General features: G+C 49.7%; 3 protein-coding genes across 6 annotated transcripts; 2 read left to right on the top strand and 1 right to left on the bottom strand.

Annotated features, from left to right (window-relative positions):
- The first annotated feature begins 63 nt into the window (after positions 1-63).
- Positions 64-12,764, top strand: LOC133628725 (protein Wnt-9b-like). The gene is made up of 4 exons (XM_062017474.1): positions 64-134; positions 6,067-6,323; positions 11,163-11,428; positions 12,288-12,764. Exons 1-4 carry the CDS (start codon positions 64-66, stop codon positions 12,762-12,764), a joined length of 1,071 nt encoding a protein of 356 aa, XP_061873458.1.
- Positions 12,765-39,350: 26,586 nt separating this feature from the next.
- Positions 39,351-53,486, top strand: LOC133628778 (Golgi SNAP receptor complex member 2-like). Of its 2 annotated transcripts, XM_062017944.1 has the most exons (6): positions 39,351-39,432; positions 41,171-41,235; positions 44,470-44,578; positions 45,650-45,782; positions 48,313-48,453; positions 50,555-53,486. In XM_062017944.1, the coding sequence occupies exons 1-6, from the start codon at positions 39,404-39,406 to the stop codon at positions 50,714-50,716; spliced, it is 639 nt and encodes a 212-aa protein (XP_061873928.1). In that variant the 5' UTR covers positions 39,351-39,403; the 3' UTR covers positions 50,717-53,486. The 2 variants fall into 2 exon arrangements, with proteins under 2 accessions (XP_061873928.1, XP_061873929.1); XM_062017945.1 differs by lacking the exon at positions 48,313-48,453.
- A 1,226-nt stretch (positions 53,487-54,712) lies between these two features.
- Positions 54,713-60,661, bottom strand: LOC133628956 (gametocyte-specific factor 1-like). 3 transcript variants are annotated; one of them, XM_062019407.1, is made up of 7 exons: positions 60,566-60,661; positions 59,167-59,267; positions 57,218-57,344; positions 56,145-56,231; positions 55,943-55,984; positions 55,650-55,710; positions 54,713-55,194 (listed from the first exon to the last, which is right to left on the bottom strand). In XM_062019407.1, the coding sequence occupies exons 1-7, from the start codon at positions 60,585-60,587 to the stop codon at positions 54,999-55,001; spliced, it is 636 nt and encodes a 211-aa protein (XP_061875391.1). In that variant the 5' UTR covers positions 60,588-60,661; the 3' UTR covers positions 54,713-54,998. The 3 variants fall into 3 exon arrangements, with proteins under 3 accessions (XP_061875391.1, XP_061875392.1, XP_061875393.1); XM_062019408.1 differs by having other exon boundaries at positions 59,167-59,264; XM_062019409.1 differs by lacking the exon at positions 55,943-55,984.
- Between the last annotated feature and the right edge of the window lie 8,704 nt (positions 60,662-69,365).

Raw genomic sequence — 69,365 nt, 5'->3', positions numbered from 1 at the left:
GTTTAAAGAGCCGTGGCGCCGGGCGCTAGCGCAGCGAGCAGGGGAGCGGCATTGCCCAGCATCATGCGCTTCGCCGTCGTCTGCAGCATCCTCCTCCTTCTCCCGCCGCCACCGCCCGCCGCCGCCTACTTTGGGTCAGCACCGCCCGCGGGGTTCGTCCCCTGGTGCCACCTCCGCGCCGGGCAGCCCGGGAGGGAGCGCGGAGGGTCCGCGGGGCAGCGCCGGGCAGCCCGGGAGGGAGCGCGCAGGGTTCCCCGCCGATGTTCTACTGAGAGGGGACGCGGAGGCTCCGCGGGGTGGCGCGGCCGTCGGGCGGGTCCTGGCAGAGGGATCCCGCACCTGCAGCGCCCGGCGCATCCCGCAGCAGATCCCGCATCCCGGAGCGCTGCGGCCGGCGGGCAGTTGTGGGGGAGACGGGTGGGAGAAAGGGGCGAGGGTACTGTGCGTCGGCGGGAGGCTCCGCTGTGCTCCTGGGCACGGCGGAGAAAGGGGACGAGGTACAGATCAACGTGTGTAAGAGAGGGATGGAGAAAGGGGGTGGGGGATAGTATTAGCTGGGAGCAGTAGACAGAAAAATTGTCTTATACTCCTCAAACTATGCTCTGCCGTGGGTAGTTGCTGGCTTCGATGCCTCTCTCAAGGCTGCTTCCCCGGAGGGAAGGAGGTGGGAAGGGGAGGCTGGCAGAGGGAGCCGGGGCTCAGCAGAGGTGTAGGTGACATGTGGGTGCTGTGTGGAGACTCTGAGCCAACCCAGGGACAGAGACATGGTGTACTTGGGTACAGAGAGCAGATATGATACTTCAGCCTGGGATACCTGTGTGTGTGTCTACCCCTCACATTTTGGTTTGCTTAGGTTAAAGGCAAAGATGAGTTTTTAACAGGTGGGGTCAATGCAGAATCTCCTGTGAAGTGGTTTGGTTTGTTTCCTGAGTTTGCTGCTCGGGCAGGCTCTTCAGACTCTCCAGACTCTCCTAGGGTAACCAGGACTGTCAGTGGATGTATCCCAGTGAGTGTAGAAACATTCAGCACTGCTGTGAGTGGTTCTAACAGGACAGATCTGTACTGACTTACACTCTTGGAGGGTCTCAGTCCCACTCTACCTTTGCTTACAAATGTCTCTGGCTTGGCACTGCTTATCTAGGACAATGATTAATAATTTCTGCTGCTAAGCTTCCTTAAAACTGCTAGATTTTACATTTATTAATTGTATCATTTAGCCTAACTCAAAGCACCTGCTGACAGGGGAGGACTCTGCTTTCCCTGGTCGTTCACAGAGTGTACATACACATGCTCGCTGAAGGAGCTGGGCTGCAGGGAGTGTTTGGCTTTCCAGTTACAGCTGCATGTGGCTGTACTCAGTGGGAGTGAGTGTGTTGGTGTTCCCCTCTCAGATAACTAACACGAAGCAGTGGTTGAGGATTGCTCAAGCTGGACTCAGGATTTGAGGCTGCAGATTCACTTTCCAATGCTGTTTCTGGAGGAAACAGGTGTGTTGTGTAGTCTCCTCTCTCTGTTTAAAAGTCACAAGGAGGAATAGAAGAAGGAAACTACAAGCCTAAGTACTCAGTGTTTGGTGGTGATTGATCATGTGATATGTGGGTGCTTTCAGATACAGTCTGGAGTTGATAGAGAGGAACTTGAATATTTTGTAAGTCCTGACATGAATGCCTGATACGGCTCAGTTTGGGAGGAAAGCAATCTCACCTCCAAACTACTGCTGAACTGGAGGAGAACTTAGACCCTGGTTCAGCAGTCTGCCTCTAAGTTTTGATAAATAGGAGAGACATAGGCACAAGAGCCAGATCTTTGCTTTCCACAAACCTAAAACCTGCAAAGATGTGACAAATGTGAAGGTTTTTGTGCGGCTGTCTGCAGAGAGGACCTGAGCCCTTTCTGTTGTGGGCAGTGGATTTGGCAAAGGTGAGGAATTGCTGGTTGACAGCAGTGAAGAAAATGCCAAATGGGAATCCATCAGGACAAACCTAAGGCAAAAAGCGTAGAGGGCAGTCCAGTGAAAATGATTCAAGGGACTGAGAAAGCTGGTCACCTATAAATACATTAAATGAAGTCTTGCCAAAGTGAACACAGTAGGGAAATTATGGAGAAACAGAGTAGGGAAATAATGGCTCATTAGCTGCAGGAATCCAGGACTGGCCCGTTGCCCTTGTATACAGATAGTGCACACCTCTTAACTGCCTTTGTGCTTTCTTTGTTTTCACCTTTGCTTCAATCCTCCCCCATGCTGCAGCCTCCTCCTCTCATGCTTTTTCTTGCAGAATGTCAGCTCCTTGGGTGAGTGGGAGTTTTTCTAGACCTCATTAAAAGCTCTCAGCCTCCCATTGCCTTCTTAGTGGCTGCATTTCAAGTGAAAAGCAGTTTAGGACGTGCTGGAAGGCAGAGAGATCCTCACAGAGTCTAAGAGGATCTCTTCCTAGAATTAGGTCAGGGAGGAATTCAGAAGAGATCCACCTCATGTAGGATGTTGTTGGACAGGCAGAAGCAACAAACTTGATAAAAGGCCTCCTGGGAGACCTCCACAGAGCAGGCTGTGACATGTCTCCAGAGCTGCTGGGGCATTTCTGTTTCAGCTCACCCTGAAACACCTGTGGTGGGTGCAGAGGCACCAGGCTTCCTGGGACTTGCATGGTGTGCTGTCTTGATTCACAGCTTCTCTTAATTCAGCCTCTGTCCTCTACATTTGCTGCTAATTCTTCTCCCAACAAAGTCAGTGCCACAGCTGCTGTGTGCTTGGTGATGGAAGAGTGTTTCTGGGCCCTTAGAGAGTAGAAACAACATGTGACTTGCAGGTCTGTGGAAGCTTGGGCTTGCATAGTTTTGGGAACAGCATAATACTTCAGATAAAATTTCAGTATAAATACAGATATCTCCAAAACTCTGTTCTTGCCTCTCCTGTATCCTTCTAGAGTTGTGGAGTGAGGTTTGGTTTTGTTCAGTTATCGCAGTTACCAACATTCTCACCTTCTCTTTGGTAACTGTTATTGCAGCATTGCCCTGATAAATCTAAGGGACCAAATCTACTAGAAACAGGGACCCTGCTGTCCAGTTCTGAGTGCTCCTGGAAAGGTTTCTGAAGGTGTTTCTCTTCCTGTTGAGCTGGTAAATTAAATGCTCACATTTCTTACAGGCTCCATGATCACCCCTCAAAGTACAGTTTATCAGGGGATTTGTTGCATCACCTTTTAAGTCAGTCACACAGAACACTGGGACATTTTAAAAGGGTAAACTAGCAGAAACAAAGACTGAGGGCAATCTTCAGCTGAGATTTGGAAAGATGGAGCCTGTTGGGATTGCCACAGCAGAGATGAATTGGGATAAGTAAGGACTTTTCACTATGCTTTTTGATTATCTCCAGTTCCCAGATTCTCTTCAGTCACTGTCTCAGGGTATCATATGTACTAAGAAATCATCTCACTGGCTGTTGAGCATGTCATATAGGCAATGTTCCAGGGAATGTGGCCAGTCCAGGGGTAGATTGAAAATCTGATCTCCCCTGTAATGATTGACTGGAGCGTTGGGTGGTCAGCAGCAGGGAGTGCCCCTGAAACCAGGAGCGACAGGGAGATAGTTCATGTGACTGAGTTGAGAGGTGGAAGGGTTTAGAGCAGATTGTGGGAGCCTAGAGCAGGTAAGGATGAAAAACACAGTGCAGTTAGAGTGACTCAAGACTGGTGCACAGGCACCAATTGCAATGGTTCCCAGCTAAATCCTAATTGTTTGTCAGAAAGGGGTGTGTATCTGGACACACCGTGGGCTCCTGTTCCTGAAAAGGGGTTGCAGCAAGCAGAAAAGCCCATTTCAGAGGATTCCAGTTTGGTCTCATGTAAACCTCACCTGAATTTTGAATTCCAGCTCTTTGTGAGGAGCAGAAAGCTTGACAGGCATAAAGACACCTGCCAGAGGGTCTGAAGCAACATCTGTGAGGAAGAAAAGTAAAAACCCTGTGGGTTTATCCTGAGATGCTGCTTTGGAGCTTTCTGTCACCTTCTCTGTAGGCAAACAGATGCTCAGAGCATCGGAGACCATCCCATTGAGCCCAGACAGAGCAACTGCTGCTGACTGCCCCTTTGTCCAGGGACAAATATTGGGGATTAATTAATGTAGCTTCTGAAAGGATTAAAACTCTATTCCACTGAGCTGCCAGGGAGAGGCTTCCCGAGGACCTGTGGTGTACCGTAGTGGCCTTGATTTGATCCATCATTGTCCCATATTCTCTTGGCCTTTCCTGAGTGCTTGTTGCAGCTATCTGTGGGGTGTAGATATTTCTGTGGAACATGAAAGGCCTGTGAAATCAGATATGGAGTACTGTTGTGGCTCCCTTTGATTTTTCCCTTTACTTGGGAGAGGTAGAAAAGGCATATTTTTAGGGGTTTTAAAGACCTTTCAGATCCAGAGGATGTTGGGCATTGCACAGGAACAGGCTCTCATTAAAAGTCTCTTAAGCAGCTGGAATGTGGCTGGAAGGAGATTAAAGGAAATAGATGAATTTAGCAAAGTGCTTAAACAGAAAAGCAGAGAGAAATAAAAGTTTGAGATCCTCATTGTTCTTTCAGATTGCTAGCAGGTGTGCATTAATTCAAAGAGTTTACATTTTTTGCCCTATGATCTGTAGATAATAAGCTCTAAATCATCTGAAAGTGATGTGCAGTTTGCCTAACTGCAAATATCTGCATATTTTATACTGAAGCTTGTAAGACTGTTCTCGTGCTGTGATCTTGATCTGATCCTGTGGTAGTTTTACCCTCATAAAACGTGGTTATAGTCAAAGCCTCTGCTCATACGGGCGATCTGAGCTGTGTCTGTTATGACTCTGAGTGGCTTCTGCTCCCAGCTGTGCCACTGCTCCCCTGCCTGACCTTGGGCAACTTCTTTAGTTCCCCTGCCTGTTCACCCAAGCTCCCAGTTACACGAGACACTGGCTTTGGGAGCCGCGTCTGTGCACCCCTCTTTTGCAATGAGTCCCCATCTCTGGGGGAGCCTCCAAGCACAGCGGTGTCGCTTTTTCCTGCTGACAGGCACCCATCCCAGGTAGTTAGTGTGAGAATTCACGAGGGAGACTTTCACAGAGAGGTATGTTCCAGGCAGCTGTAGTTACACGATTATCAAATTTACTCCTTATTTTGTTTACTTCTCAATGCATCCTTTTCCAATGCATCTCATTTCCAGAGGAAAAGTGAGCTACTTGGTGTGTTACAAGCTTAGAAACTCACAGATAATAACAAGACATTATTAAGTTTGCCTGTGCAACCAACTATTTATGTAAGAACAAGCTGTTTGTGTATTACCTCTGTCAGAATTTAAAGTATTGCCTGATCCAATCTTAGAAAGTGTTTTTCCCACGACACTGTTGCTTTGCATGGTGTAAAGGATGAATTAGGCTTGGTATCTTTGCTCTGTGTGTGGTCTCAGGCTGTATTTTCTGTGCACTACTGAGATTGCTCTGGAAATGGAATAAAATCCTTTAAAGGCCATTTTTATGGTGCCTGTCATTATCCTATTTCAGTTTTCCACAAATATTAACATCCAGCATCCTTCAGGGTCTGGAGAACAGCAATACCACCTTCTAGCAAACCTCACTGGCCACTGGTGGGTCACAGGACATCCTTGAGATAACCCCCGTCCCAGACTGCAGGAATAGCTGTCCTGGGTCAGACCAGAGGTTCATGTGGCTTCACAACCCAGTTTCAACACTGAGTAATATGAAGACAAAAGCATAAAGAGAAATGGGACAGCAGATAGAGTGTCCTGAAAGAGCATCACTCCAGCTTCTGGCAGTCTGCAACTCCAGAACTTCCTGTGCCAAAGTATCATTGTGTTCAATGGTCCCTCATGAAGTCTTCTCCCACGCTTTTGCAGGAGTGCATGTGTAGTTTAGCATCCCTACTCTGCTGCTTGGGGTGGGGTGGAGGTGGGATGCTAGATCTCATCAATCTGTGCTGGTTCATCTTCTGAGCTGGTGAAACACCCTGAGCAGCAGCTTTCTGAATATCCCTCCTACTGATCACCTTTCCCCTTCTGTAACTCCCTGCTGCTTCTGCTTCCTTTCAGACTGACTGGGAAAGAAGCTCTGACGCACTTCCCATCGCTGGGACCCTCCACGAACCCAGCGCAGGGCAAAGTGCACGTGAAGCAGTGCGACCTGCTGAAGCTGTCCCGCAAGCAGAAGCGCCTGTGCCGGCGCGAGCCCGGGCTGGCCGAGACGCTGCGCGACGCCGTGCGCCTGGGCATCCTGGAGTGCCAGTTCCAGTTCCGCAGCGAGCGCTGGAACTGCAGCCTGGAGGGTCGCACCAGCCTGCTGAAGCGAGGTACAAGGTAGTCTTGTGTGTGCCTGCAGTACAAAGTCTCCCTTGGTGCTGTAGCCCTTGGGATGTGCATCTTGAAGGAAACGAGTTGGGCAGTAATCAGAGAGTGCAGAGATTGTGTTGCCTGAGAGTGGCAGCTGGGCAGTTTGGGCCCTCTTGCCACAAAATAGGCTTTTATCCACATCTTTCCTGTGCATCTTTTTTACTGTGAGGGTGAGGGAGCCCTGGCCCAGGCTGCCCAGGGAGAGTGTGGAGGCTCCTTCCTTGGAGGTCTTCAAAACCCATCTGGACACTGTCCTGTGTGACCTGATCTAGGTGGGACATGCTTCTGCAGGGGGGTTGGACTGGATGATCTCTAAAGATCCCTTCCAACCCCTGCCATTCTGTGAGTCTATGATCTTGTCATGGGTTGAAATGTAGAAGGAAGTTCATGCCCTTGGCTGATGGATTTTTGTCCAGAGTTCCCCAGATTGACCATCTTCCTTGGCTGGCAGTGGGGGGTGATGCTGTGAAAAATGAGGGTTAGTGCTTCATGTCAAGGGGCATTTTAAGGAAAGACTCACTTTAGTTCTTTGGATGCTTTCACATGTAAATTTCTGCTGTTCTCAGATACAGCATTTGTTCCTAATTTCCTGTTTGAAGAAGCTGTTTATCAGCATTAAAGCATTTCAGTGCACGTTGGCAAATACGTCCTAAGAGTCTTTCACGTCCATTGGGAGATTCTGCAGAAGTTCAGACAGAGTGGACAGAAAAGCCACCAGATTCTGTTTCACAAACTGTGTTAGAGGAAGAAAATGCTGTGTGAACTCTGTGTTGAGGGTAGGAGAGAGCATAACAAACCTCTCAAATGATAAGAACTTAATGAAATGAAGATAGACCCAGAAACTGTTTTGTAATGAAAGTTCCCAGAGCAGGCACATAGACTTTGCTAAGTGCATCTACACTGCTTCCATCCAAACAATGCCTGCTACTGAGTTCCAAACCTTCAGCAAAGTTTAGCAGCATTCACTAAGTTTCAGCCTGAGTATTATTGAGTTTCAGTCCTTTGATAAGTTTTAGTGACTTAATGTCTTTTTAAAAGAGGCCTGAATAAGCCAATACGAAATCTGATGAAATTAAAATGTGGGTTTTAATTAGCATTGGGATTGAAACTTTTAAATGTTCTTATGTAAAATCACCAAATGATGTGAAAATGAATATTGAGTTAATAGTAAACCAGCAGATGCAAGATCAGATTTACTGCACTGCAAGGAAGAAGCTGTTTGTGATCGTTTTGAGTGACTTTGACATCTTTACCCTTCATCACCCTCAAAGAACTTGAAAATGACAATTGAATAATCCTCATCTTCACATAGCTGGAAAACATTTCATTGCCTCTTGGTGGCATGCCTGAACATTTCCATGGGCTCCTGACTGACAAAATAAAATACCACCTGTAATTTAAAACCTGTTTTGGCAGATGAGGATAAGTGTTTGAAAACTTTTATTACACAATCTTAAGGATCAAATGATGATTTAATACAGAAAAGTATGCTCTGTGCATCTCCCCTGTGAAGGGACAGTTGGCTGGGAGCAATTGCCAGTTCTCTCTCCTTTAGGTTGTAGACTAGTTTCTTTCACAAGGAACACGAACACTTTCAGCTGCTACTTTTGATATGTTTCTCACATATTCCTACTGCTGTGTTGTTGCTGCCTTGGAAATTGTTGGTCAGACAATGGACTATTCTCCTTTCACCCAAGTACTGATGGAGAGGTCTAGAAATTATTAAATCACTTGTTATCACCATGGTCCTAGGGAAACCAGAACACATTTGCACTCACACCTGAAAAGCTGCCTACGCTCATTTGGATCACTGGTGCTTTTCTTGCTTCTAGAGATACCACCATCTTTTTTCCTCTATTTGCATACTTTTAGTAAGAAGGGAAAAAAACTTAATTACTGCTGAGGTCAAGTAAGCAATAGTTCATCTTGAGCAACACGGTGGTTTGGAGTAAATAAATACCTGATCTGAGCAAAGACAGCTCAGATCCAGCCACTCAGAAAAATGCTTCTGGAGGAATGGGCACTCCCCAGTCTTTCCCTGTCTATTAATCCATTTCTTTGCTTCATGTTGGTTGGATTTCTTGACCTTCAAGCAGTGGTTTTGTTGATGTCACAAGGAATTTGGGACAGGTACAGCACAGGAGCAGTGGCTCAGAGACACAAAGCTTCCACCCCTGGAGATTCTGAACACTCAGCTGGACAAAGCCCTGAGCATTGCAGTTAGCCCTGCTTGGAGCAGGAGGTTGTACTGAAGACCTTAGAAAGCCCTCCCATCTTAATCTTTCTACAGTTCTGTATCTTTCTGGTCTGCTTTGTTTGTTTGCTTGCTTGCTTTTTGTTTGGTTGAGCTGTGTTTTGCTTAATGTTTGTAGGTTTTTTCCTCCTGAGGAAGATGTCTCTTCCCCTTGCTCTGAAAGGCTCACACAGTCTTCATTGTAGCATTGAAAAGTCTTTGACCTAGAGCATCTTTCCTTTGCCAGAATCACCACACTGCTAAACTCCTCCTATTATAGTTTTCCTTGTGGTCTAGAGCACGCCACAGCACAGAACAGTGTCTTGCCATTGCAGCAAATGTCTTTCTGTATTTATAGGCTGCTGAGCTAAGAAATTCATCCAGGGAGCTCAGGGGAAGACTTGGGCATGTGCAGGATCCTACCAGGGGGAGCTGGCTTGCTTCAGCATCTTGGAATTCAACTCTGAGTGGGATGTTTGTGACCAAACTGCCTAGCAAAGATATTTGCCTTTAGATGTTTCCCCTTGCACCATGTGCTGAAGATTTCATTTAGTCACTATCAACACAGTGAATGGGGTCAGGAGAGTGACTCATCCCTAAACCAGACCCTGGCAGCTGGGGCATGGGCTCCAAGCTCTGCTGGCTGTGGTGACAAGAGCTCCATCGATATGTCGGGAGGATGGATACTCAGGACACATGGAAACCCCTCTGTTTAGATTTTCTCAAATCATGCTTGTTGGAGCCAGTTGCTGCTCATTTGTGCCACGTCCTACTGTCCTCCTTCAACAGCTGCTCTGCTGCTCATTGTTATTCCACGAGGGCTTAATGACCATCCAGTTTTTCCTCTACTTACGCGATTTGTGAATTAAACAATTATCAGTCCCTTAGGACAAAGAAGCAGGAACCATCTCAGACTTGCCAGACAAGCGTGTGGCAGGCAGCCTGGTGACACTGAACCTTTGCTGTAAAAGGAGGTGGTAGGCAGGGAGAAGAGGAACATTTGCAAGTATGCTCGTTGCAAGTAGGCTGTCTGCAGTGGCCTGACCACAAGCAATGGTCTCTGATTTCAAGTGGGATGAAATCTGGCCAGCAGTTACGTGGAGTGCCACAGGAGAAACCAAACCATCACTGCTCAGAAATAGCAGAAGCAGTGTGGTATTCCACAAAGTCAGATTTAGCAGGGTATGTGGAGCTGACGAGTACTGCTAGCTTTATATGGTATGGGAAAGTGTTTCTGAAACGCTCTCCTCTCTTCTGGTATGAGGATGTCAGAGGGGCTATTGGGAATCTGGTCAACATCTGCAGTTTCTTGATTTTGGAGATTGGAGTTTCTGGAATTGTTTTTCAGATTTAGGATCTCAAATCTCTTTTATCCTCTCTTAACTCCTTCTTTTGGCTCAGCCACTGTTAAAAGATGTGTGACCATCATTGCTACCCACAGTCTGGGTCCCATTTCAGCTTTTTCCAAGACTTTTGGTGGATTTGGTGACATTTTTTTCATTATTCTTCCAGTACCCTGTGAGAATTTGTTGAGAACCTTCAACCACAGAGCTTAGCTGCAATTTACTTGTCCCAGTGATACAGCAGCTGAAGGTGAGGTAGGAAGCAGTTTGTTGATGGGTCTCCTTGGCCTCATCCCCATGTTCTCGACTCTCTCATCCCTGTCCATGCTGTTGCTAGATCTTTCACTTCAAATTCTGGAATTCCAGAGAGCTCATCTGATGCCTGCATTGAATTTGCTGATGCACCCTCTCCATTATGCTCATCATTAGTCAAGTTTTCATTCCTTTTACTGAATTTCTATTCAGGCACTGTACTTTCTTTCCTGGTTGAAATGTGATGGCGTGTCACAGTCACGGGGCTCAAGGCACATGTAGCTGAGCTGGGAAGCCAGTTTTAAGAAGAAGAATAGCTTCAGAAAGAATCATCACAGTCACTGGGAGAAGAGAATCTACAGGGAAGCTGGAAAACCCACTCACATATAGAACTGTCCCTTTTGCCCAAGATGTCCTCCAACATGGAACCTTCCCCAGCCAAACTACGTGCACTCTCTCCACATGAAATATTACTGTGCCAACACAATCCAAACAAAAAACGCCAGCTTTAAATAACAGGTCAGACTCTAAACACACGTTCTCAGTCTCCACTAGGTATTTCCTCCCTTTCAGCCACAACACCATTCCAATGGCAGCCTCTACCAGCTCTGTGGTCAGGATGAGGACAAGCGGAGTTTCAGGACGGTTGCTTTTTGCAGTTGAACATTTTCCCAGGACTGTCTGGCTGTTGCCACCCATCCCTTGATTCATGAGTGGTCTCCTGTATCCATATCGATTCAGCCACAGCCACTAGGTGAGACTGGGCTGTTGCTACACCAGGAGCTCCAAACATGACAGTGAGTTTCTCTGCTGGGAACAGTGTGCAGGTGCTGGAAGAGTTTTGACTCTTTGTATTTCTAAGCTTTGTGCTTGGGTTTAGCTCATGGACAGTCAGGAGAGCCTATGAGGTGGATAAATACCTTATCTTGCCTTTCCTGCTCCTACCCTCTCATAATGCTTCCCGTGTGTAGGTTTTAAGGAGACAGCCTTCCTGTACGCCGTGTCCTCCGCAGCCCTCACGCACTCCCTGGCCAGGGCATGCAGCGCCGGGCGCATGGAGCGCTGCACCTGCGACGACTCCCCGGGGCTGGAGAACCGCAAGGCCTGGCAGTGGGGCGTCTGTGGCGACAACCTCAAATACAGCACCAAGTTCCTGAAGAAGTTCTTGGGTCAGAAGAGGATCGGCAAAGACCTGCGGGCCAAGGTGGACATCCACAACACCAACGTCGGCATCAAGGTGAGGAGCCGCACTGGCAGGCCTAGAACGGAGCTAGGACTCCTGCAAGTCTTCTAACCCACCCTCAACCGAGTCTGTGAGAGGGGTATTCACTGCCCCTACTCACAAACCACATCTATCTACCTGTATGTTGTGGGTCTCACAGTATTGAGAGCTCCCTGGAGAGTCTCCTGAGCTCTGGTGCGAGGAGTTGCATGTGGAGTGGCAGAATAGCATCCCATGTGCTCTCGTGGTATCAGGGGTTGAGTGACAACAATATGCAGCACAGTAATGGCCATAAAACTCAATGGCTGAATTACTCCATGGATTATGCTACAGCTACAGGGAGTTTTGAGAACAGCTCCGGAGCTGGTGGGACGTGTGAAGGGTTTTGAGACTCTTGAGATCCGTTATGAGTCTGCTGGTAACCTGCAATGGAACTAGCCCCATCAGAAGCTTGAGTGAGGGAGAAAGTTAGATCAAGGACTTTGACCTGTATGTTACAGGGTACTGACATCATTGTTTTGCACTTACTGAGTCCAATTACTCGCTCAATTACAGCACTACCTTCATTTGAAGGGAATCCACCGTGCTGGAGATACTCACTTTCATGGCTGTCTACTCTTGCTGCTCCAAAGAGGCTTAGGAAGAATTTATTCAGCATGCAGCCATTTGTCCTCGTTCATGCTTTCTGCAGCCTGGCTTACCAGCCAACTCTGCAGCCATTCCTCTGTCTTCTTATCTTCTCCTCCATAGAATAGGAATAATACCAATAAAATGGAAGCACTTCCAGGCTGTCTGCAATCTGAGGCGTTGCCTCTACCCAGAAATAGGCTCATAGTCCTGGCAGATAATGACTACCACTTCTCTTCCTCATCAGGCTGTGAAAAACGGGCTCAAAACCACCTGCAAGTGCCACGGTGTCTCTGGCTCCTGCGCGGTCCGGACGTGCTGGAAGCAGCTCTCGCCGTTCCATGAGGTGGGACGGCTGCTGAAGCAGCGCTACGACGATGCTGTCAAGGTCTTCAGCACCACCAACGATGCTGTGGGACACTCGGAGCTGGCTGGCCAACAGAGGCACAGCCATTCCCCCAAGCACCCCGCCTCTCCCCGCTCTACTGACCTGGTGTATGTGGAAGACTCCCCCAGTTTCTGCCGCCCCAGCAAATACTCGCTGGGCACTGCTGGGAGGACCTGCTCTCGGGAAGGCAACTGTGACAGCATGTGCTGTGGACGAGGCTATAACACCCAGAGCCGGCTGGTGACCTTCGCTTGCCACTGCCAGGTGCAGTGGTGTTGCTATGTCGAGTGCCAGCAGTGCATGCAGGAAGAGGTGGTCTACAGCTGCAAGCAGTGACCGTGCCAGAGCGTCACGTCCTAGAGTACAAGGCAGCAGTAGGGAGGGAGAGGGGCATGATTCTCTGTTGGTGGGGGGAGGGCAATGGCAAGCACCAAAAATATCCAGTGCTCCTATTATCTCAATGCTGAGATTCCCCAGTCTGGGGAGAGCCCCCATCTGAGGGCTGAAAACCAGAGGTTTTGTCAGGTAGCAGATCAGGAGGAGGGGGACAGAGAGTAGGGGGTAACGTGGAGATGGCAGAAACACTGAAGCAGTCAAAAATACCTCTCAAGCTGAAGCTTCTCCTCTCATCTGCAGGGACGTCCCTCTCCTCCATCCCTCACTTGCACTCCTGTAAATGCACTGGGTGGTGACACTGAAATACTGAGGGCTTGTGTCCTGGAGAGAAGCAAATTAAGGGACCAGAGGGAAAACTAACCACAGACTGGACCCTGATGTAGCAGGGACAGTTGTGTTCCTGTGCCAAGGCAAATGACTCTGGCAGCGGGAGATTTCAGTGCTGCTCTCTGGGAGCTGGCTGAATCCTTCCTGTTCTGAACTGTGGACTAATCTCACCCTGATGCAAGAATTGTGCCTCAGAAACACCAGTTTACAAACAGATGGAGCTCATGTCTGTCATCTCCCAGGTCTTCAGACTCTCAGTGCCTTTTGACTGTGTTTCAGCCTTGCTGCACCCGGGAGATGTGGAATTGCCTGCTACGGTGTATGCAACAGGAACTGGGCTCTGTGGAGTTACCCCTCTGCAGCACACGACTTCACGGGGGCTTCAGGTGGATCCAGGGTGATGGTGCCAGTTATGCAACTCTTTTTTTGTTCTCTTTTGCCCCCAATCAAGCTATCAAAAACCTTTTTGTCTTGTGTGTACCGTTCTCTGCCCGAGTTGCATCACACCCCACAGTTCTGCCCTGTGCTGGTGGCAGGGAACATTTCTGACAGGCAATTAGGAACCACAGGAACTGGGGCATCTTAAACATTTGCAAGTCATGAGTGACAGTCTCTGCACTGAGATGATGGACATACCTAGGGAGTGCAGGCATCTGGCAGGAGAGAGGGCAGCCGGGGGGAAAGGGCACAGTCTGTCACAGAGCTCTGAGCCCCTGACTTGCAGGTGTGTTTTTTTACTTCACTATAGGTGGAACATAACAGGAACAGTCTGTTTTGTTTCTCTGGCTGTGTTTAGAGGGTAGTTTTGGGAATGTCAGTGAGGTATTCTCTGACCTGGCAGCCAGGTCCAGGGAGATGTGTGTGGCACAGCCTGTCTGGCCACTGGGCTGTGTGACAGGGCTTGCCAACCTGTTTGTCCACTCCAGGGCTTTCCCTGGTTAATCCCACAGCAGCCCCTGGAGCATTGGTGCTGCAATCAGCTCTGGAGGGGTCCTGAGATAACAAAGCTGCTGTATTTACTCAGTCTTGGTGATGCTATAAACCAGTAAGCAGGATGTACCTGGCAGTGTAATGGATGAAGCTGCTGTTTTGGGGTGTCCGTGGACTGATCCATAGGCTGAATTTGGGCAAGCTTGCAATGGGATCGAGTTCTCCTACCACCCGTGTGCTCCAGCTCTGGAGTGTGGATCTGCTCAAGTCAGGCATTCATCTACGTGTGGTTTGAGCTATTACAGTTATATGTACTCACACTCTTGACCTTGTTGTCCTTCTGTTTTTTACAACTCTTTTCAATTTCTGCTTCATGAAACAACCGAAGAGAACTGTCTCAGAGCAGATCTAGCCCTTGACTGTCGCTTTAGAGGCCACTGAGGCCTCTTTGGCTAGCTACAGGCTTTCACTGGCTTATTCTTTTTTATCCTTTTGCTGGCTCAAGTTGACTTGAACTGAATGGAAGTGCTTATGACAGACATAATACTGCAAACAGAGTTAATTGGCCAGTTTGGGGTTTTTTATGCCTCCTAAATACCCAAGAACCCATTTAGCAGCCCATTATTTACATTTTGGTTTTAATCTTTTGGGAATTGAAATATTCCCACGAGCTTCAGTGTTGAGCACTCACCAGAACAACATCCCCGTAAGTTAAATTTGGCATCTTGGTTGAAGTTCCGAAGGATCTAGCTCTGCTCTACGCTGCTGATCCCAAGCCTTCTGCCTCACTGACCTCCTGGCTTGCCCAGCGTCAGAGAGGAAGGGAACACCACACCACAAGAGGGTTATTTAGGTTCTTGATTTATTTCCTGCAGAGAGCATTTCAAATCTGTGGGCTATTTCTCCCATGCAAAAGGCAAGCCTGACTCCCACAGAGCAAAAAGTGCCCTTTTAAGAATATCCTTTACCTGGCTCCCAGTGTTGCAATGCTGGGGGAACCTGCTGTGGCAGGATGGGGGGGGGGGACTGGATGGTCTGTAGAGGTCCCTTCCAACCCTTCCCATTCTGTGATTCTGTGATTCGAGCAGTAGGTGAATGCATTTCAGAGGCATGTTAGGTCTTTTGCACAACAGACTCAAAAGCAGACCAGAAGGATGGTTAAGATGATGATTTAGGCAGAGGAATACGTGCAGATCAGTAGAACTTGCAGCTTTGGGATTTTTGTGTCCTTTGCAGCTGAAACATTGATGTCAGTGGCAACTGGAGGACGGGTTTGCAGCAAGAGGATCTGACATCTTTATTTAGGCAACTCAATCAAGCTCTTTCAGTGTGGCTGTTTTGGACTGGATTGGTCCTTTGGCATGCTTTCAGGTGAAGAAGGATTTAAGGCAGGATCCGAAACTGCTTTGCAGTACTTGAAAAAGATGTTGGGGTTTGTGTGTCGTATGGGCACCATGATTCTGAGGTGGTGTCACCGAGCCCCTGGAAGCACTGATGTCTGTGAAAGGTGCAGGGATTACCTGCACAATGCTGGTGTTTAGCAGTGATCTGTGCTACTGTTTGAGCTGTGATCTGTTGAAACTGTCAGTGTCTATGCTATGCTTTTGTCTAGTCCTGCTGCCAGCAACTATGAGGTGGATGTACCTTTTGTCTTGAGTGTTGGATTAGCACAGGCCAATGGAGATCTCACAGGAACTTTACTGGTCAAAGCACTGGATGTAAGCAAAGCAAACTGAGAGGTGAGATTGTGCCTGAGGCCCTGCCACCACACAGGAACCGTTGAATAAGACCTTGACAAAAGATATTTCAGGGGAAAATGAAACACTGGTTTTTCACATACCGAAGGGGACTTTTGCACCTGAGGATCCTTGTCCTGCGTGGCTCAGAGCTGCTTGAGAAATGGAGGGTTTGGAGAAGACGTGAGGAAGAGATGGTTCATTCTGTGGTATCCTTGGGGTGAGTTTGGGCTCAGTGGAATATGGAGGTTTGGCATTCTGGTAGCCTTCAATACAAAGTCTTTCAGAGCAGTAAAGAAGTTTCCTGAGGCAGGGAGCTTGTTTTGTCCCCATACTCCTTTTTTTTCTCCTCCAGTTGTCCAGGGCTGTTTTAAAAGCTGAGATACGTTGGCTTGATATTCATAAATGTGATTTACTTCAACTAACAGTAATGGGAGGGTTTGTGTAAGCAGGAAGCAAAACTTGGGTGTGTTTGGTATTCTTAGGCTTGAATTGTATTCTCAAGAATTAAGACTAAGCATCATCTTGAGCAAAGCTCTTCTGCCACCTCCTGGAGATACGGGATGTGAAGACCTGGGCTTTCATTTGGTCTGTCTGGGAGCTTTTTCATTATGCTGCACACTATGATGTGCTAAAAAACCCGTGGATGTGCCACCTCCTTGGTTCTATGGACAAAGAAATTACTGGAATGACATGCTGGAGGTAGAAAGAGTCTGCACTTCAGTCTTTACATGGAAATCTTTCCAGCAGCAGAGGTGAAAGCTTATGCCCTGGTTATAAAGAAATTCTTTCCAAAGTGCAAATGAACCTCAATGTGACGATCAATGGTAAAAGCCTGAGCTGCACATGCTTTCCTGTATAGTTTGGGATTCATCCTGTATGGGATGAAGCCTTTGGTCTGTACCTAAGATCCAAGTAATCTGAGAACAATGATTGCCCTCGTACTGTGAGCTGCCTGGGATCCTCACTACCCACACACGAGCTTCTCTGCAGACACAGCTTCGTCCCTGTCCCCGTGTGCTTCCTACTCCAGTTTTTCTTGACTCCCCTGGTGTACTGTGGTGCTGGGCTTGGTAGCAGTGGGTCCAGCACGCTTATTGCAGGTGGGAAATAGGAATCCCTCAGAGAAGTTTTACTGGAGTGTATAAAGTTCTGGTGTGAGTGGACCCCACCATTCCCAAGCAAAGAGCTGAACACACTTGGGAAGCAAGCCCATGTCTGGAGGCTGCCCCATAAAATGAACAGACACCAATGACTCCTCAGGCTTCATAAGGGATCCGTGCAGCACTGTTGCTGTGATGGAAGGGCAGTGCAATGCTGGGGTCAGGGATGCTTTATCAGATCCACAAACAGGGCCATGTAAGCCAAGAAACACTACTGAGCAGAGGAACAAACCTCACCCGTGCAACAGCCACTTCTGCACCCCTAAAACCCTGTGTAAGACTGGAGGGCAAATTGGTGACAATGTAAGATGTCATTTGAAAAAACCAAAAGGCTGAGCTTTAAGGGAAACAGAACATTTGTCTACCTCAAGATGTACAACTTTTGTGACAAGAAGTGTGGATGTTATTTATATTTCTTATGTATCCTCTGGAAAGAAGATGGTGCTGTGGGTTTTAGGCTGTGTTACAGTCCTGCTTGTACCTTGTCCTGGTTTTATCTAATCCCTTTGATTACAACAAGCATATTTGTGTACCTGGCTGTTGTCCAGTGTCGCACTAGTGTCTGCACTGCTGGTGTTCTTGTCAGTCAATAAATACCAGTTGTCTTCTAAGAATGTATGTTTCTGCCTTTAAAGGAGCATCCCTGGGGAGTAGTTTTGAAGAGTTCCATTCCTCCATTGGCACACTGATGATACTCCTTTAATTCTACTTTACCTGCCTCCTCTCCAGAAGAAGACTGGCAGTCTGCCCCATTTCTGCCCACCCAACAGTGAGGGCTGCCCAGGTGGGCTGAGCTCAGGTGTGTTTGTATTAAGGAGATGTGACAATAGTGAGCCAAGTCTCGTCAAAAGCATGTCAGCAGTGTATTTCCTATAGCAACACAACAGACTGGATGCTCCTGTACCTGGCTGCTTTGTGTGCAGTTTCATGTCATTTGCAGGTGGAATCTGCCACAATATGTTGCCCTTAAGCATATCCTTGCAGCCTGCTTTTGCTTGTCAGCTGTTTCATGGCACCAGAGTAGAGCTGTTAGGTCCAGGGCCTAAATGGAAACCTCAACTGGTACTGTGAGGGGGAAAAGCCCTAGAAGAAAGGGAGCATTGTTGGAGAACTGGGTGAGATGTGCCATCCTCCCTCAGTAGGGTCAGGCAGCACAGAGCCTGGGCACACAAGGGGCCAACCAAGCTCTTAGCAGGCAGGTGGTTTTCCTGAGATCATCTGTTCCTGGGCTAATTGTAAGGTGAGGGGTTTTGCTTTCTCAGTCCTGCTGAGCACACACAGAGTGGAGGGGTTGTGCATGTGCTGGGTGAGTGCAATGAAGCCTTCTTGTGCTGCCTGTTACTGTGGCAGTGGGATTAAAATGTCATGGGAAAGAGCTTCTGAGCAAATGAGGCACGTAGGATGCTTGCTCTTTTGTGCAGCCCCACTGAAAATCCCCTGCCTTGCTGGATGGAGGAAAGCTGGACCACTGGGGCTGGGCAGGCCTCCTCTTTGGTTTTTGGAGATGTGCTGGGTTTGGGGCAGACACTCTGGCAGCTCCCAGCCAGCCCTGCCATCGCTCTGCCAGGCAGCATGAGGAGAGAGCCGTGGAAGCCCCAGACATAAAAAGCAGAGGGTAGTTTGCAAGTCAGATATAGGAAATGCTGGAAATACCCTTTTTTGACAGATTGTTGTCAATATCTTTTGTGAAAACATTTTGGATGCAGAAATGAGTCCCAGGACTACATGGGAAAGGTCCCTTCTGGACAGTATGTTAAAACTGCTCAGCTGCTGGCCTTGATTCAGAGACCTTGCAGAACCGAGATACACTACCCACAGGGATGCTTTTAACTGAATGTACAGCAGGGCACTTGAATTTTCTCACCTTTGCTCTTTCTGCTGCCAGCTGCTTTCCTATATCACTACAGGCAGCTGGGAATTGATATTAGATGCTAGATCCCAGGCCCAGCATGTGTTGAACCACAGGACACTGGCTTTAGTGTCAAGTGCAGTATCATTTGTAGAGGCATCTGTGTTCTCACATTTCAGCTGCTTTGCACCTCAACAGACCCCTGCTTATATGGAGAAATCTCAGATGTCTGTGCAAAACTCTGCTTAACAGCTTTGTTGTTTCCCCTCACCCCCCATCCCAAATCACCCCCCACGCCCCAGCTGCGCACACACAGCTCCAGGTGCCTGTTCATGGGTCTTTCCCAGGTTTCCTGTGAAGGACTGTGTATGGACAGGATGCAGGTGACCAAGACAACATCATGTGCTGCTGAAACACCCCTAGAAGGAGGTCTTCTTGGACTCACCTCCTACCTACTAAATCGGTTATTGTCCTGAGTCACCTGATGGCCCTTGGAAGGGCTCTGCTGTGAACCTCGGGTCCCTCCTTCCTGCTGTAGAGATACAAACCCCTGCCCTGTAGTTACCTCCATACCAGCTTCTTCTTGACCGCTGCCTGACCCCATTTGCTGGCTTTCCTCCAGTGTCCCTTGCCACACTTTTTATTCAGTTTCTGTTCCCTCCTCCATCCCTGATCCAGCTCAGATTCTTTATCCTTCTCTCTGTGCTGCTCTTGCCAAAACTCACCTGCCTTGTCCCTTTCTCCATCCCCTCTTGCTTTTAGTAAGAAAGTTATTCATGGCATTGCACTGCCCCAGGCAAGATCCAGTGCAGAAATACCTTGGGAGCATGGGGGCATGGCTGGGGTTAGCAGGCTAAGCAAGGCCAAACCCAGCCATGCCCTGTAAACAAGCTGCTCAACCATGCTGGTACAAGACAGTGGATGCAGAAAGGAAGAACAGTTGCTGGTCTCCCAGCTTCCTATGTGGCTACAGCTGTGGTTTATGCTCATCTGCAGGGCACTTCTCTGCAGGTTTTGGACTTGTGCTTGTCCTGAGAAGAGCTGTGAACAGCATGTAAGTTGAAGGACACATACAGTGACTCCGATTCCCATCACAAAACCACCTGGTCTTGGGACATGCACATAGGTACTTATCCCTCTTCATGTATCTCAGTTACAGTACAGAATCAGGGCTTGTTTTGATTTTCCTCTCTCTCAGTTTTGAGGCAAGTTCTTCTGGCATTTAATCCTTTCACCTCTCTCTGACTTCTGCAGGTCTAGCAATGGAAAGAAGGAAAGGGAGGAAAGGAAAAAGAGCTGCAAAAAACAGTAGCATCACCCAGCTATGGGCACAAGTGACCCACAGGGAGAGCAGAAGCCAGGAGACAAGTGTAAATGAGGTGGAAAACCCTTTCCCAACCACATTTGCCAGCAGATGCCTGCTTTCCAGGACAAGCCCAGCAGCATGGAAGGCAGAGAAGTAAAGATCAGCAGCGTGTGCTGATCCAGGTTGTGACTGTTGTGTGAGTGATTTGGGAGAGGGAGAGACTGATCCCCTCCCTGCTGTCCAAAAACACCCCGAGGTCACCTGAAACCAGCACACTTTTATTTAGAAAAAACACAAAAAAAATCCCCTGGAACATGTTTCCCCTCTGTGCTGAGCTGCTCTCCAGCTCACCCCTCTGTCAGAGCTGCTCTCCAGCTCAGCCGGTGTGCCCAGAGGCTCTGGGAGCCGCAGCCCATGCAGGTGTTGCAGAGGACCGAGGGCTCCTCATCTCTCCCACCCCTGCTCTGGAAAGGATGGGGTAATTGCTGAAGGGGGAGGGTGACACACGTCAGGAACCAGAGCTGCCAGCATCACGTCTCACGTTTCTTCCCGCTCGGGCTGTGGGAGAAGCTGGGTCAGGTTTGAACAGGAGTTTTAGTCTGTGGCTCATAGCCCAAGGTCAAATGAGATTTCTGCAAGACAGACAGCAGCATGTCATAGTAGGTTGTTTTTACAGTGATAACCCAAGGCTAACACCCCACCCTCAGCTCCCAGCATCCAAGCAAAGGTTTCTGCATTAGGAGAGCAGTGTAGTCATCCTCTCCTCTCGTGCACCACTCCAACATCACCTCCCCAGCTCTTCTGTTGATGTGTCTGTGATCGGGGGCAGCTCCTCAGTGTTGTCAACTACTTTTTAGGCAGCACAGTACAAAGATGGCCAGGCTGATACTAGGCCTCCAGATGTTAACATGAATATTAATTGCCATTAGCATTGGCAAGTCAGGACATGCACCTTCCTGGGGAAGTTTGGGAGTACGAGTCTGAATTCCAGAGGAAGGAGTGATGTCATCCCAGTCTGCCTCTGTGTCGAGGTAGAATTTAGCTTGATCTAAGAACATCTGGGGCTTAGCAAGAGGGAAAGAGAAGAAGGAAGAGGGAATCCGCCTTTCTGTGAACTGCAACAATTACCTCCTTCCTATCCCTTTAGTTTCCACACAAGATGTCATGTCCTTCTGTAGTGACTGAGACAAATAAATTGCAGCTTTGAAGCTGAAAGGAACTGGTTCGGAAGCTTGGAGACATTAGCAATGATGTTTGACAAACCCTGGGCTACTGGAGGAGTTATGGGGAGGAGGGGAAAAGTTCCTGTTGAATTGTGGACTGGTTTCATTGATACCCAGAAAATGATGGAAAAGCTGACATGAGGTGTAACACAAATCTGTGCAGCTTCAGCTGCAAACTGCTCACTCACACTGCCCATTGCCATTAGAATAAACAGATATCTCTTCTTGGGAGCACCTCCCTTCCCCATCTGCCATTTATCTCCCTCTTTGATGAATTAAGTAGGAAATGCTTCTCTTTTTTAGGTATGAAGGATATATTCATATCTAGAGTCATTAATTTCATGTAGTGACAGAAGGGGTTCTGTTTTTTAAATCCCATTCTGAATCAATATGAATGAGGCTGATAAAGCAAGGGACTTATTCTGTAATAGGGATGTTCATAGAGGGGCTTGCTCCTGGCACAGCCACATTCAGAACAGGATGAGGACAGGACTAGTGTAATCTGTTACCAGCAAAACCTGCAGAAGACCTAAATAATCTTGCGGAATTAAAACCAGAAGCCAGGTTTAAAGAATACTCAGGATTATAGTGTGACAAAGCTTGTTCAAATAGCATGGTTAGAACTCATCCATGTCATGCAAACACTGTGCAGATCCTTGCACACGAGCTCCTTGTCTGGGAACTCAGCAGAGAGGAAGGCACTTTTTGAGCTCACCTCCCTTATTTCTACACCAACTGCAAAAAGTATTTAGGAGTGGGTTTTATCAAAGTGCATGGGTGTGTAGAGAGGGACTCCCCCTCCAGCTGCAGTGTTTATTCCCTCTCACTGTGGTGTGCACCAGGCAGGTATCTAGCTCAGCATACCTCCTCTCCCTTTCTAGCTGAACCAGGGCCTAGTCAATACAGTGATGGCACAACCTGCTACTGAAACCAGCAAGACTCACAGATCTATAACTAGACCCAGGAGAAGGGTGTTAGGAGCAGGGCCCTGTGCTGGTAAAAACCTTGCGCTTTGAAAAAGACAAACCCCCTGCCCAGCTTTTCCCCCGCACCAGGGATCTGATCAAAGCAACTGCGCTCAGCCCAGGCTCTGAAGAAAAGCAGATGCTGGGAATGGGTGTGCTTCAACACCGGGTGGTCTTCTATCTCTGTTCCTACTCTTGCCTTTGAGGACTGATGTGCTGTCCTCCAGGCGAGAGGCTCTGCAGCCCATCCACAGTGCCCAGAACTACCTGGGAGCCTCCTCCCAACACGATGCCATTTCTTAGATCTCTGAGCAATCTGCTCTGCTCAGCCTCTTCTTCCCTGATCAATAATGTTGCTGTCAGTTCGGATTACAGCTCTCTACTTTCTTCATCTCAGCTTAAAATACTTGTGGTTTCATGTTCTGTCAGAAGAGATATATAAGAGAAGAGTTTTGCTCAAAGTGCAGATGATGATGGAAAAGGAATGTGTTGCTTCAAATTCCTGCAGGAGTCTTTATTGGATTCCTTGGGACTTACTGAAAGGCAAAAATATAGGGAGGGAGTCTAGGGGGAACAGAGAGCTTGGAGGAGCTGCACATTGTGGCATTGTGGGAAAGATAAGAGAAGCCTCTGGCTTGAACTGAGATAACAAGGAAAGAGTTTCTACAGTTATCTAGGCAATTTCTTTCATTCTTCTATTTGTCCTGCTAGGGAAAAAAACCCCTCAACGCCACACATCACCAAAGCCAAAACTGAATGCCCAGCTGAAGCTGCTTTAAGCAATTCAAGACCTTGGCTTCTCACTGCATTTGTGATGGGAAGAAATGCACGTGACTGGCTGACTGGACAAGATCCTTCCCACTCACAGACGTCCTGGTTAACTTCTACTGGAGGAATGCCTTTTCTTCTGTCCTGACTTCACAATATCAGCTGCAACTCCTGCATCTCAGCAAACTTATCTATAAAACACACGTGTCTCAACTTGGAGGCAGAGCCAGTCCTTTGTAAATCACACATCATAAGAAGCACCCACACCGAAGATATCTCATGGGATTTATGACTTAACAGCTTTCTTGAAGCTGGCAACATGGATTTACTGGCATTTACTTTCATTTCCCTCCTCCTTATTCTATTAGATTTCTTTCTTTGGTACCGCAGTCATCTTTTTACATCGTGCCGTCTTTCCTTGTCTCTGCTACTCCTCTAGATCTCTGTTCACTCTAAAAGACGGATGTTGATCTTAACTCCATTTCAGTTTGCCTTGCTATCTCAAACAATGAGTGCTCCACTTATCAGTTCAAGGTTTTGATATTGGCTTAGGCTGAACACCCATGTCTTACCCAGCAAACCTGTCTCTGATTTAAACTAATATCTCTGTATTCATGCTCTTGTCTCCTCTGTGCAATGGAGGCTCATTTCTAACTGGTAAATATTTGATGAGTTGGTAATTCTTCAAAGGAGATTAAAAAACCAGAAAAGTGTTACGTCTTCTAGGAACAAAATGTGAAATGTGGATTTGAAAAAGACTGTGGTGGGGCATAGAAGTATCCTTTGCAGTGCTGGGATCGACTGAAGATGCTCCTACCAAAGTAGGGCATACACAAAGAGAAATGGAGGTGCCCATAAACAGAATTCTTCCCAGTTCTGGGAAGAAGAGAAAGCCACGAGGTGAAAATCAAGGTCAACGGGTGATTTCAGAGGTGATGATGTGAGAATGGTTTCTGATGTCCCACTCTCAGGATGGATTTATTAGAACTGACTTCTTCCTAGCAGATAACTCTAACTGTAGGGAATCCTTTTGAGCTAAACACTACTGTGACTTTGACAGATGTGCAGCAACCCTGTCCTTGGTCATATATGAGGATGTTTGACCTGAGATCTTAAGATTGCTCCAGCTTTGGAGAAGTTGCTGTTTGGTGGGGACCAGTGCCTCTCCCGATCCTATTTCCTCCCTGTTTGTATTTCCATTCTAGCAGTCTTTCAGCAAAATTGAGCACAGATGCTACAGGTTGGGTAAGGAGTGAAGTGCCATTGTCTCCAGACTTAGAGCTGGTATTTCTAGGGGTAGTGCCTGGGCAGAGTCAGGGTACTTGCAGACAGGTCGGAGATAGGATATTTGCCTCGTTAATGGAAGAGCTGGTTCTTTCTGGCACAGGACGGGTACCACAGGAAGAAAAGGATCGCAGCAAGTATTGAAGGGGCTATGTCCAGGGCACCCTTGGTCATCCCTCCCCCATTCTATCTTACACTAGATACCAGAGAATAGCCCAACTGAGAGTCAGGGGAGCAAGAACAGGTAGGACAGGTCTGCTCTGCCTGTGGCTTTTTCCTGTACCTACACCCAGCAGAATGAGAGGCATTGCATGCCCCTCCATCACAAGCTGCTGCTAATGATTCCTCCTGCCCGGGGGACACGGCGGGATCGGCGGAGGGTCAGCCCTTAGACACACGTTTCCCAATGCCCAGCATAGCACACGGGGTCAGGCAGCTAATCATCACTCCTATCTTGCCTGCCCTGCTGCAGTGTCCAGCCCACGGCAATTGGAGCTGCATTAAAGATTAAACAAGAGGTGGGAGGTCTAGTGAGTGTGTTGGAGTGATTCCAGGGTGGGTGGGCAGTGGTTGGCCCAAGCAAGTGGGTTTCTGCTGCAGCGGCCCCCACTTTAGATCTTTCAGCCGAACAAACTGGCGGCATCTCTGTTGAGACAAAAAAATGCCTCCAGCTAAAATTCCACTATCTGACCTCAGAAGGGCTCCAGCTGCTTCTGCCACCAGCAGAGCAGATAGAGGAAGAGTTTTAGAGAGGTTGGCTATATGGAAAGAGAAACCCACTTCTTCAGAGGGTCTGGAAGGACAGAGCTTCCCTCCTCCTTGCTCAGCCCTTTCAGCCTGAGTGCAAGCAGTGCAGCCTGAGCGGTAGCTGTTCTCAGGTGAGTGCCTCTCACTTGCCAGCACCGTGCCATGTAGGTTCACTGCAGGACCTTGGCTTGAGCATCTGTGAGTTGTGACTGGTAGCTGTGTTTTAGAGGCTGACTGGAAGGCTTGGCACTTGAAGGAGGTGGGAAGATAGTATGCCTGGCACTTGGTGATGCTGTCTGGAGCCTCGTGGGCTCAGGAAGTGGTACAGGTTGATTGCCATCCTGCAGACCCTGGCCTTTGCTTCTCTGGGGTCCACAGCTCTTCTTTGAGCCTCAAATTCACAGCCATCATTGTGCAATGATGTGATTGTGTAATTAGCTAGAGAAGAGCAGAGGAGGAGGTTCATCTAGAGTAATGTACTAAGTCAGAGTCACAGCCATGAGGGAAAGATGGAACTCCCCATTCCTTCTGGTAAGCATGAAAACCTGTCCACTTCCAGGATAATCAGCTTCAAGACTTGCCATTTAGTCAACAATATTTCCTTAGAAGTCCTGACATGATGAGGGCTCTTTGACAGAGCTTCCTACACTAAAAATTCAGTGTCTCCACCCAAGCTAATAACTGTGTGTGCGTTTGTGGTGAGTGGAAGAATCAGGCCCTCAAAGGATGAATGCTCTCCAAGAAGCACTAAATGAATTGCCCTGAGCCCCTTTTTCTTCACTGAGTATAAGCAGAGCCTATGGTGACTCACTCACACTTGACACCTCACTTTCCAGCTCCAGAACAGAGGTGAATCCCACCTGTGCAGTCTCTGCTTTTGCTGATTAGGGGCAATGTTTCCAATGGCATTAATGACATTAATCACAGCAATTTTCAGTTGTGCTGATCACCTAGGATTGCTTTTGTCATGGGGCCTCATGCTCTTCAGCTAGAATGACTACAAAGCATCCTCTCAACAGGCTCCCATCCAGGTTTGCCATTGCCAGAAAAGCATTTTGGAACATGGGCTGCAGCTGCATCTTATAAACTGAGCATTATATATTTCATGTGATACAAGTCAAGTGTTATTCATTTACTGGAATTATCCTTTTATCAAGTCAGTTTCCTATTGCATTTCACCCTTCATTGCCCTGGCAGTTCATTCTTTCAACAAGGCTGCTTCTATTCCTGTAAGTGTGTTTAAGAGATTTTGTAATTTCACTGTGAAATACAGAATGTTTCCTTTTCTTTTGAAGCACGTGTTCCAAGCATCCTTAAATTCTAGAGAGCTGGGAGCAACAATGAACAAAGGTATCATGAAATTAGAAGATAAGGATCACAGCCTGATGGGAACTTTCCCTGCACTGTCTCTGGGAAGAATCTAGGGCTATATTTTAACAACTTTTTGGGGGTTTTTCTGTTTCCTGTTGCAGTTTTTGTTTCCCCAGCCCTGACTTGTGCTGGAAATCTGCTCCTGTGACCTTTGCTAGCCTCTGGTCAGGCTCACGAGAGGGACTCAAGCAGCGATGACCAATATGCACTGTGTGATTCGAGGTACTCGGCTGTGTACATCCCCACACACAGCTCTTGTGAGGAGGAGCTGCCTACAGAGCAGGATGATGTGGGGTAACTAACCAGGCAACACTAGAGCAAAGAACTGAGGCTTGGGTCTGTCTCTCAGGGGGCCACAGGCAGACCATGGGGGCAACACTGAGGCCGTGAGCCAAGTCAGGACAGGAACAGGGGAGCGGGGTTAAAAGCCAAGAGTCCAAACACAAATTACCTAGGCAACTTCCAGAAGCTCATTGTGAAATGCCCCTGGTGTGGGTGTTTGTTAATTAAGCACAGAGATTAAACTGCAGGAAGGGCAAATCTGTGCCTGGAATGAGGGAACTCTCAGTAGCTCTGCTGGGTTTTCTGAGTCTCCTTTGAGTGAACAGATGAAAGGGTTATACACAACTGCACCCTGGCTATTTCATAGTCATGGGCAGATGGGGTGAAATCACCTGGGAAAGGTGATGTTAGGAACTAAACGAGATATTTGCAGTGGTTAGGGTAGCTGTGGAGAAGGGCAAGGTGTAGCCAGTTGAGCACCCACTATGCTGCACCTGCAGAAGCAGAGAAAGCAGTTTGGCAGCCCCAGGTCACTGGAGGTTGTGAGTCACCCACCAGCTTTTGATGAGACTGAATTGTTCCATCAGGGGGAAGTCACAGGATGGGCTGTGTGCTTGATTCTTCAGATGGTGGCTGAGAGAGGAGCTTCTCATCATTAACTTCCACCCTGCTGAGGTACCTGACCAAGGTAAGTGTCTCGGGGTGGACAGGCCAGCGCAGCAGGGCAAATAGCTGGACAATTATCTCTTGAGAAACATCAGGAAAGATGTGAGAGCTTCTTGTGATATGCCAGCAGGATGTGAAACCTCAGTGCAGTCAGCCAGCTCTCACCATGTTAATTCAAAGAAGGCTGAATCCAGTCTCATGGTGTGAGGGGGCTGTGCAGCGTGCACCACACGGTACACCACACAGGCTGTGTTGGGTTCAGAGACAGCTCTTCCACAGGGATATTTCATGAGGGATGAGGGGATGTCAGCAGGGACAGACATGTGTTCTGTACTGGCTCTTTGCAAACACAGACTCTCTGCATTTATGGAGGTCCCAGCTACCTCCTGCTTTTTAAGAGTCTGGTGCTTCACTGACTGGGCTTCATTCCCTACCCTTCTTGTTCCTGCTCACCTTCCTTAGAGATTTCTCCTGGCCACAGCCAGGGTCACAGCACTGAGCTAGAAGGATCTTGGGCTTGATTCAGACTTGGCTATCCTGTGTCCTCATGTCTAAACCAGGAGGCCTCTGTGTAGTCTGTTCATCTCTTAGCTGTGCATAAGTAACTGTTCACATGTCCTGTAATTCTGAGGAGGCAGCTCTTGCTGCTGAGGCATTGAACTAGAATGGGGTTTAAAAATACATAATTTGTGATGCAGTTCAGCAAAAAACAGTGACCAGAAGCAATATATTCCCCTTTGTCTAAATGAGAGTGAAATGGTGGGCAATGAAAGTGAGAGACAAGAGCAGAGCCCTTCCATTGTATCAAACAGTGAGAGTTAAAGAGAAAGTAATTTCTTAGTCAGCAAGACAAATTGAAGATCCCACATCTACATTTCAAAGAGCTCATTGTCCCAAGGCAAGACAAACAAAATGGCATTTGCATATGCACTGGCAGTGGAACAGTATCCAAAGGCATCAGCCAAAGGAAAGGAATTGAGAGAAGGGAGCTGAAATTAGCATACAATGCATTTCCTCAAATTGAGGAATGAGATGGAAGGAGCAAGAGGGGAAGCTCCTCAGAGAGCCCTTTGATGCTTGTTTTTTTCCTGAAAGGAAAGAGCACGTTGGGAAGCTGTGATTTAAAACTGCAGTTCAGTGATAGGCTAAATCTAACTCGAGGGCTTCTGCTGCAGCAGAAACGCCACAGCCTCACAACGTGCTGAGCTGCAGCCAGCTTCTCGTGCCAGTTCAGATTTGTTCAAATAGGGCTGATTGGTTTTCTGTGTGCCAGCATATTTCATGTCAGATGTGCCATCAGCACACAAACAGCAGCAGTGTTCTGTTGGACCTCCCTTGGCTAGTCTGGAGGCCTTTTCAGCAGTCCCTCCTTGCTCTCTTCCACACACATGATCTGCAAGTCAGTGCCTCCGTGCATCACCACAACCCTCCATCTGTAGCTCAGGGCCTTGTATGTTTCTTTCCACTTTGGACATTCACACACCTTTGGCCCTGTCCTTGTCATGGACCTTGCCTTGCTCATTGCCTCATCAGGCCTTACTCTCACAATAACATCGACCTTCTAACGCTGAAGTTTAGCATCCTCCCCAAGCCAGTTTCAAGCAGTAGTTCCCTCTTTTCTATGCTGCAGACTCGATTCTGCTCACTGCAGTTCTGGTGACACCCAGGCAGAGTCTCATGTGGGAGGGCTGCTGGACTGAAAGGCTGAAGTGCAGGACCAAGGTCAAAGCCCCGGAGACAGCGTATGGGAGGGATGAGGACACTGCTAGCCCCTCATTACTGAAGTGACATTCTGCTGTGCAACAAGGATCTCAACTGGGCAGAGACCTCATATGGGTGTGTGGGGAAAACCTTGCAAGAGTGTAAGATGGCAGCTTGGAGAAGAGTGTAACTTCAGGGCAAAGAAACTCTCAGAGAAACTGAACCACAGGAATCACAACAGTGCTGGTGGAGGGAGAACCTTGGACATCTCCAGCCCAGCCTTCCCTGGAGCAGGATGATCCCCAGGATACCCAGGGCTTTGTACAACTGGACACTGTGAAAGCTGAAGGATAAAGACTCTCTCAGTCACTGGCCCAAGAATATGGAAAGCAAAGTGTCTCCTTTTCAGACCTCCTCAGAAAGACCAAGACAGGATCCCAAGTCCTAGACACTCAGTTGCTTTCTTATCCCTGTCCAGAGCAGACAAAGCTGAAACTCGTTTGCTTTGAAAAATCAGGGCAAAAGCTTTTTTTTTTTTGGAGGCATCCAGAGGTATTCTTGCATCTTCTCAAACTCAGCACAGTGCTCTGGACAGAACAAGTGCGATCCAAAACCAAGTCTAACCGCCCTGCTACCTGCTCAGTTATCCCTTGACAGGCAGGGCACCTCGCTGGGGGTTAAGCAGCAGGGTTTGACAGTTATTGCTCTCTAAAGTGAGCAGCCAAGCCTAATGCGTGGTCATTCATTACAGACCTTCTGAACGGTCAGCTGCAGTATTAGAGCTGGTCAAAGGTCTCTCCAAACATTTACCATCCATTAAAAGCTAACCTTTCTGTGTGTATGTTTGAGCTTTGAGTTCGTGAATAGCTGCAGGCTATGCATAAAACTCGGTGCTTCTCTGGGGGTCTATTACACTGTCAGACACCGCTCAGGCCTCCCAGAGCCCCGCAGCATTCCTGGAGCCACCCTCCCTCCTCCCTCCCATCACCCCTCCAGCAGCCTGAGAGCCCTGAACAGCTTGCTGGCAGCTGGACATTCCTTATGGGCACTGTCAAGTTTGCTGGTCTTCTCCCTCCAAAAATAAACAGCAAAACACATCTGAGATCAGAGCTTAGTAGGAAATTATGTTCTTTCCTTCCCAGGGCAAGTTTTCAAGGGTTTGGGTTTTGTCCCATCACATATTGTGATCAAAGGGAAAATGGTGGGGTGTCAGGGTGAGCTGACAGTCTGATTTGTCAACAGTGTCAATCAGATTTGTCATTTTGGGAGCAATTTAAATGGAATGATGAGAACTTCTTTTATCAAAGAACAGAGAGCTGCGGTTTGAGGGACAGGGGCTCTCACAAAGCTCGTGCCTTCCACGCTCTCAGATGATCCATGCTGTGTGCCATTGCTGGGCAATTCTCCTTCTGTTCTCCAAGTCCAAAGTGTACTGTGAAAGAGCCTCAGGTTCACCCTCCTCTCTTAGGCACTCAGCTTTGTGCTGTGTCACAAGGTGTGCTGCCCGCTTTTGCTTTGCAAATGGCATTTCTTGTGTCTTTCCCTTCCTTCCATTTCTCCCTTCTCCTCTCCTTTAATCACCTCTTTCCTACCTCAAGGTTTTAGGGACGCTTGTGCCAAAAGCTTGTGCCTTAGCTTTGCAGGCAGCCTTGTATCACCTGTGATTTCATGGCTTCTGATTCAGAGGTAACCTGCATTTGGTGATTTTTTTTGGCTCAAAGTGTTGGCCTAATGAGCCTGAAAATTGCCTGAAAATAAAGCATGCTGTATCTTTAGGAGAGCTTACACGTGAGCAAAGGGACATTTTCCCCTGGCATTTAGGAGTGCTGAAATTATGGCTGCCTTGTGAGGGACCAGGATGCTGTGAATGCACACCCTGGCTGGTGTGCAACGATTTTCCTGTCTGGATAGTCCTCAGGAGCTGATGGATTTGGGTCTGAGCCTTTGAGTTGATTAAATCTTTTCCGGGTTTCAAAACTTTTGGACTCAAAATAAAGCACTTACATCTATAAATAGGCACAGAAACAATGCATTTGAGTTTCAAAGCTGCTGAAGGACTGTTCCTCACATTGCTGCTGCAGGTTTTCCCCTCGCGAGGGGAGAAGACAAATCTGCACACCAAATTCTTCGTCCAGATTTGTGTTAATATTGCTCTGGATGAAGTGAGCTGTAAAGAGTTTGAAAGGGAACAAACATGGGAAATGCAGACTGAGAGGAACAAAAAGCTTTTCCCTGTTGAGGAAGGTTGTTCCAGAGAACTAGCACCTCCCTGAACAAAGGAGGCACGAGCCAGCACCAGCATCGATCCAAGGTCTGACCAGGAGAGATCAGCAGAGTTCAGCTGCAGGGACAACCAAGACAGCCACAGCATTAAATCAGACTCACAAAATACATAGAAAGTATCTCACAAAGTCCCCATCAAAGCCTAATTATCTGCTGACTTCTTAGACACGAGAGAATTTTCTTTGTCTATTTAATTTCATGCTTATCATCAAACTAGTCATTAAATGGCTGAGTGTTAGGGGAAAATTCAAGGCTTTCTGGTCTGTCTTGTTTAATCCTTCAGCCCCTCCTTCCCTGCTCCATGTCCCACTTTCTCTCTGGCATAGTCAGGCAAGGGGAAAGGAGGCAGGTGTCATGCAGCGTGGCACAGTCTCTGCATTGTGGTCAGGATGTGAGGATGCATCATCCCAGGCAAAGGCTGGGATGGGAAATCCTGCATTGTCACCTCAGAGCTCAGCAGAACAGCTCTGACTGCTGGCAACACACACCTCACACCCCATGGAATGCAGCAGAATTGCTGAGGCCTCTGAGAGTGGGATGAGACCGAGAGGTCTGATCATTATAAGGAGCATTAATTGTCTGTGAGTCAGGTAAGTCGTTGAAAACGGAACCAAAATGAGTAAGAAGCAGATGATACTGGGCTTTCCTGCCTCAGAACAGATCACTGGGGGGTATTACGTGAAACTGGAAAACAAAAACATTTCAGCCACTGAAAGGCTTTTGTATGTAGGACCAATGAAGGATGTAGCATTAATTGCTGCTTTGGGCTATCATCTTTGAAACCAGGAACACAGATACACTTAAGCAGAGATCAGCTATTTAAACTGATGACAACACTATCCCACTGGAATGAATCAGTGCTGAAGGACTCGGCTGTTCTTAGCTAGAGAGCTTGGAGGCAATGGGGGTAGGATGCAGCCTGTAACAGCTACTTGCAGCCTCGCTTGGAAAACCTTCTTCTGGGCACAGCAGGATTTGGGCTGAGGCAGAGCAGGGCCTGCCCAGGCTGGCAGTTCCCAGGTTCTCTGGTACTGGCAGCAATGCCCTGTCTGCTTCTGCAATGAGATGTGTGTCCTTCTGAAGGCACATCGCTGCAACACTCACTGTCTAGTAAGACTCTACAGCAAGGCATTCCCAACAGAAAGACCCTTGTTTATCTTTTGATGCCAGCTACTGCTGCTGTCTGCAGTTTGGTTTCTAACATCCAGGAGGAACCATTTCCCCAGCAGCAGCCTCCAAGCTGTAAACTTTTGACCTGAACTAATTACTGAATTCACTTTATAGAAGTAATGAGGTTCTGAGCCTCTGCAATGCCTTGGAGGCTCTAGAGAGTCCGAGCCAAAACCTGAGCTCCCTAATCAGTTCTGACTCTGGGTTTCTTTATTCATTGACTGAGTGCCCTGAGGCACTACCGCTCCTTGAGCTCTCTGGGAGGAGCTGCAGTGCTGCTTCTCTCCAGGCTGCAACCTGGCAAAACATCCCAGTTCAGGGCTGTAGGTATACTCAGCACCTTAGTAATGACAGAAGGAGATACCAGTGGGGACCAGGGGTTAGAGAAGCAGGAACGGGAGAGTTGTGCTTTAGTCTTTCCTCAGATCTGCTCTTAGACAACTTGGGTCTCCCCCTTCTGATGGCACTTTCATATCTGTGGGCAGTGTAACGATGAGACAAGGTGAAGTGTTGCTGTACAAGATCATACATAGACACTGGCAGCACAAGCAGAGCCAGGAGGGAGCAGGCTCCCACACTGCAGAAATCTGTTCCTGTGCCCTGGTCAACCTGTGCAGTCACCATCTTCCTCTTGCTGACTTCTTCCTATCCAGTACAGACAGGTCTTAACCAGCAGCCCAAAACTAAGCCCATCCTGTCTTTCACTGGGAACATCCAGGAGCTATCAGAAGCTGAAGAAAAGCTGGAGGCTGCCCTGAACCCTTCAGTCTCCAAGTCCACCGCTGGTCTCCAGTTGCTCACAGAGCTAATGGTCCTGGCTTCCCCTCTCTAAGGAATTCTCTTGCTTGCTCTGCTTCTCCCTCCAACTCTTCTATGCAGTAGCACCCCCAGGGCTGAAACCTTGTTAAGAGGCAGGAAAAGGTAGCTGTGTCATCCAAGTAAGGATGCTGTGGACCAAAGTATAGCTCCAGGCCTAAGCTCTAGCGTGCGACCTCCCACTCCAGGGCAGTGTGGCGAAAAGAGCATCCCTACTTCTCAAGAGAGTGGTGGAGAGGGGAAGGCATGCTGTCCCTGGCTACCCTCACGACCATTTCGAAGGAAGAAATAGCCAGTGGTTCTGCAGGCAAGTGGAACCTGCTGATGACAGGTCAGCTGTATTGCCACGGTGGTCTCACGTTAAGCCTCGGTGAACCCCATCAATAGGCAGTGTGAGACCCCAAGGTGAGCTACACTCCACGCTGGGCAGTGTTGTACCCACAGCCACGTCCTTGCTGCTCATGGCAGAGCACAGGCAGACAGAAGTTGCATCTGCCTGACAAACACTCAGTGCCTTATGTGTTTGGCCCTGCAACCTGGACAGTGGCAGCAGCAGCTGGAGCACTGGGGAGGCAGAGCTCCCACAGTACAGCTGCTGGAATGCAGGAATGGGCCTGATGCTGCTATAGATACAGCTAAAGCAACGCTGGCTAGCAGCATGGAAGGAGACTTTCATTGCAAATGTGCTCAAGGTTGAGGGTCAAGCACTCGGGGCCAGCACTGGCATTAATGGGGTCCTGGCAAACAGCTCTCCTTGCTGAGTGGTGTGGCTGCAGATTGCATAATGGTGCCACTTCTCTTTCTGCTTTTCAGAGAAAAAAAGTGGAGACTTTGACAGTGTCCTTGTGTTCAGCCTTACAACTGAAAACAGCGTTGAGCAATCACCTTCCCTGACCCAGGCCAGAGGAATTAACCTCAGCATCTGCAATTAAAACCAAGGTAAGGTAATTTTCATTCTAATATAAAGATTCCCTAAAAACACGTGTCAGGCTTTCAGCTTGTGGCACCTGAAATGCTCGAGAAGCAGGTGCTTCACAGCAGCTGTACCAGGGAGGTGAAGTGGGCCTGGGGAAGTGAGAGTGGTTCTTCCAGTCATCTGGTGACACAGGCACTGGGGAGAGGAGCCTTGGCAGGTGGAAATGCACCAAAGTCTTTGGCCATCAGTGCAGGCAGGCTGATTTTGCATCACTTGCTGTGAACAAAGAACTTACTTGGTTCAGAGGCTGCAGGGAAGTGATGCAGAAAGATCAGTGAGCAGACAGGTAGAGATAAGCTGTGAATGCCTGTTACCAACACACATTCATAATGTTCTGTAACTATGGACTGGCAATGTATAATGTTACAATATTACATCATTTTAATAACTCCTCAAATAATCCAGTAGGAGTTAAAACTGTATCCTGGGAAATTCAGATCCACGAGGATCTGAAACCGCCACCGACCCAGCGCTGGAAAGGGCTGATCTGGAATTGCAGCTGGACCTGGGAGAAGCCTGACTGGTGCAAGGCTGGCTGCTGGAGGTAGAATTTCTTTGCAATTACACCATCCAGTCTGGTCAGAAAAAGCAGATAAGCTTCAGGGAAAACAAGCCCTTCTTTGAATTTGAAATAGAAGCAGCAAATTGACAGATAGCTCAGGATGGTGAACAGGGCAGGGATAAGCTAATAGCCAGTGATAAGATCTCCAACACAGCCCCGCCACAGGCAGTCTCACAGCTCCTGCCCTGGCACCTTCCCTCTCCCCACAGACAGCCTGGCAAGTAGGTGAATGCCACAGCACCGGTGGAGTGACCTCCCTTCCAAGAGCACATCCGCAGCTCCAGCTGCATCATCAGTGCCTAGTCCACTCCCGTTGTCAGGGAGGCAAACAATGCTGCTCAGCCTGTGGTGTGCACCTCCCTCTCAAGGAACAGAAGAGCTGATGAGATGCAGTCTGCCTCTCCATCCCTTCTCAGGTATTTCCCAGCCCCAAAGAAAGATGATGTATGTTAGTTACAGGTAGCAACACCATCTTGTGAGAAGATGGCAGAACTAAATTCCCAAGGAGAAAGTTTGCAAAAGCAACAGAAAAGGCAGTGTTAGGGCTGGATTTTCTGAACAGTGGTGTGTGTTGGATGGTGAGCGCAGACTTGGTACAAAGAAACCCCTCTGAAGAGCCCCTGCCTGGAGCCTGAGCTGTGCAGTCCCGAATGCCACTACAGAGTTTACTCAACTGTAATAAACTCCTGGGACCCCTCTGAGTAGAGCACCAGTCTTACTTGGGCATTGAAAAATGGCCTGAAAAGCATCACACTGCTGTGATCACACTCTGTCTGAGCAACATCCAATGGAGGTGGCCACCATGGAGTCTTTGGCACGAGAGCTACTGAGCTGGGGCTGAACGGCAAACGGCATCACTCCTGCCCACGTTCCCTCTCACGCTTCCTCCCGGCCTCCCTTCATGGCAAAACACTTGTTAAGTTTTTGTTCAGATTACTGGAGAAGGTTTTAGGAAAATTCCTGTCTGACATTGCTCAGAGGACTCTCCCCACCCTCCTCACCCACACAGACAATCCAGTTTTCCCTCCTGGGGGACTGCGGCCGGATTGACAGCAGAAGACATCTCTCCAGTGGCTGCACGCAGCTCCCGGGGCCTCTTTGTGTCAGGCTGCTTTAAAAACAAACACATCACAGCCCCTGGAGCACCCAGGCCAGCCTGTGTGAAGCAGGGAGAGGTAGCCCAGCACGTCCATCTCTTCATGCCTGGATTACCCAGCTGATGAAACGTGGATGAAAACGATTTCTACATTTTCCAGCAGCCTTTGAGATGTCCCATACCGACAGGACGTGAGCGTGAGGCAGGCTGACACCCAGATGTGACTTGGGAAGCACATCAGAATTAACCCATTAAACCAACGCACAAGACAGTGGAGTTGTCAGGGTTGGTTTGCCAGAATCAGCAAACGGGAGTTTATTCAGTGGAAAAGAGTAGCACGTTGAAGATCTGCGCCTAAAGTGTCCCAAAGCAGCCGATAATTCTGTCTAATTCGGATGGAATTCTCAACCTGACACATTTCAGAGAGACTGAGTGTCAGGGGACCGACCCCTGAGAACATTGGGCTAACAGCACACAGCTTTGCTCCCGTACTTTAAGATGTGTTACATTATGCATGCAGTGCAGGGCCACGTCAGTGCCAAAACAGGACCTGTCCTAATACATCCATGTATCAAACAGGGCTGCCCAGGAAATGCATTCAGATGCTCTTAAGGCCTGGCCCCAGAGACTGCTATTGGATTTGGGATTAAGGGGGCAAAGTCATCTCAGCAGAAGGCAGCTGAAGCTTCCAGCAAGTTCCTGATGCTGGGCAAATGGATGCAAGGTGCTGCATCCCCTGGCAGTAATTTCATGTGTTCATTGGCTGGGGAAGGCAATGACATTTCTTGCTCCTTCTGCCTCCTTGGCCTTGTTGGAGGAGGCTCTTCTGTTCCCGTTTTCTGAATTTCACTGGTAAGGTCAAACTGAGATGTGATCAGCAGGAACAAAAGCACGAGGAACTCCATCCTGCCGGGAGAACCGTGTCACGGTTAATTGTTTTGGTAACAGAACACGTTATACTGCCAGGGAGGTACAAGCATAACCGATGCAGGGCGTGGGCCAAAACCCATCAGTGCCAGCGTTCCACCCTCAGCAGCCTGTGGCTGTTGCCCAGGAAGGAATAAAAGCATGAGGCAAGTATGCTCGCCCATAATATTCTACAACCCCCAGAGTGTCTCAGAGATCCCTGACACTGGGGGATGCTGCACTGTTTCTCACTGGCTTATTATGTTTTCCCCTTTGATTTCTGTTCTTACCCCGTTTCCCTGTCACCACTGCAGAAGGCAGAGAGTTAGTGAAACGGCAGAGACGTGGCTTGACTTCCTTTTCCACCGGCCTGACCCTCTCCACCTTGCTGCATCCCTCTACCTGGTACACTGATGAAGAAGGGAACGACGGGCCAAGCGCTTGTGACTCTTCTGGCCACAGATCAGTTTCAAAAGCGGCCACGACAGCAGCACAGAAATGTCTTTAATTTGGGAAGATGAGAAAGAAGGTGCAATGTGTCCTTAAAAAGCTGACTGCCAGGGTCCAGCACATCACCCAACAGCCCGAGAAATCTGATAGACGAGTCTCCAACATTCTTGTCATGTCTCCTCTTCTCTTTTCTCCATTTCCACAGCCCCAAAATGCTGAGAGGCGTGCTGTGAGGTCTGGCTTGTGTAAGGGAGTCTGTCAGAGCTGGGACAGGCAGACCCATGGCCTGCAGCTGGACTGAGTGAGGAGGCTCCATCAAGCATTCATCTAAATGTCTTTCCTCGGCGGCATGCCCTCAGGTTCGGCACTCCTTTGTTTTTAAACCCACAGTTATTAGTATCAAGAAAGCATGCAAATAGCTGGGGAATACTTTGTGTGTCCAAAAAGGAGAGGGAGGGAGAGAGGGGAGGGGGGAAGAGGGCTTCTATGCCGGTTGGAATCACGCTTAGAGAAACAGGGACAGACACATTATTAGGGTCTGGTTTTAAACAGACCATCAGGGTTTGGGTTTGTTTCAAAGACAGAACAGAGTCCCACAGCTGTGAGGGGAAAGGGCTGGTGCAGGCAGAACAAAGGAGACCTTGCAAGGATCCTGCTTTCCCTCTGGTGCTGCAAGGCTTTAAACTACAAGCCAGAGGAGGGCAGTGGGGAATGCACCCATGGGGGCTGAAGGCTGCTGTTGAATGCACATGATGTCTGTAGATTGTGTGATAGAGAAAATCCCCACGGTTGGATTGGGGTTTCTAAGAGAGCAGTGAATATGAAATCCTTTTTCTTCAGTAGGTGCTGCACAGGAATGACCTGGGGACACATCAGACAGTGATAAGTGACTCTCTCCATCCCCTTTTATCCTGTTTACAATACAGAGGCTTTCCTTGAACAAAACCTTTTTTTTTTTCCCCCACTCTCCTGCTCCTGGCTGTTGTGTCTAAAAGAGCCAATTTGCCAAAGGACTCCTCCTGGAAGGACTTGAAGTCTAACAAGAACAGACATTTGGTTGCAGCATGTTGTTTCTGGCAAAAAACAGTTTCTCCACAAGGGAACAGGAATCGGTTCCTGTGTTTCAGTGTTCCTGTGTTTCCTTGCCACTTCATCACAACTGGTGTGGTACCACCCAAAGCCCTGGCCAGGGAGGGGAATCCCAGCATCTATTTTCATTCAACCTCTCCTTTTCCAGAAAGTGTTTGAAAAACGGGATAGAATGACTCAGACACGGGAGAGCAGAGAACAAGGGCTGAATGTATTTGTTTCTGCTGCAGTTAATGTTTCCTATTGTATTTGTTGTGTGCTCTTACGCTGATTTCTGTGGCTTGAGTTACCACTAGGCATCCAGGGGATGATCTTTAGCCCGAGACCTGGCTGGCTGCACAGCACGGCAGGGCAGGGCAGGGCAGACAAGGAATGTTTCGTGCATCATCTGAGATGCGGGGGATGGATCCACGGGAACGAGGATCTCTCATTAACTAACGACGTGTGGTTATTTCCCTCACTTGCACTCGTGTGACAGTCGGTGACGTGTTCTCATCTGACTACACGGTACTCTTCGGGTGCACACCCTTAACTATCAACGAGCAGCAGCAGAGAACCCCCCCCAGTGTGGAGCCTGTTCCAGCCCCCAGGCTCCGCATCCTGCCCGCTGCCTGCCCGCTGCCTCCGCACCGCTCAGAGCCCTCCTCATCCTCGCTCGCACGGCCGTCACCCCTCGGCAGCGCGGACTCGGGCTGTTGCGCCGCTGAGCCCAGCCCCCGGGACCGGCCCCTGACGCGCGCGCTGCACGTGGCCCGTTTCGCGCCACGGCGCGCGGGAGCCCGCGCCGGCAGCGCCCCCTGGCGGCGGCGCGCGAGCCACGCGCCCGTGGACGCGGCGGCGGGAAGCGGAAGTCGCTGAGGCAGGAAGCGGAAGCCGGCGGTGGTGACGTGGGCGGCGGAGCGGCGGGGCCGCGATGGAGGGGCTCTACCACCAGACCAACAAGTGCGTGAGGCGGCGGGGAGGGAGCGGGCGCGGCCCCTGCGGGCAGCCCGGGCTAGGGGCGGCCGTGGCGGTCTGTCTGAGGGGGTGCCGGGGGGAGTGTGCGGGCGGCCCGGCTGCCCGCGGCTCGGCGCGCGCCCCGGGAGGGCTCTCCCTGTCCCCCTGTGAGCTCTCCCTGTCCCCCTGTGAGCTCTCCCTGTCCCCCTGTGAGCTCTCCCTGTCCCCTGAGGGCTCTCCCTGTCCCCCGAGGGCTCTCCCTGTCCCCCGAGGGCTCTCCCTGTCCCCCGAGGGCTCTCCCTGTCCCCCGAGGGCTCTCCCTGTCCCCCTGTGAGCTCTCCCTGTCCCCGAGGGCTCTCCCTGTCCCCTGAGGGCTCTCCCTGTCCCCTGTGAGCTCCCCCTGTCCCTCAGGGCTCTCCCTGTCCCCTATGAGGGTTCTTTCTCCTCCCACTCATGTACAAGTGCTCCTTTTCTGTGGGGGCTGTGGTTCACACACACGTGCCCATCACCTCGGGCTGGCCTCACCTGCCAGTGGCCACATCAGGGCGGCCACCAGCGAAGGCCACTCACCTTGCCTCGGGGATTCAGTGCACAGGAGCACAAGTATTCACAGAAAATGAGGGATTCTATGTTCCACAGGGTCCTTACGTGTAGGTGTTTCATGACAGCAGGCACAGGTGAAACCAGCTCAGGATCTGTGTGGCTCCTTGGCAATAAGAAGCGCTTGGTTTCACAGATAAAGCTGATCAGAGGAGGTGGATGTGGGATGGGAATCGCAAAAGAAAGCCAGAAAACATCTTGCAGCTGTGTGTGATGTGCAATAGATTGTGAGAAAGAGCTGAAGGAGAGATGGTTAATCCAAATATTCCCCATTTTTGTGGTAAGGGCTTTCATCACTGAGCTCTGTTGAAGAAGGCAGAGCAGTAAGTGAGTTTCACTGAGTAGTGATCCAGAGTAACTCATAGGGAAGGGTGGGAAATCCTGCTGTTTATCCATAACAGTAACTGGTATTCAGATGGGGGAAAAGGCTTATTCCTATTTCCATAGTGTCTCATTCTGTGATCATAAAGGTGGCTTGGATTGGAAGAGACATTAAAGATCATCCAGTCTGAACCTTGCCATGGACAGGGACACCTTCCACAAGCCCAGGTTGCTCACAGCCCCATCCAACCTGCCCCTTGCAGGACCAGGGCAGCCACAGCTGATTGTAGCCACCAAGTTGTGGTTTTGTTGTAGTTTGTTGTCAGTCTGGGAATTTTTTAACTCTTTCCATCATTTCTCCAGACTTACTGCTGCCGTCTTCTTCCCTCTGCTCTGCCCACTCTTTGTGAGTTCCCGCTGTAAACCCCAAGTCTTCTCTCCATGGAGTAGGTTGATCTAAAAGGCTTTCAGCACACCAGGTGTGTGGCATGGGACAGAGGCCCAGTTCAGGTTATAAATACAGAAAAGGGTGCTGGAACTGGATTGGAAATCTCTGAAGGAGAAAAATAAAGCCCTTCACCTTGATTTTTGCTTTTGGACTGAGAGTGGTTGTGTCGGTCCGTAGGAAGTGAAAGCGTGACTGGCTTTGTGCCAAGAATTGGGTTGGGTTTTTGTGTTCAGTGGTGGGCTGTCTGCACTGAATTCCACGGAGCTGTTCTAAAAAGTACTTTTACTTGAAAAGCAGATGAAAACTGAGGTGTTGAGAAATGGTTTTGTTTTATAGCTGTTAACTCCTGTTAATTTACCCTTTGTCTTTTGGTAGGCAAGTCCACGAGGTCCAATCTTACATGGGGCACCTGGAGACTTCAGACAGAGAGTCAGTGCACTGTAAGTAATGAAATGATGAGACAAGCCCCACTTGGATCTGATTTCACTAGCATCTTTAACCCTGTGTGCTCTGCCATTGCATTTACAAGCAGTTTGGCTCTGTGGTCGTTGTGGTCAGCAGGTGAGACACATCACCAGTTTGCAGTGCTTGGAAAGTATTTTACTCTTTGATGATGTTTTTCATGAGGGACAGAGCAGAAAAGACAGAACAGGAATCTACCTCACCTCAGCTCACCTTCCTACTGTAATTCTTTAACTGACAAATAGTGCTTCCTGTGGATGCTGCTTCAGTGTCGTGGTGGGGGAATGCCAGCTATTTTTTGGTGCTGCTGGTTTTGGAGCTCATTGTCAGAGGGTGCTATGGAGCACAAGCAGGTTATAAACCCCTCACTGCTGCATTTGTGGGGTGTAATCACCACAGTGATGTGGACAGAACTGCATGCTCACAGAGCATCACCAGCTGGTTTGCTAGAAGCTCAAAAAACTGAGAGATGGGATTGTCTGTCCTGTCACTGTCATTCTGCTGTTCCTGAAGCATCCACTAGTGGGCAGTGTTCCCCAAGAGATGCTCAGACTGGTTTCTGGGGAAGATGCTGTGCTTGGGCGTGTAGGTGTTTCAGCAGGATGGTTCTGACAGTTCCTGCTTGCCTCAGATTCAGAACCTGTAATTCCATCGGCTTGTAAGAAATAGTTAGAACAACTAGGTCGGAAGTTGCTTCAGTGAACGTGGACTATAACCCTGTGCTGATAAAATGACTGTCGTAAAAGGTTATGAGCTCTTGTGGCAGGACTTTTCACCCCAGTGCAGAGTTGGCCAATGTATTTTGCAGCTGTGTTGGAAGCCTTAATTCCTGGATGATTAATTGCTAATGGGCCTCATGAGGAACTTGTGAAGTGAAAGGACACTACACCAGCTGGATGCCTTCATCACAGAATCTCAAGGGTTGGAAGGGACACGGTGACTCACTTCTGTTCCCCTAAATATGTTTGTGAAGCATGACTTTGCTGTTGAAAGGGCTTTGATAACTTCCCTGTCAAAAAAACCCAACTTGTCTGCTGGTTGTGGTTTCTATGGTGGTTGTACTATTCCTCATGCAGTGCCAGACTTCCCAGACTGTTCTTCACTGGGTGGGACTGTGGAGCCTCTTGAAAATTAGCATCATTTCCCATTATGCCTCTCAAGCAGCCTCTGCTACTTGAGACCATTTCAAGAGAGAGGGTTGAGCACTGTCTTGCCTAGTCAATAAATGAACATACTGTTTCAGTATATGCATAAAGATACAGATATGTGCTCTACATTTAGAACTGATGGGAAAAAAAGATTGTCTTTGGGTGAAGAGTGGGAATGGGAGCCAGGAAATCAAACTTTTCTTTCCCAACTTTGGGCAAATAATCCCTTCTTGCTCAGAAAAGGGTAAGATGACCAAGATAGTAATGCTAGTGCTTGGACTAGCAAAAGCTGGTGTCATTGTTCACTCTCCTACTTGCTCTGCTGTTGAGTTTGGCTGTGCTAAATGGTCCAGGTATGAAAAAGGACACTTTGACTGGTTTGTGTCTATATATGTGAGTTACTCCTTGATGGTGTGAGGTTGAAGGGCTCATGTGTGCTGGGTTCTGCTGAATGTAATTTTCCAGCAAGTGCGTACCTTCAGCTTTACAGCTGGCCCTCTTCAAGCTCAGCATTGTCAGGTCAGGTTCTGTCTTTGGCCCTTCTGTGCAATTCTTTAAGCTTGCGACCTGACCTAGGTGACCCTGCTTCTGCAGGGGGGTTGGACTGGATGATCTATAAAGGTCCCTTCCAACCCTCCCATTCTGTGATTCTAAGAAATGCTGGATTGTGACATGGTTCGAAAATAGGATTGTCAAATGAGGAAAGGGATTGTGGCTTGGACTGAGTTTTGCTATAAAATGACAAGAGTAACTGAAAGCCTATGACTCTGTTGTCCCCAGTTGTATCAGAGGGCCCTGGCCAGGCTGGAGCAATGGGCCGAGGGCAATTGTGTGAGGTTAAGCAAGGTCCCTGGCCAGGCTGGAGCAATGGGCTGAGGGCAATTGTGTGAGGTTAAGCAAGGCCAAGGGCCAGGTCCTGCATTTGGATCACAACAACCCCAGGCAATGCTCCAGGCTTGGGTGGTGTTGGTCAACATCCGCCTGAACATGAGCCAGCAGCGTGCCTGAGGGGACAAGAAGGCCAAGGGCATCCTGGCTTGGATCAGCACCGAGGTGACAGCAGGAGCAGGGCAGGGAATGTCTCTCTGTGCTGGGCCCTGGGGAGACTGCAGCTTGAGGGCTGTGTTCAGTGTTGGGCCCCTCACTGCCAGAGAGACACTGAGGGACACTGAGGTTGGAGCTGAGGCAGAACTGTTTCCCTGAGAGGGGTGTCAGCCCCTGTGCCAGGCTGCCCAGTGAGCTGGGGGAGTGCCCAGCCCTGTAGGGATCCCAAAGCCGTGGAGCTGAGGTGCTGAGGGCTGTGGGTTAGTGGTGACCATGGCAGGGCTGGGGTAGTGGTCAGACTCCATGAGCTTAAAGGTCTTTTCCAACCTCAATGATTCTGTGATTCATTTCCTACCTCAGTAAAGTACAAGTATGTGAGTTTCTGTTATGTGCTATTGCCCTTTGCTATTTCCATGCAGATGACCTGAAGCGATTGCAACACAGAGGATTACAGAGGCAATTACTTTGTGGCCTTGTTTTCTCACTTGCAAGGGCTCCTGCCCTGTTTTGGCCCTGTCTTTGAGCTGTTTGTCCACTTCCAAATCCTCTCAATTCTGAATCCTTCCCCTGCTCTGTCAGTCTCCCCTGTTATGGGTATGGATGACATATATTAACTCTGTATTTAGTTTTCAGAGGTTTAAATTGCTATTGCTATGAGAATCATCTTGGCTGTAGCTTGTGTGAGCAAGTTGTGCTGAGGGAACAGGACGGGGCTGCAAGGGGGAAAGTGAGAGCTTTAAATCCTAACACGGAGCTGATAGGTAAACAGACTCAGATTATCCTGAAAGAGCAGGGGCTTTCTTAGCTCCCTTCTCAGAGCAGGAGGGAAAGGCAAGAGTCCTAAGTTACTGAGTTAAAGCAGGGGCTTTCCATGAGAAGTACAGTTCTCTGATTTTTTCATCCAGTAAGGATTTGCATCTGTCTGCTTTTAAAGGTTGATTTGAATGCTTTTGAGCTTTTATCTTCACTCAGACTGCACATCTTTAATTCAAATCCAATCATGTTTTTATTTCTTTGCAGTAGTAGAAAATGAGATTCAGGCAAGAATAGACAATATCTTCAGCAACTTGGAGCGCCTGGAAATCCTGTCCAGCAAAGAACCTCCCAATAAGCGCCAGAACGCTAAGCTGTAAGTTCACCTTCTCTGCTGGGATGCTGTCATGTGGTTTTTGCCATTGTTTTCATTGTTTCTGGCCTTTTGGGTTGAGTCAAACATCAGCACTTTGTGTAAGTTATTCCTGTGCTCTGCAGTGACAAAATTGAGGCATGGAGGCAGAATGACGTTCCTACCTCTAACTGCAGACTGGTGGTGGAGTTTCTGTTCTGAGATGAGCAGAACATGGCACTCTGGGTCTTGAAAACATTTCTCCTCCCTGACATTTGCTTTTCATGGCATTTGTAGAGATAAGGAGTTAAATTACTTGAGTTGGTGTCATTTTTCTCTGGACTATTTTCCTAGCTGTTGGTGATTAAAACAAGGAGTTTTCTGAAGTGAGCACTGGCTTGGGCAGGAGGTTGGACCAGAGACCTCAGGACTCATGTTCTAATTTATTCTGTAACTTTACTCTTAACATTTAGTCCCAGAGTGCCTGTGTAGATACCAGGGGTGGATTTCATGTCACCTATGTTAGGCAGGTCAGTACCTGAAATAGCAGTCTAGGCTTTCTCTGTGGTCATCAGACATTTCATCAGAGGCAGAGGAGCTCTGAATGTTCCTTGATTTAGCCCAGTGGAGATGTCTCCTGTATTGCTCACTGACTTTTAAACTCCTTTTAATAAAAACTCAAAAAACACTGTGCTAATTAATGAAACTTGAGAACTTAATCTTTTATGTGCATGAGGGTCATAAAATAGGAACTGTTCAAATGCTGTGCTTCCAAACCTGTGTTAAATGAGGAACATACACAGAACTCCTGAAGAGACCAGTCATGGGACAGCATGTCTCATGGGACAGCTGAAGAATTCTGTTTCATGTTCTGTTGTTGGCCTTCAGTTCAGTGTTTAGCAGCAAAACCAGGCATGGAAGGCCCCAGTCTGGACTATAGGCCTACCATTGAATGCCCTTTATCTTCTAGACAAGTAAAACCTGTCATTCGTTACTGTTTGTCACTGAGAATTTGTAATGCTCCAGTGTTAACCCACCAGAACACAAAGAAGAATGGTATTTTTATGCCTGGGAATGTGTTTGTGCTGTTTCCAGCCGAGTCGACCAGCTGAAGTACGACGTTCAGCACCTGCAGACGGCCCTGAGGAACTTCCAGCACCGCCGCTACGTTCGGGAGCAGCAGGAGCGGCAGCGGGAGGAGCTGCTGGCACGGACCTTCACAGCTAATGTAAGTGCTCTTCAGTGTGGATCTCTGTGCTTTAGAATCTGTAGTCTTTCAGAGACATTTCAGACAGGACATAGGCACGGCTCTGCTGCATTGAGATGTAAATGGAGTAGAGATAGAAAACTGTTGACAAAGTGCAACTCTCTCATGAGTCAGTAGTAAAAGGCTGCAGAAGCTGCTGCTCCTGCTTTATTTGGTGTGGTTCTACCTGACTGTTAATAGCAGTTTCAGAAGGATGAAGGAAGTAGATACCAAAGCATGCATTTTACTTGGATTTCTGTCATCTGTCAAATCCCGACATTTGTTAAATGTTTGGCTTTTACATGCCCTGCTGTCAGCAAGCTCTAATCTGCCCAAATCCAATCACACAGCTGGCAAAAGGCTCTTGCTTCTTATCTAGAAATGATCCAAAAGGTTTTAGTTTCCACCTACTCTTGTTAATTCTTATTACTTCTATTGGAAGTCCCCTCAGTGCAAATTCCTAGAGGAATCCTTGCTCTGAATCCTGTGGGCTTGCTTTCAGGTTTCTCTTTTCTGTAACTCAGAAGCTGGTCTTTGTTTTGGCTTTTGTTTGTTGGAGTTTTTGTTGGGTTTTTTTTTCCTGTTAAAGGCTTATAATCCAACATTGTCCATGGTGTCACTCACTGGAAGGAAGAACAAATGTGAGTGGTCCTATTTTTTCGAGACTTAGGAAGTTCAGTGCTGCACTTCCCAAAGTCTGACGTGGAGATGACCTCTAGCATCACATGGGCTGTTTCAGAATTACAAGTAAGACTTCAAAGTAACACTGACATTTGAAAAAACACTGTGGTGTTCCTCTGCAAATCTGATGGAATTTTGCTGTAGGAAAACTTGTCCTGAAACAAACCACATGAAAGTGGAGGAGTTTTGCAGAGCAGCAGACTTGGAAATGCAAAATACATGACAAATTGGTTTTGTTCTCCTTTAGATGTTGAAAGATGTCTCAAGATGAAAAAAAAGAGGATGAATACTTTGTGTTTCCTTGAACTTGTTAAAAAAAATGTGACTTTTAAAGCAGAATGGTCCTTTAATAGGAAAATAGGTGATTTGTCAGTTTTTGGCCTGTTTTGGTTAGTTGACACAGTTTCTATTCACATACTACCCTGACTTATCAAATAGCAATGTCAGCTGAGAATGTAAGCATCCTGAACTGGAACACAGACAACAGCTTTTGAAAGCTGGAGCAGTGTTCTCAGCATTTTGTTTAATTCAAAGATAAAAATGGTCTTTATCTGTACCATTCTGGAGAAAACCACTTGTGAAAGATCTGGTGCCCTCTACTCTCCCTGGGATAAGAGTCAAAAATCAGCCTTGATGTTTTTCTTGCTGCCTTGTTTTAGAAAACCCCAACAAGTTTCTTGTGCAGGAAACCTAATCCCTGCTGCTTCAGTTTAATAGATACCTGCAGTGACAGCTCTTCAGATGCAAACCGAGGGGTTCTGCTCGGCAGACTCGTGTAAGACAAGACACTTGTTTCAGCCTGGGTGCTTCATTAGCATTGATGAGGGGTGTGCAAGCTGTCCCAGCTTCTTCACCCAGGAACTTCAACCCTGCAGCTGCCAACAGCTCTGGTCTTTTTGTATTTTTTACAATAATCACCAGAGTGTACCCAGAGGAGCCTGGTGTAGTTCCATGCACTTAGCCTCCAGATGGCTGTCAGGTGTGGGGCGTTAACCATCTGCTGCCCTAAATACCAGCTCTGCTTTGGGCAGTTCTTGCCCTGAGCAGCGGCAGGTAGGGCAGTGGTGCCACACACCAGCATCAGGGTTCCTGGTCCTAAAACGATGTGGGGGCCCTGCGCTCTCCCAAGGGAATGGTGTCCAGAGATTAAACTGGAGGCCTTGGCAAGCCAGAAGTGATCACATGCTCAGACCTCTTGTGCAGCCCAGGTTACAGAGTTTGATCCAGCTGTTTCCATTTCGAGGCTCATGGTCTCTGGTTGAGCTGATGCAGCTTTTGTTTGGGTTTTTTTTTTGATAAGGCTGTGGGGTTTGGATGGGTCAGACCTTCAGGGAGCTAGGTTCATGTCTGTTTACCTTCAATCTCAAAACTTGGCAGTGTGTTTCAAGTTTGTGGAATGTCATCTCCCAGACCTCCTGCTACACAAACGTGGTATTAACATCTGCCACTTCCAATGATCAAATGACTCCTTGTTGAGGTCCCTCTGTTAGGTTTTATGTTCTCTCTTGTAATACACTTTCCTACGTCTATCATAAATTGAGATTGTAAAGAATTCTCCACTTTCAGTCTGACTTTTTATCCTTGGAAATCTAATTGCTGTTGAACAACAATTGCTTGGGACTTGCTTCCTGTAGGCTTCTCTAAATCACTTTTTTCACTCAAATAGTAATGTTGAATTTCATTTCCTTACGAAAAAAAATTGATTAGAGCACAGTCCTTCAAATGCTGTCAAGTTTTCAGCACAGTTGTGCCTGCGTGTTGTCGTTGTGGCTCTGTGCATGGCCGTGTGAGTGGGCAGCAAGGTAACCCAGACCCTGCGTTTCCCCCACAGGACTCTGACACCACCATCCCGATCGACGAAACCTTACAGTATAACGAATCCCTCCAGAATGCCCATCGTGGCATGGATGATCTTATTGGCAGTGGGACCAACATCCTTCAGGGGCTGAGGGACCAGAGAGTGACATTAAAGGTGGGGGCATCATTTTTTACCAGAAAGACCCCACGTTTTTCTGTGTTTATGGTAACCAAGCTAAGTAGAACAAATACATGAGTTTGCTTCAGTATGGCACTTGAAGCTGAGAGTGCTGGGAAGGGCCCAGACTCCTTCTGAACTAAACCTGAACTCTTTTATCCTCTCATTAGGAGCAACTGTAAGCTCTTGTCGTGGCTGGATGGCCTGGCAACCTTCACCTGCATGGCTGTTAGTCTCTGGAGTGCTGAATGTTGTGTTTTCTCCCCTTATGTTTTGTGAGTGTATGTCTAATGTACTTGGAATCAATTCTGCCCTTAGAGAGCTTTACTGATACTAAGTCAGGTTGATATTCAAAACAGTTCTCCAAATTTCACCTTTTGGACCAAAGATACAGTGGACTGTGAGAGCAGAATCCCGGAATGGTGGGAGCTGGAAGGGCCCTGCAGAACTCCTCCAGCCCAAACCCTTGCTAAAGCAGGTTCCCCTCACTCAGGGGGCACAGGAATGTGTCCAGGTGGGTTTGGGAACCTCCTGAGAAGGAGCCTCCACACCCTCCCTGGGTAGCCTGGGTCAGGGCTCCCTCACCTCAGCACCAAAGGAGTTTCTCCCGTGCCAGGGGCACTGCCTGTGTGCCAGACTGTGCCTGTTAGCCCTTGTCCTGGCACTGGCCACCACACAACAAACACTGGCCCCAGGCTCTCCACAGCCACCCTTTAGGGATTGATCAGCATTGCTGAGATCCCCCCTCAGCCTTCTCTTCTCCAGGCTGAACAGCCCCAGTTCCCGCAGCCTTTCCTCATCACACACGTTCCATCCCCTCAGCATCTTGGGAGCACTGCACTGGCCTCTCTCCAGCAGTTTCCTGTCTCTCTTAAGCTGGGGAGCCCAAAACTGGACACAGGACTCCAGACAAGGCCTCAGCATGGCAGAGGAGAGCAGGAGGAGAACCTCCCTCAACCTGCTGCCCACACTCTCCTCAGTGCCCCCCAGGAACTAGAGTATTTATTTTAAAGCATGATAGTAGAGCATTGTAATGGGAATCTGTGCTGTTGACTTTGGTTGGAGAAGAAGAAGTAACTCTGAACTGCTTTCTGAAGCAGGATGTTCTGTTAAGGACTTGGACCAGGAAGTGAGTTTGAGAGACTCAGCCCGTTGCCATCGCTGCCATCGCTCCTGTTGCAGCAGCCATCACTGGGTACACGTGTGTGCTGGGGGCTGGTCCTGCTGCCAGTGCTCTGACTGGCTTGTCTAGAAAGGGGCTTTGGCCTATATCCTGACTCTGACCCATGAATTCTCTCCTTTCTTCCCAGAGGGGAGGATCCAGCTCTGACTATGCCCAGAGTACACTGATGTGCCTGGATTCCATAGTTTCCGTGGGAGTGTTCCTGCTGCCTTGCACCTCCTGGTGCCTCCCCCTGCTCCTTTCCTGGCACCTCCAGCTCTGCAGCTCACAGAGCTCTGCTCTGCCCTGTCCTTCCCACTAAGGTGGTAGTTGGTGGGATCCACATTCTTAATAACACCAGCTGCTTCAGCAGTGAAACAAAGCTGGAGTGTGGGCCTGCCTGCAGTACACATGCCACCAGTCTTTGGTCAGTGCTTTTCTCCAGAAGGATTTCTTAAAATTGCATCAGTTACACTACTGTTGCCTTTTCATCGCACTCTGCCTTGAACATTACGAGTTTGTAGACCTCCTTTTTAATAAATTGTTGCTATGAGCTGTACTCCAGCAGGAGGGAAGTTCTGTGAGAAGAGTTGTCTGATCAAGGAGCTTCAAGCTCCGGTAGTCCTTAGAAAAAGGAGCAGAGATGCCTCTTGTGATGCCCCTGTAGAGAGCGCATTTTCTCCGGGTCAGTCTTTATGAGGTCTCTGGACAGATTGTTTGGTGTCTTTAATCACATTCCTGTTCATGTGTGTGAATTAATTCGTCTCATCATCCGGCTGTTTCCAGGGTCCCGTGGCTGTCTCCTCTTAAACAGAGCAACTCTTGGCAAGTCATGTCAGTCAGAATTGCCGCCCACGATGAAATATTCTTGCACTGTGGAATGAGAAGTGGTGGACCGTGGGGTTAATTGTTTCTCTGCTGTCTTTTTATTCTTAGGGTACTCACAAGAAGATCCTGGATGTTGCCAACATGCTGGGCTTATCCAACACGGTGATGCGGCTGATCGAGAAGAGAGCCTTCCAGGATAAATACTTCATGATGGGGGGAATGGTTGTGACTTGTGTCATTATGTTTCTCGTCGTGCAGTATCTGACATGAGCTCCTGAACTATCGCCAGAGCAGATGGTCTTTTGGAGCAAGATGGACTGTCCTCCAGAGTGTACTTTCCTCCAAGTGCTGCTTTGGATAAGCCCCTCCTGTGAACTTCAGAGTTTACAGACCAGACTCACACACATGTCATGTGGAGAGCACGTGAAACAGGGAAATAGGGGAACAGATTTCTCTGGGGACGCTGTAGTTGAGAATGGCCCATATAAAAAACATCCCTGTTCTTTACTGCTTCCACCTCATGGTCTGCAAAGTTGAAGAGCCTGCTGCAAGTTGAAGAAGCTGGTTAAATAGGAGGCTGGAGTGAAAATTTTGCCCAGCTGCATTGCAAGGTAGGAGTGTCCTTCTGAGTAGGTAGGGAGCAGAGGATGCCAGGGCAGAGCATAAGATGCAGTAAGCCTTTCCCTGAGCACTGTAGCTTGCAGCGAAAGAATGTCCCAAGGAGAACTTGGCATTGTTTGTGGGCACAGGAGGTGGTGTGCAAAAAGGGGTGGGGAGTGAAGGGCTCCTGTCACAAACTCACTCTGATGCTTGGAGGGAGGAGGAATTGTGGGGAAGGGTCTGAAGGCACATTGAGAACCTCAGCTGACTTTTTGGTTTACACACACAGTATTAACCAGCACAATCTGCACGGTTTAGGCTGAAATCCTTCCTCCAAGGTACGTTCTGGTACTTTTTTATGCCCTGCTGCTTCTCAGTGGAAGCTGATGCTGTACTCCTGCCTGCTCCCAGTCACACGCACGTCGGGCCTGTGCCATCACTCTGGGCAGCACCAAATCCAGCCTCTAAAAACTGTAAGACTGTGACTTTTCTAATACTCGTGCACATCCCATCCTAGTGAGCTGTATTCATTTCCTGAGGGGGTTGGTTGGGGGTTTGTGCTCTGTCGCTGGTGTTTTCTGGATTGACGAAGCAGGAGAGTCCTGGCTGTGCTCACATTCACGTCTGAGAGTCTCACAGTCACAGTGAGCTCTCTCTGCTCTTCTGTGTGTTGAGAGTTAACGGTGGGATCAGCAACAGACATCACACATGAAGTCAGATGTTGTCAGAAGGGTTTCCTGAACTTATGTGCGTTGGGGTGCTAAACATTCCCCGTCCTTGGGAAGGGTGTTCTTGGTGTTACCCTTTGTACCTGCGAGATTCCTGTGAAGGACATTTGCCCTCATCCCATCTCACAGGTGGTGGCCAGCTGAGGTGCATCTCCTTGGTTGCAGACATCTGTCCATGTTTAAACGTTCCCAGTGAGACCTGTCTTGTTGTTTGATGTGGCCCTCCTTTCCCTGCACTTGGGGGGCTCAGAGTGTCCAGCCTGAGATTTTGGGCATCATCCATTTCAGTTAGCCTTCAGCCACATTCCCATCCCCGTTGTGTCTGTGTCAGGAGTGTTTCTGGCTGTCTGGCAGTGGCACAGAAGACTCACGTTCAGACTCTGGCACAATGCTGCTTCTGGGTTTTTTTTTTCTGTCTGGAGTGGTTTTGGGTCTCTTAGTGAGTAACAGATGGCAAGTCCTGCATTTGATCTTTGCTGCAATAAGCTTTGCTCTCATTGTGTAGCCTGTTGTGCACTTGGAGAAATGGTATTTGAAGCTGTAAAAAATGAATTCCAGTTGCTGTGGGCGAGTGAAAGCAGCTGTAGCCCTGTGTGTTTGCAGGGGCACAGCATCGAAGCCCAGAGGGAAGACCCCAGTGCCGTCAGCTGAGGATGGTCCTTGGGGGGCTGCAGTGGCCGTGGGGCCATTGGGTGCTGCTGCTTTGCCCAGCCTGCCCAAGGCAACGCGTCAGCAGACCAAGGCCAGGGGTGGTTTCATTTGAGCCCATGGGTTTGGGGAATTGAAAGGGGGAATCTGCAGTGGCAGATCATCTATGTTACAGTACTTTAAATCTTACATGTAAGTGTACCTGACGTTTATTTCAGTATGAAATGCGACAGACACGGCATTCTGTGCACTTTTGAGGTCATGTACGGGATCAGTTGGGCACCTTGTCAGGGATCTCTAGCAAATCTTTTTCTGTTCTGGTAGCTGGTCGTTCCCTCTTGATTTTACAACTTAAGTGTTTAAAGGATGTCATTGGTCGGGGTTTAAAGTATATGCAGCTGTGACACAGCGTGGCAGGATTTGTGTTATGCCAAGGTGGGACTCTTGCCCATTTGTTTCCTTCTTTGGCTCATGGTAGGAGGCATAAAATAATTAGAACTGGATTTTTTGGTGTGGTTTTGAGCCCTTTTGGACTCTCCTCGTTCTTGTGCCGGCTCATTTTCCTTTCATAAGCTAAGTGTCATTGCCATTCACTGTGTCTAAAGGGGAGATGTGGGGCTTGAAGGAACCACTTGGGTAGCTGGATTTGATGATGTGCAACTTCAGACAAGTCTTTACTATGCGTTAAGTCCAATATGACTCACAAGAGTATTGGTGCCATCTCAGTGTACAACCCTGGAAGCCTTTGTTGCTGCAGCGTGCCACAGAAGCAGCATAGTGCTGCTCGCGTGAAATGGGACAGAGATGAAGCCTGAGTGGCTTTTCCATGTGCTGCAGCTCTCTGTGGAGTTCCCTTTCTCACTGAAGACTCCATCTCCTTCACCAGAGCTGTTCTGCTTCTGTGACACAGTGAGCACTGCCGCTGTTGATGAGCTCCTCTCTCGGGAGAGGGCATAAACTTCCCTCTGTAGATATAAACTTCCCTCTGGAGCGTCTTACCATATATAAAGGGGCACATGTGATTCCTGTGATGCATTACGTGAATAAAGGTTTTTCAGCTGAAATGAAGGGGTGTTTACCTAGCCTACCCTGACTAACCTGTAGGTGTGCAAAGGCTTAAGCTGGACAAGTATTCTAAATATTGAAGTGAGAGAAGCTCTGCCTGAGCTCTGCTGGGAAAAGGAAGTTGACAGACAGTGGAAGAGGGGTCAGTTACTTCAGGGGGAGGCACAGATGTTACTCAGTGGTCAAAGCCAAAGCTTGGACGGTGTCAAAACTGCAGTGCTGGAGCTGTGGGACACTGCGCACTGCCCCAGACTGGGCACTCCCAGTGACGTATCCCACTGGTCAGACTGGTGCTGACATGGGTGGCTTCTGTGGCCCTGGAAGTGGTGGTGGAACAGGAGTGTGGAGGCAGCTGGGTGCAGGGGGGAGCTGCTGCAGGGAAGACACCCCGGACCTCAGTGTGCTCTGCCTGCTGCCCCTGGCACAGGAGAAGGGCCAGACCTTCCTCTCTCCTGCCAGGGATGTGGTGGAGGGGGGGTGGAGCCCTGGTGTTCCACTCAGCCTTCCTTCCAACTTCTAATGAAGCAAAGGAAGAACTTGGAAGGCAAAATGTGGCCGTTTGGATTGTGGATTTAAAATGTGAGATCAAGAGGTTGGATTATCTTTGTCTGGCAATTATGTTTTGTAGTAACAGAAGTTCCCTGCAGCTACAGGACACGTATTAAATCAGAAAACACCCAGCAAAGAATGCAAAAAGTTAGAATTTCATCCAGTGCTACAGGTATAAACTAGATACCTGGATCAGATCAGCCTTGGGCAGTTTGCTGAGACAGGTCTCCACAGTTTATCTTCCAGGGTGGTACCTTATGCTAAGCAGCAGCTGAAGCCTAGAAACAGCATTGCTGCTTGTGCAGCGTGCTTTCAGTTGTGACTACGTGTGTAGAACAGATCTAGGGGGGTGAAGACAGGTAAGTTTTGAAACAAAGATACAGTCAGGATTCTAGCAGTTAAAAGGGAGTGAAATGTGGCTCATGTATATGTAGATTGGAGGAGGAGATAATAATAAAAGCTTGGGGATTAATTTAGAAGGAAGATGGAATGGATAAGCGCCTGTAACAAAAAGCAGGTACTCACTGCTAGTCTTTCACCACCTGGAAATTAGAGGAGCTCAGGATAATGGGGCCCAATTGTGGCATCTGTCTGTAAGATTAAAATGCTCCAGCTTATTCCACAGAACAAATCACTACAGATGTCTGAGAGAGATGTAAAACAGGTCTGAGTACTTAGAACACTTTATTCTAAATTGCCAACAAGAACCTAGACAGAACAAACTTTAAAGTAATCCTTGTTATTGCATATTGCAGCCAACTGATTAACATTGGTAACCAGCCAAGTGACTAATGTAGGTGACAACAGGAGTGGTTTAGCGCCGAAGTGGCTGGGGAGCAGGGCTGCTTGCTCTGGACCACTGGGATCAAAGGCGTGCCAAGAATATGGAATAAAACATACAGAGGGTGACTCAAGCATCGAGTTCCCTCAGAAGCTGCTCTCCAGGAGGTGGGTGTTACATCCTACTCCTCCTGTCCCCACAGCAGTGTATGTGAAGCCCTGCTCTGAGGGAGGTCTCTGGAGCCGTGGCCACCCCCAGAGGCCGTGGTGCTGGAGCCGCCTGCGCAGTGCTGCCAGTTGCTCCCTGCCGCGGCGGGCGGGAAGGACAAGGGGACACGCAGTCCTGGTGGCAGGAAGTTCTTCTGCTCAGAGCTGCTGCTGCAATGGAAAGGCTTCAGTTACTTCTCCTGACAAATGCCCTGGCTCAAGTGCAATGCCAAGTCTATGGTGACAGGAGGGCACAAGGGCCTGCTAGCTAACCACTGAGCTCCACAGAAGCTCAGTAACTGTTTGAAAAGGCTCCAGAGGATGGCACCTGGCCACATTTCCAAAGTCAGGGTAAAGGCTCAGCACCTTTCTCCCCTGCACACTGGCCAGACATCCAGCAGGATGTGAACGCAGGCAATGCATGCGAGAGCAGAGAGTATCTGTGTTCCCAAGGGCTTCCTTCCCTGGTAGGGGCCAGGCGTTTGACCAAGTAACACTGAACCCACACCCAGGGCTTGTACAACAGCAAAATCAGGTCATGTCCAGCCACCAAGGCTGGGTTGGGAGCAGGCTGCAATGCTCATCTATACAAAATATTGTTAAGGAATCAAACTTGCATTCTCTACCTGGGTGTGTCAGAGTTGGTCCTGCCCCAAATGAAAAGGGAATTGGACTGCTCCAACAGCTCTGCAAAAGGAAACAGGTAAGGTGGTTCAAAACTAAGAAGCTTCAGCAACCATCAAGTCAGGAATATCTGTCATATTTCTACATGTTCAAGAGGGGGTAGAAGTTGATCTAATGATGAATGTGTCATTTAACCGAGGAACGTAAAACTTATGTTTCCATTGCCGTCATTGCACATAAGGTACAAACTATGGTATGGAGCAGATGCCTGGAAATCTCTCTCCATGCCACTTACCGCAGGCACGTTGGAATAGGTCTCTGTACCAAGAAAAGCCTGCTGGGTGGAGAGATGCATGTTTGTAGGACTGAGCATAAGCAAGGTGTCGTATGAGTGAGGCCGAAGTGACCAGCATCTCTGGACTCACACTGTCCCACGTGGAGCTGAAGACAGGACCAGGGTGACGGCAGCCATGTGCCAAAGGCAGTGTGTTCCTTACCTGCTTCCCAGTCTTCATCACATGGAGGTGCCTGCCACGTGCTCGCAGCATTCATCTGCTCTCTCTGGAAGCCAGAGGACTGACACACTTCAGGAAGAGAGAACACTCAGTGACTAGCAGTCAGTCCTGCTTCAGAAGCACCAAGTGCTTTTGGATCAAAGCTGTAAAACCTGGCTTCATAGGAAACCCCACACAACACAAATGGGCTCGGTGCACCCAGGAGCCAGGCCCTGACCTGAAATCAAACAACTTGCAGTTTGCCTTTTTAACCAACAGGAAAAGACTCTGCTCCCTGGAACTTTGTGGCAGGAATGCTCGAGTGAAGAGGAAACCTGCTTATCTGAATGCAGGTAAGCATCCCTGCCAGCCTCAGTGCAGCTCTACAGAAGACAGAAAACTATCTCTCTGCTCTGTAGTGTAGCAATAGTTAAAGAGTAGGGGATGGAAAAGATGCTGCATAGCACAGGATGCCTTCCTAAATATTCTGGGGTTCTTGGACAGCTCCCCTCCCACCTGGTCTCACAGGGCAGAAGACTGAAATTTTAATTATATGGTGGATAAATCAAGTGCAGTGGCAGAGCAGCCCAGAAGAGGAGCTGCCCCATCTCCTGTGGGCAGTGAATCATTCAATCTGCCCTGCAGGAGAACAGCTACAGGGGTTTCCAAAACTCCAGACACTCGTTTGGTAGAAATTAGCTTTTAACACAGCATCAGTGGTCCAGCCTCCACAAAGGGAGATCAGCTCTACAAAAAGAAAGGCTGGTCCTTCTAGCCACAAAATCATCCCAGCTACAGCTGGAGGGACTTAGGATGCAGTCTAGGGCACAGCCTTTTTCTTCAAGAAGCCTGGTAGCAAAATAAGTGCAAGTCCTGCCAGAAGCATCTGCAATATTCTCATAGACCTACCCAGTAAATGAAAAAAATAAGGCTCCAGTTTTCCCAAAGCTGCTGGTCACACAAAACTGTAGACACTAATTTGACTCCTCCTTTTCTGTTCTGTGAGCTCTCCTTACAAACAGGAGACCTCAATACCAGGGTGAGCACCCATCTCGGAGCACAGGTGGTTCTCTTACCTATATCGTGCTCCATGAGCCTTCTCTCGCTGCACTTCATTATGTGGTCACGGAGGTCAGCTTGAGGAACGAGATGGCGAGCGCTGAAGGGACAAGTGGCCAATTGCTGTGCCACTTCAGGGTGGCTCTAGACAGGAAAAACCAAAATCACTGAAGTTCACTCATCTCTTGCTAAACCAGAGGAACCATGGTTTCATGTCAAACCATGACAGAAGCATACCCTCTGCTCAAGTCCCTGCAGTTTGCTGCAACTCTGGCAATAGGGCTGCGTGGTTTAAAGCACAGATGAAACTATTTAAAAACAATAGGAGAGAGCTGTCAGGCAAATCTAAACCATTCAGATCTTCTTTAAATTAGCAGGCACAAAGGCAGAGAAAGTCCTTAATCCTTTCAAAACAGCCAGGGAGTTGGTAGCATTCAGCCTGAAGACTGGTGCTAGGGGATTACTGTGGGATTATCACTCAAGTAAACCGTGCTCACAGACACAGGTTCTACCAGCAGCACTCAGCTCTCACTACAGTAAATTATTCCTAAAACGATCCAGCCCTTACTGGGAAGAACAGACCTTTGCCATTGTACCAGTCCCTGCCTGGTTCTGCCTGATGCAGCTTTTGCTAGTGTGGAATAATTCCTCCAAGTGACTTACTGGGACTTACTGGAACTAAAATTGTCTCCACATTTTAGAAGCAGGTGTAGCATTAAGGAAGCTTTCAGGGTGGAATGCAGCCAATATGCACAACGTCTGTTCTGTTCCATGATAATTCCCTGGGCAACAGAGCCTGCAACCTTGGATGTTGGCAACAGCAGGGGAGGTTGGTAAGTCGACCCAGGTAGGAGGGTGGAAGGGAGTGGGGACACCCTGGCCAGGCTCTGGCATATCACTGCACGGACAGGGGCCTGACGGTCCCGTGGAACTGATAAGCTGCCTAATTGCTACCCTGAGCCTACAGATTCCTTTTTTTTTGTCAAAATTGTTTCCTTTGGGTGAACTTTGCTCATTATAATGTCATTATAATACTAAACCACACCTCCATCCCAAAGGCTGCCTCTCTCCAAGGGGCGACCACCCCTCACTGAGCACATGCTCTGAATTCTTCCTGTCTATGCCTTTAAAGTGAGGGAAAATTTGCACCAGTTACAACAAAGGTCTGTATGACCAGAGTCACGCAAGCTCCACCTAAAAGTAAACAAATAACATAAACATGGCTCAAGAGGGGAGGGACAGTGGGGGCAGATGCCATCACGAATGAGTCAGGAGGACTCATCACTGCCTTCTGGCACTTTGGTAAACTTAAAGAGGAACAATTGGGTTGCAAAAGGTCTCAGCAAAAACCCAAAGCTCAGTCAGATGCTAGCACTTGACAGGATTAATGACAGCAACAGAGGCAAGAGTGCTTCCTGTTAAACCATTTGTATTCCAGGTCTGGATAAAACATGGAGAGGGGACAGAAACCTCCCCCACGTGTGCCAAGCTCAGGATATGCAGCTTCTGCCAGGTAATCTGCAAATTATATAATTAGCAAAACACAACAAAAAAACCCCAAATGCTGCTATGCAACTGTGTTTCCAGCGCTTAAAGAATGAACTGCAACATCATAACGCCTCTCCTCTGACGAGCCAGAACGGGATGCACATAACTCAGTCTGAAAATTCTCCACTTGAAGCAGAAAATGTATCTTACCTCCAGGTGAGCTGCTGGGAGAGACCGCAATTCTCTCCTCGACCTAACCATCTAGAATCTCTTACCTCCTTTCAACAGAGCCACACTGGTCTTGAGTGGATCAACATGTGCTCAAAGCTATTGCCAAACAAGTAATCAAGTTATATGTAATAAAGGCTAAACAAAGCTGTTTGTCAGGAACTCACCCCAGACAGACAGAAAACACGGTAAGAATGAGAACGTGTGCGTCAAGTACATGCACAGTGCGTGCTCTGGCAGCCCAGCTTACCTTCTGACACTTCACAAGGTGATAGGGGAAGCGACGGGCTCTGATTTTATGATGTTTGTTATATGGACATTGTATTAATATCTCTGGATCAAAAGCATCTTCTAGAATGGAAGAACAAAGAGAACAAAAATAGAAAGATCTAGACAGTGAAACAGGAAAAAAGACATATAATCACAGCAGGGCCGTGATTTTTAGGGAGCTAACCCAATTGTTCTTCATTTGAAACCATTCATTTAGGCAGGCACCTGGTTTGCATAAACAAATTCCTTTTGAAGTTTGTCTGGGATGTTGATCAAAACAGACAGAGAATAGCCAGCAGCACTGAGCATAGCAACTCTTTTAAGTTGCCACATTAGGCAGGTAACCACGCTGGCTCCAAGGGAAGGAAGGCAGCAGTACTTGTCCAGCTATCAGAGGAAATTCACAGGGAAGATGACGCACCCACTGGCACCTTCAGGAACATCTTCAGTCTGAACCAAACCTTTTTTGATCAACAGCTACTTTTGCTGGAGGAAGAATGCCAGGCAATTTAGTTTAATTTCTGAGGAAGCAGCGTGCCTAAGCATGGTGCATGTGACTTCTAAATGAAGTTCTGCAAAAGTCACGCAATTATTTATGAGCTGAGCTGAAGAGTACCAAACTGGCTAAAACATCTAAGGATCTAGGCACTGAACACTGAAGCAGCATGAGTGCCTGCATACATGATACAAATGTTTGATCTATAGATCATTCCTTCAAACCCCCCCCAGTTTCATATGCTCAGCAAGGACAGGGATGGACAGCAGATACAGGTCCTGCCTGCGGATCTGGTTGTGAGGTACACACCAGGGAGCTGGACCAGGCTTCTTGCATCCCTTCTGCTCTGCCACTCTTTTGGCACAGGCTTTGAGCAACTTTAGGATTGGCTTAAACAGATGTGAGCATGGGGTGCTGCTCTTTAGCCTCTGCACTGCCACTTTGTCTTACCTGTACATTGGTGTTTAGCTGTCTCAACAGACAGGTCAGGACAGCCTAGTTAAAAGTGCTGTTCCACAAGTCACAGTGAGCCAGAAGGAAGGAAGGGAAGCCATATGGACCTCATCCTTCTTTCCCCCTGCACAGCCATCTGATGCACAGCCATCCCAACACCGTGTGGCTGGCGCCAGCCCAGGCAACAGCTACAGGTGGAGCAACACCGTAACCAAATCAAGCCACTTTCCCTAAAGGCCAGGCCTCATCCACACCAGCCACGCCCGGCGAGGCAACCCCATCTAACCTCAGCCTAGTTCCCAGGGCCGGCGCCCGGCCGGAGCCGCGCGGCTCCCACGCCCGGCCTCAGCCGAGCTCACATGGCCCCGGGCGGCGAGCACGCCGGCAGCGCTGGGGCCCGCACGCCGGGGGCCCGCGCCCCGAGCCTCACCGCACTCATCCTCCAGCTCCATGGCAGCGAAGGCTCGGCCGGGCGGGCGCGGGGCCGGGGCAGCGGCCGCTGGCGGGGCCGCGCCGACGCTCCTTCCGCCGCTTCCGGCGCCGGGTCCCTGGGCCTGCGCCGGGCGGCCTCGCTCGCCTCGCCGCGCAGACCGGGGAGGAGGCAGAAGGTGCCAACGCCGACCCCGAGGCGGGGAGCGTGCGCGCCGGGAGCCCCGCGGGAGCAGCCGCCGAGCGGCTGAGCGAGCAGAGGAGCAGCCTCCCGTTGTGTGAACTTCTACAGACACGATGGGCCGTGCACAACAGCCCCCTTTGCTGTCCCGGCTGCAGGTCGTGCTCGGTGTGCTGAGCCGGCGTACCCGCAGGGCGCCGGCCGGGGCCTGTGCAGAGCTGTGCCGGCCCAGCACCCAACGCTGCCTCCCGTGCTGCGCTTGTACAACGTCTTGTCCAGTACGTTTTGTCCCTCTATTTGGTCATTCTGCCCGGGTCGCAGAACAATCATCCAGCCTCTGCAACGTTATGGCAAAACCAGGCCAGGAGCTTCACAACACGGCAGCGTGGAAGTCAGCGCTTCCCATCCACTGCAAAGCAAACAGCGGTTTGTCCTGCGAGGCTGCCTCTGTGCCATGACCTTCCACTACCAGTGGGTCTCTCAGCTGGAAAGCCTCTCTCAGAGGGACACGTTTGCAGCTAGTTCAGGACCCATACATTGAAGGCATATCTGTGGAAATACCTGCTATTAGGCTGAGACTCTGGTCCACTTAACAGCCTACTCTGGCACAGTGAACCCTCCCTAGAGGCATTGTGAAGTATCTCTGGGAGGTCTGGACAATTAGGGGGTCTCCTTACTGCCCCAATCATGTGAATTTGCAAGCCTGGAGGTTTTTCAGCTGAGACACATCTCCACCCTGGCTCCTCTTGGGCGCTAGAAGATCTTCTGCCACGGGCCCTCCCCAGCACTGTCAGAGCCTGATAAGCATCCCTTGGAGCCCAAGGACCCGGAGTCCCTGCTGATGGTGAGTCACTGCTGTTCTGATGTTCTTAAGGCCCACTGAAGCCATTGTTTACTTTGTCTAACTGTCTCCTCTAGCCTTGTTTAGCTGAGATGTTTTTCCATTTGGTTGTGTGTTACCATGACAGTCTGACACATTGTCGTGTGTAGGGCATTTGTTATTGCACGGGGCATCGCTCCACCCGGGGTGCGTGCTGCCTGCTCTGTCAGTTCAGTTTGGGTTACCCTGTTACATACACGTGCATTACACTTCTGGAATGGTTGTACATACTCGTTCTGTTTCCTGGAACTTGTGATCATGATCTATAGTTGTCCCATGAGTGCGTGCGATCCGTCAAGAGTCTCTTTTGATGGCCCTTGGTAGTCGTACAGACCTCTGCCTGTATTTTTGTTGTTGTTCTCTAGATGTGCTCTTAGTCTTTATTCCTTATGTGGCAACCTCATGCTCGCTTGCCAAGTTTGGAGCAACTTTTTGTAGGCTGAGATACCATAATGACTTGTGCTTCAATTTCTGTTGTGTTAGTAGTTTGATTATTTCAGGTGTTTCACAACCACCTCTTCATATACCAGCTAACATTTCTCTTTGGCATTAAAAAACCAATTAAGGTTATATCCTAAGGTATCAAATCGTGAGAAAACAAACACCTCCACTCCTTGTGTGACTGCAGCACATCTGGTGTAGATGCCAAGTTAGGGAACACAGCTGCTCTGGTCAGGTGCAAGTACTTCAGGGCAAAGGGAAAACCAAGTGATTCCAGAGCCCACAGAAGAGTCAGTTTGTGCTTGTGCTGCTAGGGAAGTTACACCACACGTTTTAACTGCACAGTCCTCCTGGCGTTCATCATGCTGTGCAGATTACATCCACGGTCACTGCTCTGCCATCTGCTGCACCAACACACAAACCTGGCCAGCATCATGGCCAGCATTTTGTTACAAAACTTGCTTTGTATTGGTGTGCCCTCCTGGATATCCCCAGGCCGTGTAAGCTGGATTCCTGTTGCAGCTGAACAGGTTTTCTCAGGAGTGAGATGGGAAAGGGATGAGAGGGTAGATGGCTTCTTGTTTAGAGCCTAGGTAATTTTTTCTGCAAAGAAAAGAACACTTTCTGACCAGAAGCTCAACAAAGCTGGCTGTGATGGCCAGGGGTTCTGCAGGAGCCATGGATGCCCTGCTCACCTGCAAGTGACAGTGCCTGAAGGGGCCCACTGCCCTGTGTACCAACCTCCCTTCCTTTGGAAAGGCTGACCTGACTGCCCAGAGAAACACCTTTTCTCCTGACTATATGTGTCTGGAATGTGCACAGACGGAAAGAGCACTCAGTAACAGTTAATGCCCTTAACAACCACTGATACCCATCCCTCAAATTTCACTCCCAAAACCACTGCTGGGCACCTTGTAGGGGAAAGGATGACACAGAGGCACGAGCATGGATGCAGCAGAACTTTAATCAATTAAAAGAAGGAAATTAGTTCACGCCAAGTGGGTATCCTGGTGCAGAGAGCAACAGAGTCAGAGAGGAATCTATGCCACGTGGATGTGGCGAGATACCAGCCAGTGTCCCTCTGGCAGAACCAGGCAGGGAGCAGGGCCAGCAGCCCTTCCCTAGGCTGGCTTTGTGGGGCTTACAGCCCAGGGCGGCACAGGAGGGAAAGGACAGTGGGGAAGAGGGCAAAGGCAGGCACGGGCCGTGCTGGCCCTGTCCTCTAGCAAGGGCTGCTGGGGTGGCTGAGCCCCGCTGCAAGCAACAAGCTGATGCTCCATCCCCAGCTGGGACCATCCAGCGACTCCCTGAGGCCTTTACCGGGGCCATCGGCAGCAGCTTTAGCAGGGGAGGCTCCTCCTGCCGCAGAGGCCGCTGCCAAAGGCGGAGAGGCCAAAGCCCCCGGAGGAGATGGGCACTCCCTGGCTGCTGAGGATGCTGCCAGCGGCGGCGGAGGTGGAGGAGCCCACAACGGTGTTCTGAGGGAAGGAGCTGAGGATGGGGCCGGGCAGGGTCACCACCACAGCGGAGGGCTGGATGACCACGTTGGAGTCCTGGCACTGCCTGAAACAGGGCTCATTGCAGCTGTTGGCCAGCGGGGTCGGGCCACAGGGCTGGCACGAGCTGTAGCAGGACATGGCTGCGGGATGGAGGTGACCTGGGAGAGAACGGGGCGGGGGGAAAAGAAAGCACGTGGGGTGGTTAAGAGAAGCGTGTCAGCCTCCTTAAGGAAGACCCATTCCCACAGCTCGAAAGAGCGTGGCCGAGACCAGCCATGGCCACAGAGCTCCCAGCCCAGTCCCATAGTTCAGCAGACAGCTCAGACCAGCCAAAACCTCTCCATGCTGCACGTTCCCTCTGCCGTGGCCAGCAGCCTCAGACCCGACAGAGGGGGAAAAGGCAGTTGTGTGCTGGGAAGTGCCAGAGGAGGCAGGACAGGCAGGAGGAGGAAGACAGGCAAGGGGATCACACTCACCTTGTTCCCAAGGAGAAGGAGGCAAGAGGAGTGGATGAGAGAGTGAGCAGAAGGGCCCACTTTTATACTGCTGCAGACGCCCCAGGCCCACAGTGACTGCACACGGGCGGTAATTATCCAGCAGAGTCACCTCCAGAGCAAAATGCCCTTCCTAATGGCTCAGCTTGTGTTTTGGTTTCCCTCAATGCTGCCATTTCATTTCCTCGTTTGTGCCGGGACCGTGGAGCCACCGAGGCTCTTTTGAAGCATTGGGATGAGATGCCCAAGGCTTTCCCGAGCAGGATCATGCGAGTACAGGCAGAAGATGTGACCCCGAGGGCTCTGCACAAAGGAAAGACACGCACCTCGGCCGTGCTTTGCACCCTGACCTTCATGACACAGGAAGGCTTGGACATTCTTGCCAAACAAGCCGTGGACTGCTGTGGCCCTCCTGAGCTGTGGCAGGGCTGGAAGAAGGTCATGCTGAGGGCCATGGCCGCTGGGGCCCCCTGGAGCTGTGTCTGGGCGCAGCCCAGGGCTCGGACACAGAGTCATAGAATCACAGAATTGTTTCATCTGGAAGATACCTCTGAGTTAGATCATTGAGTCCAGCCTTTGTCACAGCCCTGTTCACCACTAGACCATTTTCCTAAGTGCAACATCCAAGCTGGAACAGGGCCGGAGCTGCCCTGGCTGCAGGGGAAACCAGACCTTCAGAGGACACGGGCTGCAGAGAGCACTCTCCTGACTTGACCGTCACGCCAGAAGGCTGACACATAGCCCATCCAAAGCTCGAGTGTGAGTCCCCGTGGGCAGGGAGAGGCTGTCCCAGGCCGTTTGCCTACTACAGGCATTCCCTGGCTGTCGTGGGATACGTCCCAGCTGCACGTCCATGTGTGCAGGGCAGGCAAGTGCGTCACCTCCTTGGAGTACTGTGTGAGCTGGTTTGGAGCCAGGGCCTTTCTGAGCACACCCCCTCCCTGAGCAGCCTCAGGCACATGGCACAGCAGGGCCCTGCCAGCCCCCATGTAGTGGGGAGCCGGGGGGAGTTTCTTGGCCTGTGCTGCAGCGATGGGTTTTTCTGCAGTCTGCGGATGCCTTTAGGGCGTTGGAAACGAGACCCACCAACCCTAATGCTAAAACCAGCCGTATTCCCTGGGACCGGGGGTGAGCCCCTGCCTGAAAAATGGTGAGGCCTCTCATGCCAGCACATGAAAGGAGCCTGCATTGCAGAGCAAGCGTGGCACAAACGAGGAAATGAAATGGCAGCAGTGATGGAAACCACAAAACAACCTGAGCCATTAGGACGGGCATTTTGCTCTGGAGGTGACTCTGCTGGATAATTACTGCCCGTGTGCAGTGGCCGTGGGCCTGGGGCAGCGCAGGAGCAGTATAAAAGTGAGCCCTTCTGCTCACTCTCTCATCTACTCCTTTCACCTCCATCTCCTTGTGAGCAAGGTAGGTCTGAAGGTCTTTATGCTCCTTCTTCTGTGTCTCCTCCTGTGGGATTTCTCAGCACACGGCTGCACCACGGTCCTACGCTTGTGTTTGGGGCTGCTTGTGTCAGGAGAGACAAGGAGGTAGAATGCGTGACCTGGAGGTGTCTCCTTAGCTGTGGGTCAGGAGGAATCTCCCTGGGCTTTGTTACTCTCTGCAGGGCTCTTTTGGAAGGAGGGGAAGCAGAAGCCAGTGTGCTTCCCTACAGCACCTACCGCTCTTATCACCGTCTCGTGGCTTTTCTCCATTCTGATGGGCTGCAGAAGTGCTCGGTACTGACCCTTTGGTCTCTGCTTCCCCCTGCCTTGTTTCCCAGGTCACCTCCGTCCCGCAGCCATGTCCTGCTACAGCTCGTGCCAGCCCTGCGGCCCGACCCCGCTGGCCAACAGCTGCAATGAGCCCTGTTTCAGGCAGTGCCAGGACTCCAACGTGGTCATCCAGCCCTCCGCTGTGGTGGTGACCCTGCCCGGCCCCATCCTCAGCTCCTTCCCTCAGAACACCGTTGTGGGCTCCTCCACCTCCGCCGCCGCTGGCAGCATCCTCAGCAGCCAGGGAGTGCCCATCTCCTCCGGGGGCTTTGGCCTCTCCGCCTTTGGCAGCGGCCTCTGCGGCAGGAGGAGCCTCCCCTGCTAAAGCTGCTCCTGCACTGGGGCCTCCACTCACAGAAACCTCCTTCCCTTCCTCTCCTTTGGCTCATTAAAGTTTTGCTGCATCCCAGTCCCTGTCTCGGCGTCATCCTTTCTCCTGCCGGTGCTCTCCGCAGCTGCCCAGGCGGAGAGATGTTGCTCAGGGATGCTTTAGAGTGGGGATTGTTCCGGATGGTTGTGCAGCGAGCGGGAGCAGGGTTGTAATCAGTCTGCCTGGTTGGGCGGGGGTAGGTCTCACTGTATTAGCCCTCGTACTGCTTCGTTCTGGTGGTAGCTAGGCTGGTGTTGAGAATACATTCACGTTCTGGGTTTTGCCTGGCAGTGCCTGTGCAGCAGCCCAACTGGGGACACGGCCTGGATGGCTGACCCAGACTGACCAAAAGCTTCTTACATACAGTATGACATCAGGATCAGCAGGAGTTGCTCCGGGAAAGGAGGAGGAGGGGGCCTGTGGGGCATTCCTTATGGAGCCGTTTGTCGTGCAAAGGACCTGTAACAGGTCCTGTGACTCTGCTTCCCAGGAGGGGACAGTCATGGGCTGCTGGTGGGAAGCAGAGAAGAAATCTGTGCGCTTTGCTTCAGCATGCTTTGCTTTCTTGTCCTCATTACACTGTTTACCACTGTTGAGCCACGAGGCTGTCAGCTTCTTTCTTCTCCTCTTTCACGCTGAGGAGGGGTAGTGGCAGAGTGTCCGGGTGGGCCCCTGGCAGGCAGCAAACGTCAGCCCAGCTCAGCCTTTGCGGTGTTGTCCGAGTGCTGAGCTGCTGACCCAGCGTGCAGCTCGCGCAGGGTCACCCTCTCAGCAGAGACGTCGCTGACGGATTCAGGTTGGCGCCGTCCGGAGTGCTCGGTGGTAGCTGCACAACTCAAACACACCTGACACGGGTTTCCGCGCCGTGTTTCCACACAGGTCGTACGCTGCCATGGCTAATGATTGGTTAGTAATTTGCCTGCTGTCCTTGTGCTGCTGTGTCACTGCAAATGTCTGCGGTGCGTGCTGTCAGAGGGTCTTTGGTGGCTGCTGGTGGGCCCGCATGCGTCGGTGCTCCCCCTTTCCCCTGCTGCAGTTACCTGCAGCTGACTTCTCCATCGTTTGGCAGAGCCGGGCGCTTGGTCGCAGGCTCTTGCCTCTGCTTCCCGTTAGTGCTGCCCAGGTTTCTGCCTCTGACGTGCCTGTGCGACAGGGGGTTGTTTGGAGTGTAATCGTTCTTCCTGTGCTCCTAACAAAGTTGTCCTCGTTCTCGTGAGCTATTGATATGCGTGGGGCTGGAGACATGGGCGGTTTTGAAGTGAGCACGCAGGGGCTGTAGCAGTTATTTGCTAGCAGGTGTCTGTGCAGGTCAGGGGCTCTGTTTGCTGAACTGCTTCTCTCTGTGTCTGCTCTTGTGAAGGTGTTAATGGAAACAATGGCTCCACGCTTAGGCCTGGCGTTGCCGTCTGTACTGCGCTGTGGGGGCTGTCTCGTGGAGGGGATCCGGGAACACACCTTCCTCTTCCCGACTGGGACTCTGGTGTGATGCTGGCCTGCGAGGAGGTGGCTTTGGGTGCTGTGACAGTGAGGCATGGCCTGAGGTGGCCAGAGCCTGGGTGGCAGGTGCTTGCAAATCATGCTTGGTCAGGGCTGGTTCTGGAGGGTGCTGCAGGGGAAGGTTTTTCGAGTTGCCCAGAGAGTGGTGGGATGCCCCATCATTGCAACTGCTAAAGATGAGATTTGCCAGCGGTTTGAGCACCGTGATCTGGTGACTGATAGCCCTGCCTCTGGCAGGAGGGTTGGATGAGATGATCCTTAAAGGTCTCTGCCGACCCAAAGCATTGCAGGAGTGTGTGATAACAGTGTTCTGTGCTGAGGCAGCCGATTGCACTGGCTGTGTCCCGAGAATGCTGTGGTTGGGATGGGTTGTCCTGGCCTCTCCTTGGAAGCAAGTGCCTGTGTCTTGTTCATAACACATTTGGTCCCCCTACTGCCCTTGTTCAAATGTTGAGCTTACTGAGAAGAAAGCGAAGGTTTCCACAGCCAAGGAGCTGGCAGTCACTGACCTGTGTCGGGTGACTCGGAACCGACCCAACCAGGCAGCAAATGAGAGAAACTAGAGGATCACTGGGTGCACAACTGAGCTTGTTCAGTGCAAGCGTGTGCTGACAGTCACGACACGAACGTTCTCGAGAACCCCCTCCCAAAGCAGCCCTGAGCAGCATGTCTTTGTGTGGGCAGCTGGGGAGAGCGTGTTGAAAGAGACAGGAGTACACAGAGGCATTGGGTGCAACGCAGCAGAACTTTAATGAGCCGAAGGAGAGGAAGGGAAGGAGGTTTCTGTGAGCGGAGGCCCCAGTGCAGGAGCAGCTTTAGCAGGGGAGGCTCCTCCTGCCGCAGAGGCCGCTGCCAAAGGCGGAGAGGCCAAAGCCCCCGGAGGAGATGGGCACTCCCTGGCTGCTGAGGATGCTGCCAGCGGCGGCGGAGGTGGAGGAGCCCACAACGGTGTTCTGAGGGAAGGAGCTGAGGATGGGGCCGGGCAGGGTCACCACCACAGCGGAGGGCTGGATGACCACGTTGGAGTCCTGGCACTGCCTGAAACAGGGCTCATTGCAGCTGTTGGCCAGCGGGGTCGGGCCGCAGGGCTGGCACGAGCTGTAGCAGGACATGGCTGCGGGATGGAGGTGACCTGGGAGAGAACGGGGCGGGGGGAAAAGAAAGCACGTGGGGTGGTTAAGAGAAGCGTGTCAGCCTCCTTAAGGAAGACCCATTCCCACAGCTCGAAAGAGCGTGGCCGAGACCAGCCATGGCCACAGAGCTCCCAGCCCAGTCCCATAGTTCAGCAGACAGCTCAGACCAGCCAAAACCTCTCCATGCTGCACGTTCCCTCTGCCGTGGCCAGCAGCCTCAGACCCGACAGAGGGGGAAAAGGCAGTTGTGTGCTGGGAAGTGCCAGAGGAGGCAGGACAGGCAGGAGGAGGAAGACAGGCAAGGGGATCACACTCACCTTGTTCCCAAGGAGAAGGAGGCAAGAGGAGTGGATGAGAGAGTGAGCAGAAGGGCCCACTTTTATACTGCTGCAGACGCCCCAGGCCCACAGTGACTGCACACGGGCGGTAATTATCCAGCAGAGTCACCTCCAGAGCAAAATGCCCTTCCTAATGGCTCAGCTTGTGTTTTGGTTTCCCTCAATGCTGCCATTTCATTTCCTCGTTTGTGCCGGGACCGTG

This window comes from Colius striatus, chromosome Z (assembly GCF_028858725.1).
Source record: "Colius striatus isolate bColStr4 chromosome Z, bColStr4.1.hap1, whole genome shotgun sequence".
In the NCBI taxonomy this organism is placed as follows: Eukaryota; Metazoa; Chordata; class Aves; order Coliiformes; family Coliidae; genus Colius; species Colius striatus.
This window is presented reverse-complemented; position numbering and strand designations above follow the sequence as displayed.

Coding starts and splice junctions, on each gene's coding strand:
- LOC133628778 (XM_062017944.1), top strand. CDS start 39,404: ATGGAGGGGCTCTACCACCAGACCAACAA. Junction 44,579..45,649: donor AAGCGCCAGAACGCTAAGCT/GTAAGTTCACCT, acceptor TGCTGTTTCCAG/CCGAGTCGACCAGCTGAAGT. Junction 45,783..48,312: donor CACGGACCTTCACAGCTAAT/GTAAGTGCTCTT, acceptor TTTCCCCCACAG/GACTCTGACACCACCATCCC.
- LOC133628956 (XM_062019407.1), bottom strand. CDS start 60,587: ATGGAGCTGGAGGATGAGTGCG. Junction 55,711..55,942: donor CCTATTCCAACGTGCCTGCG/GTAAGTGGCATG, acceptor TTCCTTTTGCAG/AGCTGTTGGAGCAGTCCAAT. Junction 55,195..55,649: donor ACCAACTCTGACACACCCAG/GTAGAGAATGCA, acceptor TTTCCATTGCAG/CAGCAGCTCTGAGCAGAAGA.
- LOC133628725 (XM_062017474.1), top strand. CDS start 64: ATGCGCTTCGCCGTCGTCTGCAGCATCCTCCTCCTTCTCCCGCCGCCA. Junction 135..6,066: donor CCCGCCGCCGCCTACTTTGG/GTCAGCACCGCC, acceptor GCTTCCTTTCAG/ACTGACTGGGAAAGAAGCTC. Junction 11,429..12,287: donor ACACCAACGTCGGCATCAAG/GTGAGGAGCCGC, acceptor CTTCCTCATCAG/GCTGTGAAAAACGGGCTCAA.